The 72,089-nt window shown below is 34.9% G+C and overlaps 2 protein-coding genes across 2 annotated transcripts; both read left to right on the top strand.

Annotated features, from left to right (window-relative positions):
* Positions 1 to 34,721: 34,721 nt before the first annotated feature.
* On the top strand, positions 34,722 to 45,864 carry LOC149801448 (uncharacterized). Its single transcript, XM_089956801.1, has 6 exons — positions 34,722 to 34,727; positions 36,532 to 36,682; positions 37,110 to 37,256; positions 42,616 to 42,688; positions 44,975 to 45,068; positions 45,733 to 45,864. Exons 1-6 carry the CDS (start codon positions 34,722 to 34,724, stop codon positions 45,862 to 45,864), a joined length of 603 nt encoding a protein of 200 aa, XP_089812927.1.
* A 629-nt stretch (positions 45,865 to 46,493) lies between these two features.
* On the top strand, positions 46,494 to 64,748 carry LOC149801447 (metalloprotease mig-17-like). Its single transcript, XM_089954315.1, has 8 exons — positions 46,494 to 46,614; positions 50,830 to 50,873; positions 52,104 to 52,212; positions 52,984 to 53,154; positions 54,301 to 54,436; positions 63,189 to 63,299; positions 64,072 to 64,113; positions 64,577 to 64,748. Exons 1-7 carry the CDS (start codon positions 46,583 to 46,585, stop codon positions 64,111 to 64,113), a joined length of 645 nt encoding a protein of 214 aa, XP_089810441.1. The 5' UTR covers positions 46,494 to 46,582; the 3' UTR covers positions 64,577 to 64,748.
* Positions 64,749 to 72,089: the final 7,341 nt, after the last annotated feature.

The raw sequence follows: 72,089 nt of genomic DNA, 5'->3' as shown, positions 1-72,089 counted from the left end.
AATGCTATTCCTCACGGACTTACCCGTGTATGTCCAATCATCATGGACATTCATCAAGATCACTGATACGAGCGTTTGGAAAGGAAGGATATATGTATAGGGACAAGGCTGTCTGAAGCGTGTCATCATCTACGGTCAAGAAGTCAGAAGAAGTTTGAGGAAGAGAAGAAGACCTATGCGATGCCCTCTATGTTAACGGAATGATGTTTTCAGGTCCACTCACATGCCTCCAAAAGGTTTGCTTACTTGCCTAAATTTTTGTAGTAGGTTGTATAGTTGTTTGTTTGATAGATAAATGTTCATCTATGTATGTTGTATGTGTTATATATGTCTTTGTCTATATGCCGTCAGTCCCCTCCCCCCCCCGCCAAGCTCCGTTTTCTTGGTATATTTTATGAACTTACCGGCCACCCGCTACCCGCGGACTAGCTGAACTTACCCGCCACCCGCTGAACTAGCTGAACTTATCAGCTACCATCTGTCACTGTTTGCTGTTTGGCCCGATTGACGTCAGTGCCCCTTGCAACATTTTTACCAATCTTCAGTACCGTGATATCACCTCACCTCCCCATGTTAAAATCCCATTGTCCGTATATCGTCCCCGGGTGATCTGAAATGTCTTGTCCGTGTATCGTCCCAAAAGGGTCTTTTAATGTATTTTCCCATTGTCTGTATAGTGTCCCCATACAATACTACTGTATGACGTCATCAGCGGAAATTAATCTTTTCAAAGGAATTTTCAGCATAAGCAACATTTTCGTGGATGTGTTTTTTTTTTAAAATTATTATTTTGAGGGTCTGACTCCATCTCCTAGCGCAATACATGTTACATAAGGCTGTAAATATAAGTGGTGGAGGAAGAACCCGTGATGACCCAGTAAAAACCACTGACCCGTGGGAAGCTACTCGCCACTTTCTCGCATGTACACATTGATAAAGACCGAAACGCGAGCCTCCGAAAAACTGTTTCTTTCTCACTAGTTTTGGTGCTTATTCACAATTTTGTTTTGGTCATTTGTTTCTTGTTCTACAGGAGTTGTACTTTCACGTATTGTCATGGTTGCTTTCTTTCACATTGATACAATATAAAACGGTGCGAACACAAGTCATTCTCGATTTGTCTACGGAATTAATTCGCTAAAGAATTAGTAATTTAGTGAACCTTTGATCTACTTAAATAGGTTGAACCACCTCCTCGGCAGTGTTGAGCGGTTTCTAATTTATCTCAAATAGTCGATAAGGTGGCTGAGCAAGAAAGAATCTGCTGTGAAAAAGGAAAATGAAAAGAAGACAAAGAAGTTTGGGTGCAAAATAAAATAATCAAACGAAAAGTTGTGACACAAATTCAACAGTGGCATTAAAAACAGCAGCAGCAGCAACGACAGCTGAAAGTATTCATCTCCAGGAACGAGGACTGATAAGAGAGGGCAAATGAGTTTAATGTGGAGACTCCTTGTCTGCTTTGAGAGATGTGACACTATCAGATGTTCCAAGATGTGCCTTCACTGCAGAACCAGGCAAATGTGATGCATTTGTCATGAATGGCCACAGCCTCCAAGATCCATAAGATCATCTGCTTGGGCTATTCAGATCAGATCCGCTAGAAACATATATACTACTAAATATTGCTAAATTATGTATGTTTATCTTTTTTTATGTGTGCCTTTGTTTATGGATGTTTATCTTCGAAGAAAGAGCAGCAGGGAAGTTGTACAGACCAGGTGGCTCAGATAAATTTAAGCTTCCCACCGAACATTTCTCCGTGGAACCCTCAGAATTCAAAAATAACGCCTTCTACGAAAAATAATCCGCAAAATTTCGATCTAAGATGCATTTTCGGGCATAAAAAAAATGGCAGCTTTTTTGGGGGGGGGGGGTATTGTAAAATTTGTTTGTGCCATAATGAATTATGGTGGGCTGCGGATGTTAATTTTATTTCACATTAAAACAATATCTTTGAAAATAAGATGAGTCGAAAAGTTAGCACAGTTGGAGAACCTCATTCTGCCAGATTAGCGCGAGAGCAATTAGCGGCATTAAAGAAGTTCATTCCGACAAAACAATTATTTAAGAGAAATGTTCGTGGTTACGAAGATATGCAACATGGAATTTCAGAAACTTCGGCAAAATGGTTGAAGCCAGTGACCGGAACAATTGAGCAGGTTGTATATGGCGACGAAAAAGATCCAGATGCTAGAAAACGTGGAATCTTTCCTATGTTGAAAGGTATTGAGGATCAATCACGAACATTACCCGAGCGATTAGCAATAGCAGCAGCGGCGCAACAACTTGCAATTACTGATGGAGGAAAACCTGGAGATGGAAAACCGGGAGGAAGAAAAATCGCAATGATAAAAGGGAAGTTTAATATCGATAATTTAAGAGAAAATTTCACCGATGAGGGATGGGAAATAATATCGCAGCCCCTCTCGACATTGTATAATATAGATGAGATTGGCCAATTTGCGGAGGAATATTTTAGTGGTCGAACTGAATTTTTGACTGCAGTGGGGAAAAAAAGATATGCAACTCGCGATAGTTGGTATGATATGGTATATAAAATTTACACACAAACAACATCAATAAGTAAGATAGCGGATCCGCGTTACAGAAGATTTTTAGAAACAGCAAGAGATACACAAAGATTTAATAAGCAAGAGGCGGAAGAAAGAAAACAACTGGAGAAAGAAAGAAAACAACAGGAAAAAGAAGAAAGAAAACAACTGGAAAAAGAAAGAAAACAACAGGAGAAGAAGGAAAAAACTAAAAAACGAGGGAGAAAAGAAACATCACAGGAAGATATTCAACCACAGGAGCCAATATTTCAACCAGAGGAATTAGGAGCTAGACCAAAAGAAAAAACTTCACCTCAGAAAAAAGAAAGAAAATCAAGAAAGAAAAAAGATCAGAGTGATGAACCGATAATTGTTCCCGAACATGTATCATCACCGGCTATTAGTGTGTTTAAAATTGATCCTAGTGTAACAGCGGATATTTATTTGAATCCAAAAAGATTTTATTTACTTGGCGACTATGATTCAGTAGTTCAAATAGCTGCGGATGATTCTACGAAAAATAAAAGATTCTTTTTGCGAAAAGAATTTGATGCTGATAAAGTTAACACACTTGATTGGTATGCGATGATGTATTTTGGTAGTTTAGGAAAACCAGTAAGATATTCCGATGAAGGTTTTGCGAAATTTTCATCGGATGTTGGTAATTACAGAATAAAGTTATCAGAGGGAAAAGCAAGATTATCAACTTTAATAACACCTAAACAAGATAGTCCTGAAAAGTTTAGTCCTAAAAAAATTTATAATCCCACAGAGGAACTTATTTCTAAATTAACATACCCCCCGCGTGTAAAATCACTTGAAGAAGTTTCTGTTTTACAACCATATGCTCCTCTTGAAAAGGCTGATATAAGCCCATATCTTACTATAAAGGAAAAATATCCTAAACAAGATAGTCCTATAGGGGATTTGCCACCGAAGTCATCGTCGTCAGGGTTATCGTCGTCAGGGACATCTTCATCGCCGTCAGACGAAATATTTTACTCAACGCCATTGGAATCTCCAGAAACAAAAAAAACAGGAAGCGGATATTCAGTTTGTCCCGACAGTGTTGTCAACGATGTATCTCGCCTTGAAGTATTAATCGGAGGAAAGCGAGCCGGAAATAATTCCCGTGAGATAGTCAACGAAGCATCAGATATTTGTCAGCGATTATTCCGTGGTGGTATCATCGATTCTCACATTTACAAGGAGTTTGTCGATGAACTCATCGATTAAATCAACACAATTGAAATAATATGATTATTCATAAACATCAGCGCAGACCTAATCAGGTCCGCATAGTAAACTCTCGATTGCCAGTATACAAATATATTCACGGCAATGGATTCGGCGATATCGTTGGAAGTCTTGTCACGCGAGTAATACCTAAAATTGGACCCGTGATTAAGCAATTTGGGTTGAAAGCGATAGGAAAGATAGGTGAGACTGCCATTTCTGGTATCGGTAATTTGGCCAGTAAAGGCTTCAACGCTATCAAAAATAAAATATTAAGTTTAGTACGTAAAAAGCAACCTGTTAAATTACCTAGCACCAGAGAAATGCCACCCGAAGTTAGTAAGGTTATAAATGATGCGGCAAATAAAAAAATAAATGATCTAGCACAGGAAGCTGCTATAACAAATCTAGTGCAGGAAGTTGCTAATATAAATCCAGCACAGAATGTTGCTAATACAAATTTAGCAAATACAAGTTTTGTTTCAGGTAGTGGTCTTCGTTTTAAACGATATTATTAGTAATAAATGTTCGCACAAGTGTCAAATGAAGTATTTGATATGGACGAGCCAGTAGGTAGGGACACATCAGTGCGAGATTTTCAGTATTTCTCGTACGATGTAGTTGAGCCAGATTCAAGAAATCGGAAGGAAATTCAAGTCCACGATACAACAAGATATTTTCTTCCATCTGAGGCGTATATCGAATTTGTTGGTAAAATTGTAAAGGCAGCTGATGGTACCAACTACGATGCGGATTTTGGTGTTGGTTTTGTCAATAATGGTATCATGGCATTATTCAAGAATGCCACTTACATGATTGATGGAAGAGAGATTGAATCAATTACGAACAACGTTGATATAGCAACGACTATCATAGGTCTAGCAAGATACTCGGATGATTTTACCAGATCAGCCGGTCCTAGTATGATGTTTGCCAAGGATAATTCCAACTACCCTGAACATTTACCATTTGATATTGGTAGACCGGTAGACCCCGCTGGCCAACCCGCTGATGTTCGTTCAGCGATGATTGCCCCCAATGGCAATTACAATCTTGGATTTGCCATAAGAAAAAATATGTTGAAGGGAGCTGAACGAAAATTCTCCTGTGCAATTCCATTATCTCATATTTTTGGATTTTGCAGACATTTCAGAAAAGTTATTTACGGAGCGAAGCATACGATATCTTTCGTTCGAGATGCCAATGATGACAGAGCCATTTGGAGAGATCCTGGTGATCCTGGTAAAGTTGTCCTTGAAAAAATTACCTTGTGGATGCCAGCAATAGTTCCATCAATGATCATAGAAGAAAAATTACTGTCGTTTATGAATCAAGGAGGAAAATCCATCATGTCTTGGTTGACAACAATGACTGACTCCAACGAAAATGTTAATTTGGACGGAATATTTACTTGGCGAATTGCGTCACAGCAGGGCTCTTCCGCACCTAGACATATCTTTGTTGCCCTGCAAAGCATGATTAGAGACGATCAATTACATAGTAACATGATATTCGATAGATTAGAGGCAACAAACGTATCGTTGAGAATAAATGGCCAACAGGAGCCATCTGAGGAAATAGCCATCGATTTTGAAAATTATTCCACGGCACGCGCGTATCATCGATTACTAAGTTTTATGGGACGCGATCAAAATATTGATACCGGATTGCAAATATCACAACTAGATTTTAATACACTCTATCCCATCTATTACTTTTCCCTGGAACATCTCGATTTGGTAAAGCAGTCTGTCGTTGATATTCATTTCAAAGCCAGAATTAACACAGGAGGACCGGCAAGAGCAATCGCGGTTATTCTCAGCGATAGAACAATGATCCTGGAGGGTATCAGTGGTAGAATGAGAGTTATCGACGCACCCGTAGAGAACATGTGATAAATTCTAAATTTAGATTAAGTGATTATTAATATGCCATACGATCACGTCAGCGTAACTCTGACCCCCGGTCAGGTGAAAAAACTTCATGCAGCAACAACAGCGCGACGAGGTTTAAGTTTAACCTTAAAAAGTAATCAACTTCACGGTGGACCTAACAAACTATCGTTAACTAAAAATCAACACGGACATTTCACCAGAGCCAGATCAGCAAATACTGGTATTCGCTTGAATCTCTCGATAGGTGCAATCAGAGATATGATCAAAGTAGGTGGTATTTTTCCTTTATTCGCCGCTATTCCAGGATTAATAGCTGCAGCGGCCCCCATGATTGCAAAAACAATAGGATTAGGTGCACTTAGTGGGATGGGTACCGTATTAGGAAAAAAGATCGTCGGAGGAAGATATCGCAAAAAAAAGGGAGGGATATTTCCGCTTCTTCCCCTTCTCACAAAATTATTACTGCCGCAACAAGGATCCGGCCTTTACCTAAGACGACCCCCGTACGGATCCGGTCTAAGTCGAGCCTACCAACCTCAAATTTAGATTTAATCAGTGAAGCAAAAAAAAAGAAAATAAAATTTTTCAGAGGCGTATTTATGCGAGATCAACTACCAGATAAACCAAATCTCACCGAGACAGGAATAATAAATCTTGATAAAAATTCCGGCCCTGGAACTCACTGGGTTGCCTACGCGATTAATCCTCGCGAAATCATTTACTTCGACTCATATGGATTAGCACCGCCAAATGAATTTATCAAATACGTGTCAAAACTAAAACTTCCGGTTTGGTATTCAACGCTTCCAACACAAACATTAGCAGATCCACCAATATGCGGTTTAGAATCAATTAACGTCCTTGATGCAATTTCAAAATCATCCAATCCTTATCGCAAAATTTTATTTGAATATACCGTAGATAAATATCATGGTTGACATTTACGGTAGATCTCTCTTCAGAAAAGAAAAAAAAGATGCAGTCGACATCGATACATCAAAGTTTGCAACCAAGAGTGATATTAATAATCTTTTATCGCTGTCAGAAGTTGATCCTGGTGAAGTTGCTGTATTTCAAAATACAGAAGGGCGATTACAAACTAGTAACGTTAAAATAACTGACATAATCAAGCGAGACGAATACCGCGATCACATTAGTCAATTTACTCGCCAATCGGAGATGGTATTAAAATCTGTTGTTGATATCGCCGATATTATAGCAAAGTTACCCCTGAAGGCTGATAAAACATTACACGACGAACTTCAAGATAGAATGACAAAAAGACTTAACAAACTAAATAACGATCTTAAAAAACTTGACGATATTTTAGCTAAATTTAGCAAAAAATTTGACGAGAATATAAAAACATCCAGTGATACTTCCTCCGTATCAGATCAAGCATCACATGACGATCTTAGCGAGAAAATAAAAAAAATCAACGAGGAAATTACTGGTATTCTTGCCGAAATTAACGAAGTAAATATCTCGATGAGTCAGAAAATCGATAAAACATCAATCGACGATCTCAACAAAAAAATAAAAAAAATCAACGAGGAAATTACTAATATTCTTGCCAAAATTAACGAAGTAAATATCTCGATGGGTCAGAAACCATCGATCGACGATCTCAGCAAAAAAATCAACGAGGAAATTATTAAACTCGGCGATGTTGTTGTTCCTGAATTTACCAAGGGGATTAACGTGATGCAAGGACAAATAAAATCCATCAACGATGAAATTAACGCGGTACGTGAATTGGCGCGTCAAAAGTTAGATACATCAACGTACGATGAAAAAATTCGAGATTTAAACACGAAACTTCTTGCTGCAACAGCAAAAATTGATCAATCCGCCGATAAAACTGATCACGCCACTGACGTAAAGCAATTAGGTAAAGAAATTGACGATATCAACACAAAAATATCGTCAATGAACCTTGAAGGATTATCGCGAATTTCGATACCAAAAAAAGTAAAAATAAAAAATGTTACCTGTAGTGTGCCATTTGTGGTAAATACACATAAAGGTATATGGACACCTGGGGTTGACCCATTTCCCCTTCAAGCGCCAATTACGGGTATGTATCGAATATATATTATCTCCAGGATAAAATTCAATGCAAAAACCACTAATGCATTTTTCACTGAATATTATCCCGGTTTTATTATTGTACCCTTAGATGAAGGGCAAGTATTTTTTATCGAACTGAAACCACCAGATAGAACTATAACAACCCCAATTCCTTTTTTTGTAGTTTTCGAATATTTATCCGAAATACCCCCAGAATTGTATAGAGAATTATTTATATATGAACGCATCGGATTACAGATATAATCAGGCGCGATCATGGCAGGATTCGTTGCGAAAACAACTTGACGATTATCAAACAAAAATAAATAAATACCAGCGCAAATTAGTTATCATTGATGTTGCAGTGTACGCGGTATCTGCTGTGGTCGCTGGTGCAGGAATAATTCTATCCGCGGTAACAATGATAGCGCCAATTGTAGCAACAATAATAATCTCGTCAACAACAGCAATCGCGGGTGTTCTAAATATCATCGCGAAAAAGATATCCTCGTGCACAAGTGAGAAATTATCATCATATAAAAATAAACTTGCTAAGATCAATGATGCGTACTCGAAGTTATCATTGTTACTTTCTGAAAGTCTCAACGACGGTATTATATCCGATCTAGAATTTTCTGCAATGATCAGTATTTACTCGGAGATTGAACAAATGAATATTAATAATGTCCGAGTTAGCCCAGATCGTGACAAATACGACGCCGCCGACAACAACGTTAATATCGTTAAGTTCAACGAAACCCGAGTTTAGTATTAATTTCTCAACACCAATTAGCGTTAACGAAATTGCATTAACACAATTGCGCGTCTACAATAGCTGGCCTAATGTTAGATCGAAATCATTCGGTAATTTGATGCCAAATAATTCACTTGTTTTTGCAAATAAAAATAAACCCGATGGAACACCCGATTGGATCGTCGTTGGTATACCAACCGGTAGTTACGAAATTGATCAGCTGAATAATGAGTTTACCACTAGAATATCAAATTTAACCGGCGATGCTACTCCGGGAATAAAGATATCTTCACATGATCCAACACTATCGTCAATGATAGAAGTGAAATCACCGTACGTGGTAGATATTTACCAATCATCGATCAGGAATATATTAGGTTGGCCCGAGGTTGCACCTCTGATAAAACCAAAGAAATCGGATGTTATTATTCCAGGTTGGTATGATGAAACCCTTCCAGAACTACCGGAACCAAAAAAGGAAGATTTTACAACCAACGAAGGATGGTATGGAGATATCAAACACAAACCTTTGATCCACAGCGCCATCAATCTCATGAATAACCACAAAATTAACCTAGTAATATTCGCTTTCACTTTTATTAACGAAAGAATTCTCTCGTGGTTACCTCTTCCTAAAATCCCCCCAGATGTGAAAATCTTCGACGCTACCCACATTAACAGGATAATAGCCCCCATAGACGGTATCTTGGTAAGAAGAACTCTAGACGAGTTTATTCAAGAACACGAATTACAATTAAATTTATTGCGAGGATCATTTCATGAATGCATCCTAAATAAATCTGGTTCATGTAGCGAAATTATAAAACACGTGAAAATTTTAAATCAACTTGCGAATGATATTGAATATTATCATGATATGTTTATTCAGGCGATAGTCGACGATATATCAATTGCCGACTATGTTCTTCCTATTAGCAAATTCGAGTTGATCAAGAACTCGGGTGAAAAACAAAAATTCATGAGAGTATTTGAATTAACCGAGGAAACACTGCCAAATTTCAAATTTCCCAATTCTGATTTTGATGCGATGAGAAAATCCGTCACTGATACCATCGATGATTTATTTCCGAAATTACATTCCGCATGGACCAAAAAAGTACATTCAGAATTGATTCTTAAACACAATAACGATCCTGACAAAGGTGGACGACATATATCGCCGGGTATCGTTAATATAACGGAAGTTATCGCGATTTATCTTCACGCGGATGTTGTCGAGGGTAGTTACAATGTTGATGCGTCAGAATCAAATCAAGCTCATCAGGGTTTTATATTGTATTCATTTTCACCTAGCGCATCTCCCGGTTATTTGATAATAAAAGAACCAATGAATCCGTTTTACCTGCGATGTCATAATCGATTATTGACAAGAATAAATTTCAAACTAACGGATCAGAAAGGAAATTTACTTGATATACGCGGGGAAACTGTGAGTATCAATCTTTTGGTGAAATCGTGAGAATCTCTGATTTTTAAATCGCAAGTGAGATTTTCCAAATCTGTATCCCAGAAATATTTCTGGGGGAAAAATGGGCGAAAAAAATAAATAAAAACCAGGGGAATTTTTAAAATTAATCTTTTTTTTTTATTTTGCGGAGATATTCAATTATTCTTCGTCACTCTCCGAATCAAATATTATTCGAGTATAGGAAAACTCGATCCACTCGCCAAATCGATAAGAAAATACTGCGCTAGTTATTTTTTCTGCCGCACGATACACCGATGCTGAATTAATACTGAAATGTTTTGCTGCTGCAGTCATCGATTCGAATGCAAGTTCCTCACCTGTTTCTAAATTTATCGATTTGACGGCCTTAGCTGGTAGCCATATACCACCAGTATTGCCAACCCTTGAATTTTCACTCGGAGTTACTGCTCGAAGATTAGAAAGTTTGTTGTTAAGTTTATCTCCGTCGATATGATCAATGACAAGTCCTTTCCTGATATGTCCTTTGTGACATTCGAACACAAATCTGTGATTGTAATAATTTGTTTTGTAGGCGGTAAATTTGAAATATCCTGTATTACAAATATGACCAACACGTTTCTTTGTTCTGATATGTCTAACGGTACCATCGGTAGATGCCTCGTATCCCTCGATGGTTGGATGCGATCTATACTCGTGTGAGATTTTCATTGCAGGAATCGTTGATTTCATTTCCATATATGATATTCTCTTTGTTTAAATCATAATTTGCTTTGAAACGATTAATATAATCTTCTTCACATTTTATCACTGACGAGGATCTTTTTTCATAATATCTTCGTAACTCACGATATTTTTTCCCTCCACAGGAGAAACACAATCGTGTCTTTCCTCGAATACCAACTTGGCAAACTAAACATCGTTGTGGTCCTTTGTTGCCTCGTCGAATTTCGTATATGTGAGCGCCACAATATTCACCTCTGCAGGATTTGTCACATGATTTTGTTGATCCGACTGTTATCCATTTGCATTGCATATTATAATTTAAACATTTGTCTAAAATATAATAATGGATTTATTTGATCTTGATGAGGCAGAATATATCATTCCTGAAGTTGATAGTGCGAAGAAGGAATTTTTTGATGATGGAGCGATTCATACCTGGTCAACTTGGAAAACTAACTTTGTTGATGCTACGATGAATCTGGAGCGAGCGAAGAAGATAATCGAACATATAAAAAACTCACACAAAGAAGAGAGATTTATTTTCGGAATAAAATTTATTGCACAAATGCCCGATGACATTTGGATTATTCGTGATAAACGAGATCCAGTACGTGGCGGTAAGAAAAATGTTGTTCTTGATAAAAATTCGAAACCAGGATTGCTGCTGGGGATTGATGGTCCTTATTATGCTAGGGCGTATCCTTCTAGTGCTGTTGTTTATGGAATTTATCGGCTGAATAATAATCCTGATGTGAAAAATCTACCTACGATGAGGGAATCTCCGATGATAAATTGTGTAGCTGAGCGAGTTATCGAGCACATGAAAAATGCCCGTCGCGGATCTGGTCTGACTCAATTGAGATTGGATAAAATTAATTTATGGGCAAAGACAGTTACTGATGGCGCATCAATCGATGATGTTGCTGCGTTAAGTAAGAAACTTAAATTTCCTATTACGGTTAAAACACTATCGGGTGAAATATTATATTCATCGCCGTATAATTCTCGAGGAACACCAATCGAAATTGTTGATCATAATTCACATGCGTGGAGTCAGTCGGTAATGATATTTCCGCGAGATCGTGTTGTTAAGTTTTATCCCGTGGAATCCAAAGATAGTTCCGATGCAATGTTTAGATATATCAAACTATTAGCCAAGTCCGATCCAATATCGATTTGGTTATTTTCTAGCGAAGAAAGATACGATCAATTTATCTTACCACGCGGAGATATTTACCGAGATGAAATATTACATGAATCGATGAGAAATATCGCGGAGAAGTATTCATCAAATCCAGATCGATTACTGACAAATTGCTTTACTGTTCCGTCTGTTGCTGCTCATGCTGCCAGAGAAAGAAATTCGTGGAAACCTACAAGAAATGAATTTCTCAATGATATTCAACTTAGTTGTATCGAATACGGCCATGGAGGATTATGGAATACCAAATACTATTTCGAAGATATGATTTCCGTTGATATGAGCGCATGCTATCCTGGAAGTTTCCTTGGGTATGGTGATTGTGCAAATTACTTTGCTAAATTTGGCCATCCTACCAACGAGATGACGAGAGTGGCAATTAACGGACCGTTACCCGATTTTGTAATGACAGGATTCGCTCATGTTACTTCATTCGAACTTGCTGAAAATTTGCATAAAATTTGTTATATTTGGTTTGGTCGGCATTTATCTCAGCGAAGATGGGTCCCTACGGTATTGTTGAGATATATGCTGGATTCGTCGATGTTAATATCACTGACGGTAAGTGAAGCAATTATATCGTATAGAAAGCAGACCGAGGTGTGGTTGCCGACAGATTGTGAGAACGCGAAAGATATTGGAAGAAAAATAATTGGTAAATTTACTCAAGGAGGATCAGTTGATCATAAACACAGACACGCTAGGTTATTTATCAATGATGCTGAGATGGATTTTATTATTGCTGATACAGTGTCTCGTGGAATATTTTGCAACAGAGAAAATATTATTATTGATGGAACGAAGTTAGGTACAGTGATAACTTATCTCGATGGAGAATCGGCGCAGTATACTCATTTAAGATCATCGATGCTCGCTTATGTGAGTATTAATTTACTGTCGATGATAAATAAATTTTCTGATATCGCGGTAAGGGTTGCAACGGATTCATTTTATATTGATAAAAAATATCAGTGTAGGTTGGAGAATTTAATCACCGATGGTTCCTGGGGAACTTGGAGAATAAAAAACGAGGATATTCTAGATTATTGTGAGGACGCGGATGTAGAAGATTGCGATAAATTTCATAAAGATAAATGCGATGAAGTATCAACAGCAGTATCAGTGTTTGATCCAATTTCACGAAACAAATTCGTTTACCTAAATGGTCCTGGCGGTAGTGGTAAAACAACACGAGCAATAAACTTATTTTCAAACTCTGATATGATCGTGTTGACTCCAACTCACAGACTAGCGAGAGAAATAAAACAGCGTGGCGTTAATTCTTGTACGTATCATAGTTATTTCAAGTATAGCGGTGGATTGTGGGATTCAGCTCGAATGGGAAATAAATATATCAACAAGATTATAATATTTGATGAAATTTGCACGGTAAATTTAGTTGTGTTAAAATTATTCCTAAGTTGGTTGGAAGAGAAAAATACCGCAGTAATAATGTGCGGCGATCACGGCCAACCTGATCCTATTGATGGCGAATCTCCTCATAGATGGCTTAGAAATTTTGTGGATTATTATGAAGAGATTGATGCTGATTATAGATCCAATGATAATTTACTAACCGAATTTAAAAAAATGATTCGATTGCAACCTAATAAATTTCAATGTGATGTGATGAGAAAAATAATCGACGAAACTTCGATGGATAATTTTCTAAATTTGTGGCGTCCAGATCATTTGATCGTTGCTAGCAGAAAAATTGTTCGCGATGTTATTCAGGAAATACTATTCAAGCTTCACTGTGAGAAATTTCCAACATTGCAGGTGCCGTTGTGCTACAGACCCGCTGATACTAGGAAACAAAATATCAATGTTATTTTGCCATGTGGAGAAGAAAAAATATTAGTTTTGAATGATATTATTTTCGTTGATATTAATCTTGTCAATGATGCAATAAACGCAGAAAGATCGCCATGGAAACTCGGATACGCAGCAACGATACATTCATCACAAGGATTAACAGTAGATGGTCAAGTCTGGATTGTCGATGATAGAATTTCCTGGTCAAATTTAGTTTATCTGGCCGTGTCTCGAGTAAGAAAATTATCTCAGTTAGGTAGAATTAAATTTCACATTAACGACGATGGTGGTAATTGAGTATCCTTTGGTATTATTTGTAATTCTTCTTTGGTAAATCCGCGTTGTGGCGCTAGTGAATCTAGAAAATAAATCGCTGGCCTTCCTGATGATCTTGTTACAGCTGATATTTTATGTGTCGTAACACTCCAGTTTGGATCAGTTGCTCTTTTTCTGCCACCCTCGGCTTCTCCTTCCTTATATAAATATCTGACCGTGACGCTACCTAACACAGGTGGAATAGTAGAATCTCGCTTTAGTGGTATATTTGGTTTTGTAATTGCAATTGCGGGTTTCATTGATATTGTTCGTGTTACTTCGTTATTTAGTGCGTTAATCACGTGAGGTAATCTTGTTACCCAATCGTGAGATCGTTTATCTTGGATAAATTCTCTCGCGTACTGATATCCGAATAATCGTTCTGCAAGAGTTTTATTGAATCTTTCAACGATAGCTTGATTGTGATGAACACCTACAATACCGCGACGGATTTTAACATTATTCTTTTTCATCAGTGAAGTAACCGCGCCAAGAAATTCTCGACCTGGATCAACCTGGAGAAGCTTCGGCCATGTTAATGGAGATCGTGAATAAATTTCGCTAAACGCCTTAGCAATATCTGTTGCTGTTTTATTCGATAACGGTTCCGCTTCCTTGTACCTACTTGCAATATCAACAACCGTCAGAACATATTTGTATATAACTCCGTCAACGGTATCGTAAGGAAGAAACATAAGATCAGCCTGATGGACTTCATTAGGGACGCTGACAGAGAAACTCGCATATGATATTTTCTTAGGCGGAGGAAGATAAATTTGCCAGACTGCTTGCCTCGATAGCCACGATTCAGCGACAGATTGCTTTACTTTTGCTGCCTTAGCAAGTTTGGCTATTGCTGATTTTCCTCGCCAAAATCCTCGCGGAGAATAATATATTTGCTCCATTATAAATTACCAGCACCTAGTACTAATTTACCTTTCATTGCTCCTTTTATCAACCAAGTTGCCAATTTCTCTTTGAAATTTTTATCAGGAATAGCATCTATTGCGTGAATTAATTTAATATCAGCGAGATGTCTTTGTTGTAAATCCCCGCTACGATACGCAAGATCGTGATAGTAGCATGCGTTATCGATGGCGTTTACTGGATCCTCGCCAGGATTTGGTTGATTATTATCGTTAAGTCTTATATCTAGCCTTGTACCAGGTCCGCAGTAATTATATCCTGGTAAATGTTTCTCTCCGGGATATTTCGCCCAGGGAGCTCCAGGCAGATTTGTTAAGGAGGTTGCGATGTCTCCTCCGGTTCTACTTTTTTTTTTACAAATCTAAACTTAATTGTCTTACAAACCGCACATTCTCCCTTGATTGCATTCCTGTTGTTGCGCGTAACGACTTCGATTGGATTTATCGTAGCAGTTCGAGTACGACACTTAACACAATATGAATCCATAATATTCTAATAACATGAATGTAATTGATTTTTCAGCCACAAAGAAACGCGAGCAAGTGAAACACGTCGACGCATTACCAAATTCGATTAGAATGATAATCATTGGACCATCCGGTTCTGGAAAAACGCAGTTGTTGCTAAATTTGATAATGAGATGGCTAAAATGGGATAAATTATACTTGGTTGCGCCGTCCGTTGATGATCAGCGATGTTATCAGGTATTAAAAGAATTTAGCGATAAAACTGAGGATGGCACAATAGAATTTATAACGGATATCAATGAAACTCCATCAGTGGAAAATTTAGACGGTGATACTAATAATCTTGTTGTTTTCGATGATGTGATGCTGGATAAGCAAACTAACCCAGCTAGGATATTCTCGCGTGGCCGACACAAGAACACCGATGTGATTTACGTGACGCAGCGATATACGCAAATTCCGAAGGTAATTAGAGATAATTGTAATATTTTATCAGTTTTCAATGGCGTTGATACTCACACGCTGAGGAATATTCATCAAACTTGGTGCAACGGCGACATGGATATAAATAAGTTTAAAAATTTCTTCAGTCACGCTCAAGCAACACCACACGGATTTGTCACGATTAATCTTCATGATCCGCGTAGTAGATATCGAGTCGGTCTTGATCAAATTTACTCATAAAATTGCAACCCACCATAATTCAATTATGGCAAACAAATTTTACAATACCCCCCCCAAAAAATGCTGGTTTTTTTTTATGTCTGAAAATGCACTTTGGGTTGAAATTTTGCGGATTAATTTGCGCAGGAGGGTTTATTTTTGAATTCTGAGGGTTCTACGAAGAAATGTTCGGTGGGAGGCTTAAATTTATCTGAGCCAGGGGGTCTGTACAACTTCCCTGCTGCTAAGAAAGTGTATACCCACGCCCTTGTTATATTTTGTTGTTGTGAAATTGTATAGGTGTGTGCGATAATATATATGCATTTAATACAAAATATGAACACTTGTACCTTTCTATATCACCCTACTTTGTGTAAGTAGGGTTGTATATATGTGTAAGGTTGTATGCAGAATTAGAGGGTTGCACGAATTTTTCACTGTTTGTATTTGTGTAAGCTTACATGATTGCATACGTTTTCTATTGAACAATTTCTTTTGTATTTATCACCTTTGATTTAAATGTAAATATATTTTGCCAGCATGATTTCTTGGTAAAATACTTGTGGTGCATGTTTTGTTTAAACATTTGTATTATTTTTTAATTTGGTGCTATTTTAGATTATTTTTTTCGGTTAAAATATTTTACTTCGAGCATGCATACATTAGTTTTGTTTCGCATTAGTAAAAGAAATTTTTTCTTTGTGCACGCACATAAAAATCGTTACTCCACTGCATATATAAAGTAGAACATCGTGCTTTAAATTTACTATGCTTCTAATATATTTATTACTATCTATTATGCTATATGTATTATACTGTTATGTTGCTTTGTGGGATTAGATATATGTGGATATGGATGTGGACGCGTGTATGTAGATGAAGCAACAAAATGCTTGTGTTAATTTAACGTTTGGACCGTTGATTGACCAAATACTGAACCAAAACAGTTCTTATTTCCTGTTTCGTTAAGGAAGCATTTATTTCAGAAAGATCATATTTTCTGGCAAGTTGAATCAGATCATCGCTTTTGAAAAGATTTATTTGTTCCTGGGTAGGATTAGAAAGAAAGATTTCCATTTTTGATGACATTTTAGAAAAAGCTTGCCGACTTCACTAAGATTTTAAAAACTTGGGAATACAAATTTCAAAAAGAAAAGTTTTGTGAAATATTCTATCCAAAATTCAAAATTGTTCTTAGGACGAGCTCCCAATTTTCCTATGTCACGTGTTTAGGCTCGAATAAACAGTAACAAGAAAGAGTGAAAACAACAAGCTTGGAAAAATACAATAATTTATTTCCTTGGAAAAATGCTGTAAAAATAAAAATTTGAACTTACGATTTTAACAATCAAATCCAAAAATAATGCAAGAATAATCCAAGAATAATTTTTTTTGAAGTCCTAATAACAAAATGTTCTATTGATTTCAAGTTCGAATCCCGACGAAGAATCCAAGATGAAAGACGATGACGTATGGTATAATCTGTACTTGTTAGAAGTCACGTACACCCAGTGTGACCCTGACGACAACCAATCATTTTAAAATAAAGATGGAAATTGTTTCCGTGGTTGCCACAAATTTTGAAACAAGGTTAGGATTTAGATCAACACCATGTGTTTATAAAAACAAATAGTCAAGGTCAAACTATTTTTTGAAAAAAGTATCATCTCTAGTGAATAAATTTACATTACAATATCACGTAATGAAAAATAATTTTTTTAAAAAACTGACAAACAATTAAATTAAAATAAATATATATTAAATCAGATATAAATTAAATCAAATATATACTATATATATATATATATTATATATATATATATATATATATATATATATATATATATATATATATATATATATATATATATATATATATATATATATATATATATATATATATATATATATATATAAAATAGATAAACTGTTTTATTTTATTTTCAGTATATAAAATCGATATAACTGTACACTGGATACAACTTTTGAATTTATCAGTTAAATATGTTTGTATTTAATATTAAAATTTAAACCATTAGGATGGACATTATTCAAACGTCGATATAGTTCCCTAAATAGATTATTCATTTAGAAATAACAAGATTAATTGACGTATTTGAAACAACTTGTAAATTATGAATGTTGTTTCTCAACATTATAACAAAAAGAGATGAAGAGGATGGGTACATTAAGCTTTGTTTTAAATCCATGATTGTTTATGCATTTAGATACGTGCTGTATAGTTTTGTACAAAGTTTAAGCCAGAAATGACTTAAATGCCTCTTTGATTGGATCTATAAATAAATCTTTGGCTAGGTTTGGACACTACTTGCCTCTTAATCAAAACAATGAATGACGCAATCTGAAACTGGTATTGCGTCATACATGACATGCATTGCATCATGTTATTCTTAGAAGTCATGGATGATGCAATCATAACTAATTTTACATCACTATGCTGAACAAATTGCCCTACATCAGCTCTAGAAATCAGTGTCGTGCTCTCTTAGTTGTCAGTGTTTGATTTTGCAAAGATACACATTTCCCTTTAGCCAAAGCTAGCAGAGATGACTCGTAATTGTGTGAACAATGCAGATAATTTATGCTATATTTTTGTTGTGAAGCATAGCATAATCACTATGGTTAAGAAAGCCTATCACCTTTGTTTTGACAGCTCTAGAAATCAGTGTCGCGCTCTCTTAGTTGTCAGTGTTTGATTTTGCAAAGATACACATTTCCCTTTAGCCAACGCTAGCAGAGATGCCTCGTAATTGTGTGAACAATGCAGATAATTTATGCTATGTTTGAGGTGAAGCATAGCATAATCACTATGGTTAAGAAAGCCTATCACCTTTATTGAGACAGCAAAATTGGAGATCAGGACAAGAGGTGGGCCCCGTATCTATGCTGAAACACTTGTACAACACATCTTCGCCCGTGGCTGAACGAGAAAAGAACATCTATGCCCTTTGCAGTGCCAATGATGTGGAGAGAGCCAACGAATCATACCAGCAATTGTTACGTCTGCATGGTGCCTCCAGTTGGGAATGGTGGGTCAAAGAAGAAAAAGTCGACTGTGCATTATCCAAACATTCCATCAGCTATACGCCCAGTACCCCACATAGGATTGCCGGTTCCTGATGCACCAGAATAATTCTCATTTGAGTCAGTAGAGGAAGAGGATGAAACGTCTAGTCCTAAACAATCAATGTCACGTGGTCTACATTTTCTCCCATCCTCCTCCTTTGAACCACACACACCAAATATCACAAGGTGAACTGAATGACCTTGTCATGGATTCGGAACTATCCAAGAGTAAGACAGAGCTGTTTTGCTCCAGATTACGACTGTGGAATCTCCTGGCATGTTCCGTGACTGTCATAAAAATCTTGTCCCATTCTTCTTCATGGAAGGTGGTCTTGCAGTCTGCAACAACATCGATGGTTTGATGGCAGCCCTCAACATCTTTCATGATGCAGATGAGTAGAGACTGTTCATTAATTCATCGAAGAGGAGTTTAAATCTGTTTTGCTGCATAATAGGAATGTTTTGCTATCAACTCCAGTTGGTCATGCAGTCCATATAAAAGACACATATGAAAACATGAAACAACGTTTGAGGTGCATAAACTATGATCAATATCAGTGGCATCTTTGTGGCGATTTGAACTTTCTAGCTCTCTTGTCTGGTGTGCAGACTGGATACGCAAAGTACCGCTGTTTTCTCAGCCAATAGGATAATCGTGCAAAAGATTCCCACTACATAAAGAAAGATTGCCATTCAGACAGTCATTGGAGCTTGCCAGGAAAAGTGTTCAGAATCCACCACTTGTTGAATCACGAAATATTTCGATACCACTCTTGCACATCAAGCTGGGTCTCATAAAGTACTTTGTCAAGGCCAGGGACAAAACACAAGCAATTTTCATATTTCTCCGTGCAAAATGTCCAATATTAAGCTAAGATAAAGGAAGGTGTTTTTCTTTGTCCTCAGATTCGTGCACTTCTTCGACCCCGTGCACTGCGTGGCCAGGAAAGGATGGCGTGGAAAGCCTACCAGTTAGTGGCAACAACCATTTTCGGAAACAACAAGGCAGAACACTACAGGGAGTTTGTGGAAAACCTACTCAAGGCATTAAAAATCCTTGGTTACAACATGTCACTAAAGATAACTTTTTAGCACTTTCATCTAGAGTTTTTTTTTCTCCACCGAACTGCTAAGGAGTTAGCGACGAGCACTGCGAGCATTTCACCAGGACATTGCAACAGCGGAGAAACGCTATCGGGGCAAATGGAGCCCATCAATAATTGCAGACTATTGCAGGACAGTGACAAGAGATACTTCATTAAATGAATACAAAAGACAAGCCAAGAAGCGCTATTATATATATATATATATATATATATATATATATATATATATATATATATATATATATATATATATATATATATATATATATATATATATATATATATATATATATAATAGTTTTCTGCCTTTTGTTTTACAATAAGTTTTATTTATTTAACCCTTTTGCTGTTTTTTAAAGTGTTGCAGAAACAAGACAGGTGAAATAGTATCATCTAAAGCAACCATAGACACATGAATAGACCGAGGTCTACAATTCATGATTGAAGTTCTACTGCACAATATACATAGATGTAAAATATAAAAACGAAAATATGTTTGACACTGTAGCCATTCAGTTGTTTTAATTGTCATATATGAATTCAGCACATTAAAATCCTTAATAAATATCACATTTTATTTCTGAAGCAGACGACTTCTAAAAATTGTAGACCAGTAAATTATTGATTATTTCATTATTCATCGTTAAATTTTGTTTAGAATTTGGGTGATCTCAGGGTAAAATAAAAATTGACTAAATTACTGTTGAACCATACTATGTGCGAGGTTTAAGGAAAAGTTTATTTTTGGAATAATAAATTATGATTCTTCATAAAATGTTGAGTTTGTGTCCTAGCGTTTTCTTATTTTGGTGGTTAGTGGTCAGCTTTTTCAAATAATGTACTATGGTTAGTGATCTAGTGTTTTGGTAAAAACAATTGGATGATGTGAGAGTGGGTGGCCTTGTTTCTTTGGTGGATAATTTGTTTACATAGCCCATTGAAAAGAATATTGTTGCTTTTAAAAACAAGGGGAAAAAAAAGAGAGACAGTGATTTGTGGTTGGTGGTCTAGAAGTTTTGAAAACGTATTTTGGAAAATTGAATGGTTAGTGGCTTATGGTTTTACCAAACACATAATGAAAACTGAATTATTGGGTATGTGGCTTAGGGTCTAACTTTAGTTTGCTAATACCATCTATCATACAGCATTATAATGCTATAACTAAAAACATTGTTTTGAATGCTGTTTATAGACACATTTGTATCTTCTCTCAAACGAGTTTATATTCAAGGACATGCATGTCCTTCAACAAACATATGTTGTCGAATGCTTTGTTTGTTTGCGTGTATATATGTTTATATAGTCTTTGTGCGATTATATACCCATGTATGAATATGTGAGAGTATATACGCATGTATGAATTTGCATGCGGACTCCAATATATATGTGGACTCGGGTATGTATACGAAACTATAAATCTCGTGTATTAATTTAATGTTTGTAAATTTTACAGCTTTGTTATTGTGTGTATCAGACGTGTCTCGATAAATTTATGTAACAACTTACATAACATATTTATATATTTACTGCTGGACAATCTGCTGAACGAAAACAAGTCCAGATGTTGTACATAACTATTGAAATTGGAACGTGTCACTTCGTTCTCCCTTTCGTTTACGACCTAGTTCTGATACACACAGATAGTGCTGATTATTTAGAGGTAGGATTAGTTTCTAAGTAAAGCTTATCAATGTGACACTGTTAAGTATTATGATTACGAAACACACAAGTAATGCTTAACACATGTCGGCCGATTACGTCACACTTTACCTACGAGCACTGCCTAAGGGTTTACCAAATCGATCAAGGCATTGACCGCAGTCGTGGAGTATTAGCAAAATAAACATTTTGCAAAGAAAGTACATTGTATTTTTGAAAGCACATGATGAAGGTTCAATGTTACGTGTTAATAATGTTTTCTCAGCCTTGTTTGTAAACCAAACAAGCAAACAAATAAAACAAGGATTAAATATACTACCCGCTCAAAACTTGTAAAGAGTGATGGGATGGTGGTAATTGCCAATTATGAAATTGAAGAACATCGATTTGAACTATTTTTGAATAAACTAACATAATCTGTTCAGGGGAATATAAAAAACTTTTAGTTTTCTTAATCATACTTAATGATGTTACCATCCTACGACTAATAATACTACATGATATGGCCATATTCAGAGTAATCATACTACATGATATGACCATTATCAGACTAATACTACATGATATGACAATCATCAGATTAATCATACTACATGATATTACCATCATCAGATTAACCATACTACATGATATTACCATCATCAGATTAACCATACTACATGATATTACCATCATCAGATTAACCATACTACATGATAAAACCATCAACAGACTAATTATACTGCATGATATGACCATCATCAGGCTAATCATACTACATACTATGAAATCATCAGACTAATCATTCCACATGACTTGTCAGTCATCAGACTAGTTATTCCACATGATATAACTATCATCAGATTAATCATTCCACATGATATAACCATCATCAGACTAATCATTCCACATGATACGACCATCATAATACTAATCACTCCACATGATATGACCATCATAAGACTAATCATTCCACAAGACATGACCATCATCAGACTAATAATACTATATGACATAACCCACAATAGACTAATCGTACCACATGACATGACCTTCAACGGACTAAGCGTACCACGTGGCATGACCTTCATCTGACTAAGAGTTCCAAGTGACATGGCTATCAACAGACCAATCGTACCACATGACATGGCCATCAACAGACTAATCATACCACATGACATGGCCATCAACAGGCTAATCGTACCACATGGCATAACCATCAACAGACTAATGGTACCACATGACATGACCATTTACAGGCTAATTGTACCACATGTCATAACTATCAACAGATTAATCGTACCACATGATATTACCATCAACAGACTAATCGCATCACATGGCATGACCATCAACAGACTAATCGTACCACATGACATGACCATCAACAGACTCATCGTACCACAAAACATGACCATCAACAGACTTATCGTACCACGTGAGATTACTATCAACAGACTAATCGTACCACATGACATGACCATCAACAGGCTAATGGTACCACATGACATGACCATCAACAGGCTAATGGTACCACATTACATGACCATCAACAGGCTAATCGTACCACATGACATGATCATCAACAGGCTAATGGTACCACATTACATGACCATCAACAGACTAATCGTACCACATGGCATGACCATCAACAGACTAATCGTACCACATGATATGACGATCTTCAGACCGATTAATCACGATTGTCTACCTCTATTCACGTGGACGATATTATGGAAAATGACCTTTTCTCATCACCTTTCCCTATGTACCCTATTCACTAAGTGTTTCAAGTTCGTCATTAATAAAGTAACCTAGTAGTGGTATAATTTGTATAGCTTTATTTGCTATATTATATTTTAGTAGCAACCATTTTGGTCCCCATCATGAATGTCATAACTATTGATTGGCATTGTGTTTGATAGTGCTTCCATATATCTACCCTAGAACACTACTCCTAAATACTGCGTTTGGCGTTACTCCATAGTTTTTGATAAAGGTCATATAAAAAAAATATTTATATTCAAGGAATGTTCTCACAAGCCGCGTTACCGAAATCATCAATTGCAGCGAGTTTCATGTTTCGGCCATTAAAGCTATTTGTTTTATATTTGTTTATAAACCAACAAAGCTATTTTTACAATCTTGGGACTCGAGTATTCAACAGTCTGCGTAACGTTAGGAGTATGACATCGACATACATTCGTGTAATATAGTCACTACATGCATTGGAACAAGGTTATTTGAGATATATTTGGTTGATATCTGAATACTTGATTTGTTGTGTTATCACCTTATTTACACTGGGGAGGTGACGAGGTATATGTATGGGATATTGGTTCTTGATAGTGGGCATGTACTATTGTTTAACATTCGTGCACAAAGGCGGTAGTACAGGACTTCAAGATCGGTAGTATGAAACGAAATTCTGGTTTTTGTTTTCTTTTGGTACTGTTTATACCACTGGGGGATTTTTATGAAAACTCGTAGAGCTTTGGCTGTCTCGGCTTATCTGGGAAATGTTAAAGTTTGACAAAGAGCGTAACCGAGTAACAAATACACTTCGAAACGACACACACGAATTGTTTTAATAAAATAAGTACTAAGATCAGTTTAAAGCAAATGTGGATTGCCGATCTTGAATTCGGGAACAAATGTTTGGGGTTTCAGAAAATCAAAATGCCACATACTACAGAATATCCAAACTGATATGAGATTATCTTGCAATTTTACTCAATGTCAGCGCTGTTTAGAATACCGCTAAATTTCCTCAAAAGGAGTGATCAGACACTCCAAAGACGGATAACAACCGAGGAAAAACTGCACAAAGATCAATCGCCTGATGTCTATGAACAATCTTTACACAATCTAGGAAATTATCAAAGGTAGCCCTTTCAAAATTACACACACAAATAAAGCGGGACATTAAACAGGTACGGGTGTATTAAACACAGGGAGGAAAACATATCACATGGATGAGGCCCGATTTTATATGTGCATAAAATGAAAGCAAGCATGATGCAGTGGCCCCGAAACGGTTGTTTAGTTTGACACTAACACAAAATCACATCCTTGTAATTTTAGAAATGCCGATGTAGCGCCCATATTGTATTATGCATGATTGGATTCAGAATCAAACAGCTACAGGCGTTGGCAAAATATGTCTCATGGAAATAGAACGTTCATCTTTTAACGAAACTGATATTTATAACCAATAACAATATTTATTCACATTACAGTCTCTTCAAATGAAATATTCGAAACTTTTTTTTTATTAATCCGAATCACACGTGTTTCGGCAAACAAATTTTTAAAAAGGTCTTTGTATTCTAAATTAAATTTTATTGATAACCTTGCACACCTAACACCAATATTTGTCCACACTCGAATGTTTACAAACATTGCTACAGTTGTGCAACGCGAGCCTGAGGACTCTGAAATCTTTTCGACGTACTGCTATTGTCTGTATCGACCAACATTTTCAAAGAGAAAGTCGAAACGTGGCCGGAATGCATTGGTCCTGACGTTCACAATTGACCCCCAATGAATCGTATATATTTAGCTAGATGTTAGTGGCTAAGCTGATCAGTATTTCCATAGACGCCAGCCAGTCTTGACAATGGAAAACTTAGTATTTATTTTTGTCGTTGGCCTTGCAGTATATATTCGATCAGGTAAGTATGCTAGTCTCTGTGTATTAGCTATGTCATTGATGGTTTTTCTTTCTTCATTTCAGAGCTAGCATATTTTTTTTAATGATTTTGAAACACTTTTGGAAAATGCAACAATTCAGCGCCACACTATGCAATCCAATCATGCCAACATTTCTGACTATGATATGATTTTATATGTCAGTGTAGATGCGCTTTATTGTTACTGTCAAGGATAAACTGCTGCGTCCTGTACATTCCGTTCTTTTTTCTAGTTTGCTTCTTGGCTGGGAATATCTATTTATACTAAATATAGTACTATTCCTGCAACCAGAAAATGTATATAAAATGTTTGTTTATTGGATAAAACCATGGTCGGAATCTGTCACGCACGGCATCGATAAACCTGTAGTCCAGACAGGAATAAAGCATCACAATGTGACTGTGATTATGTTTTCAAAATATTATTTATATGATGATTTTACTGTAATACAGCATATTAATTGTCAAATCGAAACCGATATGTCTTTTCCTGTTCGCCAACTTCATTAAATTTAAAACAGATTAAAAATGGTGAAAGACAGTAACCAAAATAAAAACGTACAGCTCCCAAAGGTAGGAAAATACGAAATCGATGTAGCCACATTTTTCATTGATTGTCATCAGTGGGATTTTTAGTTGTTGCTCTCTGCAGCATATAATATTATCTTAAGTTTTGTATTCACTACATAATATCTACATCCATATCATATAATTTCAAATGACCTTGTTTGAGGACATAAATGACACAAGTGGTCTCTACTCTTCTTTGTTTTGTACATACTGTTTAAATGCTATGTTGTGTCTGGTGACAAGAAATTCTACCTGAATCATTGTGAGTGGCTCTTGGAAGTCTTAATCTAGTTATCTACGTTAATGCTTGAACAAACTAACTCTTGAAAGACGAGTTTAATATCTTATTTGCTACATCTGCTATTCTTACAACAATTATCTGTTCATTGTCTGATGATCAATTGCTCTCCTTTTCTTTGAATTAGAATTGTATATCATGAAAGATTTAGATCTTACGTCATAAGAAACCAGACTGATCATTTAAAGTCCATATCTTGTATATTATGATGCCATCTGTACGGGCATCCAAAGTATACAGAATATTTTGAATGAAATTATCGGAGTGTTGATCGCATCTAATACACTTATACTAATAATGTATCCTACCTTTAATATTTCAGCATGTTTTTTTTTATGTTTTCTAATTTCATGGTGTTTGTTTTTTGTAGTCATATCATTATATATGTTTTTTATGTTATAGGTTTCGTCTAATGTTGGAAAGCGCTAAGAGCTTCTAAAGATTAGGCGCTATACAACGTCTTCATTATTATTATTATTATTATTATTATTATTATAATAATACTTGCTGATGATAAGGAGAAAAAGAAACACAAAACAAGAAGCAGGTCCCCGCAGAATCAGATTTAAACATTATGGTGTGTAAAGTTGACCAATATGTTTTTTACTTTAGTGCTTTTTTGCCAGCGTGTATATTATCAACTACTATTACGACTGTACATTTTATCATTTAATGTTATTTTACAAGTGGCCATGGACTACAAGTTTTTCTGACAGCATGAAAATGTAAACGAATGTAAAATAGTAATTACAGCTGGCAGGGTTCATTTCTTACAAAATCGTGATCAGTGGGATACCTAGGCATGGCATATAAAAAATAAATGATAAACACACTCCGGATTTTATTTGACCCGCTTAAGATAACATTATGTATTGCAGAAAATTAAATAAAAAACAACAAACAAACAAGCATGACAAAGGAATCCAACAATAGTCAAGAAAGTAAGGTATTTCCCGGTCATTGGATTTGAATATGTTGTGACTGGACGTTATACCGTCTTTATGATAAAATGGCAACAGTAAATTTTATCGTACAAGTAGTTCCAGAAACCACAAGCATTAGTCATTTTTGTGCTTTAAATAACTTAATTCTATTATGCTTTAGTTGAATACTGAAGACGCACAAAGAGCAATAAAATTTACAAAATATACATTTTAAGCAAGTGTGGCATTTTTTGGTGCATAGGCTATATGGACCAGTGTATACCGATGCCGTCAGCCATATATTTCGACCATATTAACACCAAAAACATTTTTGATAGCCGAAATAGTAATATATATATATATATATATATATATATATATATATATATATATATATATATATATATATATATATATATATATACAGCAGCACAATGATATGCGTCTATTGCTAAATAAAATAAAGCACAATATAATGTTAGTTTCTCTTCATCGGAAAAATGACGACATGTTTATGAGGCCATTGCTTTTAGATGTTATGGCTGTGTTAACAAACTAAATTTAAATACACTACAGTAACTTGACTATTGAAATGCATTATTATTATTATTATTATATCATATCGTTTATAAATTGTATTGGCTTATTAAAAAGACGATCTATGGATGTACTTGGTTGCGCAAAATCATTTTAAAATCATTTAAAATGTGTTGAATTATTATTTTATTCTTATATCGACTAATAGGAATTAATTGGCGACTGAACACCAAATTTATCGAATTCACTTCCTCGTGCTTTCGTATGTTAACATTCAATTATCACCCATTTGTCTAATCTCTCTTTCGCCAGCAGACACAAGTTTGGAAACGGTCTGGCTGAAAGATGTGACGAAAAGATTCCAGACTGACGAACGATCACTCAGTGACCGTGGGCTCCCGAATGAGTTGACCTTTCATATCAAGCGCGGGTCAGATGCCCTGATGTTAAATCTGAAGAGGAACTATGCCATTAATCCAAACGCTGACGTCTATTTTGTAGAAAAATTGCAAGACGGTACATCTCACCTGGTGAAATCAGAAAATGTGGAAAAAGCGGTAAGCTTTCAAATACTTACAAACAGCATTGTTTTGAAATTCCTGCCTCATTAAAGGTACATGGAGTGATTTTATATATATATATATATATATATATATATATATATATATATATATATATATATATATATATATATATATATATATATATATATATATATAGAAGAGATAGAGAGAGAGAGAGATAGATAGATTCTAGAGCACCTGTAATTGTTTTTAATAACTAAACGATCACATGGTAATGTCTTAAAAAATTGTTTATGATAAATACGGTGTTGGAAGTTCCGAAACTCTAGTACAGTTTAATGTCACGGACTTGTTTATGATTTCTGAAACACTTGAAATAGTAAGTCTAGTTCAATATCTCTGCGTTAATGATTTTGATCGATGAGTCAAAATGGTCAATAGAATAGAACGTGATATTATTTGGATAATTACTTTATAACTGCTTACAATTTATAGATATAAAGTTAAACATAGCTAATGACACAAATTACGAAAGTGAAGTAATTAAAATAAAATAAGCATCTGTGACAATTTTGTTTTAACAATTGCAAATACGGTTTTATACATTTAAAGACATCTTCTTACCAATGCAAGTATTTCGATGAATACTACTTTCACATATAACGGAAACAAGAACGCTGTTGAATGAAATTAGCTCAAATTAATCAGATAGCATGTCATTTTAATAAAATTTCTCCAATGCTAAGTAACTATTGAACAAATACGTAAATGATGCCTGATTAATTACCTGTACCGATTCATAAGGAATAAAATGCAAGTTCCTTTTATTGGTCTATGATCAATAAATGTAAATTGACTTATAACAAAAAGGCTTAAAAGAACATTGGATACAAAATGAACGCACATTATACAGTTGTAGAAATAAAGCGTTACATGAATTTATTCATAACACTGAGCCAGACTTGAAGAAAACCAACGAGTTTGGTTCTTGGAAGGTACAGTTACACTTAATTATCTGACTTATGAAACGGTCTTCTCAAGAAGTAAAATATTTCAGAAAGAGCTTTGCACTGTAAAACAAACTCTAAGAACGACGTAAAAAGACGCGAGATCATCGATGTCATGGATGCTTATTGAAATTATATAGACTAAATTTGAACTGAGAGACATACATGTCTGAAAGAACTGAATATTGAACACTGCAGATATATTCATCTCAACCACTCCATGGAAACACACCGGGAAACAAACCCCACCTCCCACCCCTCCCATATATGTGTGTGTATATATATATATATATATATATATATATATATATATATATATATATATATATATATATATATATATATATATATATATATATATATATATAGTACAATGATGGTACTTTTATAGATGATGCTTGAGTTGATAGGATAGAGTCTAACTTATTCACTGAATAAACATACATTAATCATGTCTATGGTTGATCAATGTACCAACATTTATACGTACGAGTTCAAAACGGCGACTGAGAAAGAAACGCGATGACTTACACATTTTGTTTTCCGAAGACCAGGCAAAATAAATACTGGTTACATGTATGGTGTGAGTTTTGAGATACAAACATATATCTACAAGAACTGTAAAAACTAGCAAACATATCTATTCAAATGCGACAATTGAAAACACTACCAAGGAAAAAGGAAACTATGTTAGTGACGCAATTTATTCATTTCCTGTGCAAAATAATTTGTCGTGGCCAAAAAAAGATGGTTACAATTTTATTTGGTTTAGGTTGCGTTTGTTTGTTAAGTCTAGACTCTTCATTTAACTCAAATTTTGGCATTAGGGGCTACGAGAAAATGCATATAGAGAAGAAAGCATCCACATTGTTTAAGTACTAATTATCATTGTTCTCTCAATCTTCCATTGATGTTTTCAAGTGCACATCATTCATTTTTAATTGAATTCTGAGAACTTTATCTGGCAATCTTAGACTTTATAGAATGTTTCTATTGTTTTTAGTAGCATCATTAAGCTCCTATATCTTGAAAAAATTATTTATGTAAGTGCTAGACCATTCAATATTGCTCCAGAGTAACTTCTATTCTAGCCATTTGTTTTAATACACATTTTAATACGCTGCTTACAGTTTTTATTGTACTCTATATACGATGTCTCCCGCGAAGTGTTTTTTTCTTTCAAACCATGTCTAAAAGCAATAATATCTTAAGTATAAATTAAATATACTGCTTTTGCGCTGTACATTTCATCCTTATTTACTGTGTGATGAGAATGAAAGCCATTGTTACGAGTAATCCACAGCTAGAAAATATATAACTCTTTAATCTTGGACTCCATGAACAAGTAACCCAAAATTATAATTGACCATTACCACGTAAGAAATGAAAGGGACAACTAATATATGTATTCAAAAGATTCTTAGCTGCGATAGATGAAGATAAATAAGGAGCCGTCAAGAGGCTGTAGAACATTTAAAGTCAAAAGAGAGTGTATACATCCTGAAGCTGAAACGTATGAAAGAAAGACAGATGAGTTCAAAATGACATCAAAAATAAAAACCCATAACGAAACCAGGCTTGTTCTCGATCTTGGAATTTTACTGAGTGCCTAGTTACAGTATAGCCAGGGCAAAGATTGTGGACTTGCAGTGACACTTCAGACGCGCTTGAACTTCGTCTTCTATGTTCAAAAACAAGAATTAGCTAGGTTCGAGCGGGGGCTAAAGGAATCGATCTACATACGTTCACACTAATCGACGTGGAACTTGGACGGGAGCCGCATAACCCGCCCATATCAGGGACATTCTGTTAACATCGCTCACTTGGCGCTGAGCATTAAGAGGTTAGTGTTAGGACTGGTCGGCGTGGTGTCAGGATAATGTGGTACATGTCTGAGTCATGATGTCCCAGTGCTAAACTTCACTATAAACTGCCACACTGGAGACATCGTAGCGATATGACTGAAACATTGTTAGAGCTACGTTAAAAATCTAAATCACACACACACACACACACACACATCGCTCACCATTTCTAGTCAGTTAACAGTCAGCAAAGATTAAATCAGTCTGCTGATGAAGTTATTAGCGTGAGGACGAAAGCTTTAGGTTAGCTGTCTCTTTATTGTTTGTGCATGTGGCTGTAAAGTTAAAATTGTTGTCAAATATGAAAGGAATGAAAATGTTTTTGAAGACAAAAGATAAAAATATACTTAAATACACACGCTATAAAATGTGTACAGGTATTTAATTCATCAAACTGATCTATAACTTATTTAAAAATAATTTATGCCGCTTATTTTTTTACTTTTTTTCTTCGAATATTTTTGGATTACTTTAAATAGCTCATGTTTAACATTTGGTACAGAAAAACGCACAATACTTACTTTGAATTAAATTTGAAAAAAGGTTAAAATTCCTCATGACTAAATCAACAATTAGGTATTTTTCATTACTATCTATGTATTTACAGTACCATAGACCAACTTTCACTCCTTTACACTATTTTATTTTTTTGTGGTCCTTTCTGAGCTTTTATTGCACCCAATATTATGTTTAAGTATTATCTCTCTTCTTTTCACAGTGAAATCATGCTGCTTATCTGTAATGAATTATTTGTCTTTTCCTTTCTTCTTCAAGTTTTGTGAACAAAGCACTTCCATTGGTGTGTACTATTCAATTTCTTTGTTTCCTCATGCGCCTTGTTTGCTGCATTCGTTACCTTATACAAAATGACAATATTTGAAACGCGCAAAGCCTGCATGATCCTTAACACTGATATTTACATATTGTTCTTCCTTCAACATCTTCAGTATATAACAGTGTTTGACATATTTATTTTAATATTTTTATTTATTTTAATTTTTTTATTTATTTTAATATATTTTGCTTACTCTCAGCTGCTAGGTGATTCATCATGTCCTTTCCATTTGACAAGTACAAACCCTTTTCCATTTTATTCATTAGATTTAATGTATATTTTCAATTTTGTATATGTCATCTTTTTGTAATATACAATACCTTTTCTTCTAGAAATATTTACCCAATAACCCTCCAGTTGAAACAAAAACAAATGTCTCACTTGATAGTTTATGTATATGTTTGTGTATTCTCTAGATTATGTAAGGAATTTAGCCTTTTCCAAACCTCTCCTATTTCGAAATCCTCATTCTGCACCAATTTTAAATCCAGTTCTACATGTAAGCGTATTCAATAATCAAATAAGTTGATCTATATTTTAAATGTTTTCTTTTGTAATACTTTCAATCGGCGTTGCCTCTGCAGACGTGGAATCAATGCGATAGTATCTATATTTAACTTTATGAAAACGTCAAGCCATGTTTTGTTTCTATTAAAGTGAAATGCTTTCACATTCTAGTCTTCACGGTTATTTAAAAACTTTTCACAACATAGGCTTTTGTTCCGGGGAAAATTTAAAAAAATGCTCAATGTTGCCTTTTTGGACCAAACGTAAACTTCTTTAATGTTTTCTCATTTTAAAACATTGACCGTCAACGCTTCATGTATGCCATCTCTTTTATGACTGTACCTCGAAGACATATAACTTTCAAAATGTATCTTCACCGTCGTTTATGTAAATGGTGGCTTGCGAACAATATATGCCTTCCAATCTTATGACTTGATCAGTTTGTATGGAACCATATTTTATCACTCAAGTGTAAAGTGAAGGTAAATAGTACTGTGAACCACTCTTTCAATTTGAGCATATTATTTGTTCTAGTTTTCTGTGTCATTCCTTTTATAGTCTCATTTATAAATGTGGAAGGAACCCGCATCCTAATTCGTAGAACAGGTGTCTTCAAACTCTGTTCTCTTATGGTCATTTTGCATGATATAGAAACTTTCACTGAATATGTCACGCTTGCAATTTGATTTTGGTGTTATCAGAAATCTAATCTTCAGGTCCACGGACAACTGGAACATTGTTTCCAACAAATAATGTTTTTATATTTAATGTATAGAAATACTGTCGTTGTGACATTGTGCCGTGTCTATAGTTCAATCAAAATCAGATATTCTATATAATGTTCCACCATGTCTGGTTTAATCTATCATTGTATTATATCTATGTTTTTGTTGAATCGACAAAGTTAACCTTGTAAAGCATACTTGGTCTTCAAAGTTTTCTTTAACATTCAGCTGAATATAAACTTTTACATTTATTTTTTTATCGAATACATATTTTATTCAATCTTGGCCCCGTACTGTTTTCATAAACTTAGTGTTTTTAATGATAATTGTATGTTAATGATAATTGTATGTAATCGTTAAATGTGAATTATAAATTGTTATCTTAAATGGCTGTCAGAATAAAAAAGGAATTGCTTGCTTATCGTTTTTAAATGAATTTTAATAGTACCAATACTAGATGGTGAATACCAAACCCATGTCGTAACATTACCCTATTTCCAAGCACAGAAGTTTTGTGATCTCCAAAAGCTGATGTAGTAACAAGTTTACGTAAGCATTACATGACGTCTTTTTAATACTTGCAATAGTAAAATCAATTTTGCTATACGCTTGTATGTTGTTTATAGGACAGTGAGCTTTGATGACGTTTTCATTCCAACAAGACTTGTAAATAACAGATCTGTTATCTCTTGACTCTAAGATTATAATTTCATGTGACACTCAAGAAGAACACAACTCACCTGTCTAAAACTGTTAAATCTATATCAGTACAGCCGTTTGCCATTAGCTCCGTTAATAAAATACTCAAAATATTTTGCTTTGAGTTAACAAAAAACTTTTAAATTTATTATGGTCCTAGACACAAAGTTTGCCCGTGTGCTAGTATATCACACCCGTTTGTCCAAGAGATTTAACAAGTATTTAGGACATTTATATTCCTTAACTCTGCTATATTTGTTAGTCCACAAATGGCACTAAATGAAAGTCTTATTCATACGATTACATGCTTTATTTTTATTGATACACATGGTCAGTTAAACCCATAATGGAGACATTTCATAATTATCTACACAGTTACTTACATACGAAGGTAACGACACAAAGAGCAACTTAACTAGCAAAGTAACTTCAATCAACTTATTAACTACAAAACTACCTACTATATACATACAGCTTGAACTAATTGTTTACATGCCTTCCATCCAAGCTAACGTTTAACGTATCTATTTGAATAGGATGTGGCTTACTACCAGGACATGGATAACGGGGCATACATGACTGTCAGATGCGTCAAGAGATCTAATGAAGAGTGTGACAGAGTCATAGCAAGTATATTATGAGAGTAAACTGTACAGGTTATGTGCATCACGTGGGAATCAGCTTCAGGTTATAGTTCAAATCCAGGTATCACAGCCTTACATATGAAACATCAAAGACAGAAGCTATGACTGATACGCATACACCTACTCATTAGACATGTTGTTAGACATTTTATCTGGCGCCAGGTATTGTTCTTGAGTTCTCTTTCCTACGGAATAAATGGACAGAAAAAAATACAACTTGAAACATACTGCACTAACTCAATGCTTATTGTATTATTTAGTTTTGTGAGGTCTAATTTGCAAACAGTAGTCATGCGCAATCACTCATTCTCTGTTTAATATTCACTGGTCAAGAATAAGACAACACGCATTTTGTTTCTCGCTGTTGTGTAATCGCCATAGACAATGTGACTAATCTATGATGGTTTCGGAAACATTGTATGTCATAAATATGATTGTCATTTTGGAAAAAAGTTTTGAATGAATGAACGATATTTTATTTGTGCTATGTGAAAAACAGTACATTAAAGCAAACTGTTTTCATCCATTTATGATTAAGCTTCATGTCGTAAGATGTTTATTTTAACTACTATAATGACAAATATTTAAATCAATGTATCATATATACATCATAATTATGTTGAGATAGCATTTACCAAAGTAGTATCGTATATATTTCTCACAATTGTCCATACCGCTTTAAAACCGTGTTCATAGTCTTTATTTATATAGAGATAAATAAGTATCAATACAGTATTCTGAAAAATACCTTTCCTAAATATATACTATCAATACTGCTGATTATGTTGCTAGGATACACCCTTGAAACCTGGGATAATAAACGTACTCAGAAACATCAACATCGGCTATTCACAAGATAAATGGTTCTCATATAAAACGTTAAAAATGAAAGATATGTCAGGATGATAATGCTCACCAATGTACTGATGTAGGCACATCCTAACAGAGTCAGGATCAATAATATAATGATTAGCCAAGCAAGAGAGTTTAAATTTGCCACAATAATTATCATTATTATTACCACATTTATGACACGTCTTCTTGACTCCGCTCATATTGTGCACCATTACTTCTCTTTCCTGATTTATACCTTTGCTCCTTTCTATGTTCATAATTTGTTAGATGTTATGAGGCAAAATGATTGGTTAAATGATGGATAGTGATACAACGTTAAGTATTGGATCAGCTATAGGTCTGTTATATGTACATTTTTAGGTATTGATTCATTGATTCAGTTATAGGTTAAACATTAATATAACGGATTAGTGAAGCATAATGGTTTAGGCAGTGATTCTTTAGCTACATCAGATGGCTGATCAGATTATATATATATATATATATATATATATATATATATATATATATATATATATATATATATATATATATATATATATATATATATATATATATTAAATGTTCGTGAAAATTTCAATACCTTTTCAGGTGATATTGCTCTTATTTTCTTACGTATTTTTGCCGATAGTCTATACATGTATATACAGCTAATAAATTTTAATATCCTTTGTTACTACTCTATACCCCCATGCCTCGCGAGGAACATATAGGAGTATACAATTAGCAGATATAGTACAGTGTGGTATAAACTTTACTATGGAGTAGATAACAACTTATTTTAGAAACAGCAGTTTAACTGATCCGTAAGTTATTTGTGGTGTCTTTTATACAATTTTCATATTATCACGCTTTCTGTGCAATAGCATGTATTCGTTGCAATTAGATATTATCAATTCAGAAAAAACCGAATTTATAAAAATTATACTTTTTTCCACCCGTAATTAGAACGGAAATATACGAATTGGAGAAAACAATTACGACCTTCAACCAGCGGTAGTCGATGCTACATCAAGAAACTCTTTTGAAGATCACGATGTTCTTGGTAAAAGATATTTACTTCAAGACCAGACATATTCTGGAGACTCAAATTCAGTCGGTATGTAAAGGTTTGCAAATTACTATTATATTTATAGTATAAAAGATACAGACACATTCTTTGTATTATTTTACTGCAAAGCCATGAACGTCCAATTTCATTCCTGAACACAAATGCAGTATTACGATGGACATGGCATGATGGATACATATGACAAATACTTTATTTTAGGCTATAAATTTTATCTGTTCATAATAAGCAACGATTATTAGCTGTTGTATCAATTAGAATTTATTTGCATTTTTCCTCTTTCAATTTTAAAGGAAAAAGAGGTGAGGAGATTTACAAAGACATCAATGTGGTTAAAACCCTTGTCTACCTCTCGATAGCCATTCGTCGACAGATACAGGACAATTACAAAATGTATTAAATATGATTAAACTTACCTCACTGTTCTTTTAGTTGATCAAAAATATCTAATTTTCAGATGTTGCAAACATCAAGGAAACAAAAGAACAAGGACTTCAAGATCTTCAACATTTCAATGGACAACACGAAAATAACCATTTTCTTCACGCAGATGCATTTTTATCATCACAAAATGTAGCTGATGTACATAATAGGGCAGCAACAGGTGAGAAAAGAGTGATTGATTGATTGATTATATTTTTACGGCGCACCAGCACGATTAGGCTATTTAGCGCCATACAAAAGGTTATATGTAGGGTTATTTAAAAGTGGTAGAACGTTTCGTATCAACCAGCGATATAAAACCAAAGAGTTGAATGTAAAACGACAAGATGGAAACCGTAATAAATAAAGCTTCACGATCAACGGGAATTGTAAACGGTGTATCTTAATGATGACAGATGAAAAGATATTGATTCTAAAGGACGGTATATACATTACATAAAACTTCTCAACGTGATGGCATAAATAGTTTAGAATAAATGTTTACTTCTTTTAAAAATTCCAGGATACAACTTAGCTTATTGTATAAAAAAGTTCCTTCCTGTCATGCACATTGTAGTGCTGATCGCGCTTATGTTGCAGTCCGAAACACTCTCTCATAATGTGCTTAACAGTGAAAGGTTCATTGCAAGTAACGCACTCTCGTGGGTCTTCACTTTTTAGTATGTGGGAGTGGGTTATATAAGTATGACCAATGCGGATTCTTGCAATGACTACGTACTTCCTACGCATGGTTCTGTAGGAAGGAGTCCATTTGCCTAGGGTTGGCTTGATGGCGTGAAGTTTATTATTCACTGCATTATTCCATGATGCATGCACTTCTGACGTAAGGACTTTTTTTTACTAGGTTTAAAATCAGTATACGGTATTTTAAAATCAGATGGTTCTTGAGCAAGGGCCATTTTAGCAGCACAATATGCTTTTTCATTACTTTTAGTACAAATATGGCTGGGTAACCAACATTATCTTATATTGTGGGAGACACTCATCTCGGTATTTTTGATGAGTATATTGGTCAGTAATGGGTTCTCCAGTTTTCTATTATGTAGGGACTGAAGTATTGATATGGGGTCCACGAAGATGATGCAGTTTATAATACGTTTGTTTTCGATATATTGCAGAGCCAGGTCTATTGCTCTGATTTCTGCTGAAAAAATTGATGTGACATTTGGTTAGCGAACTTGTGTTCTGTGATTTCCACTAACGAAGGCTGCAGCAGCCTTTTCCTCGTCCTTTGATCCGTCGGCATAAATTCTTGTGTAGTTTTTAAATTGGGTGAGGAGTTCATGATAAGAGTTGTGGAAGATGGAACGGTTCTTCTCAGATTTGTTTTCCGTCGTGTAGCGTAAAAAGTTGTTTTGGTTATTTAAGTTTCCAGGGTGGTGTTTCGAGAATTGACGTCTTCTGAATTTTAGAAAGATTAATTTTTGTACTTTCAAGGCTGAATGATATTCTAATGCCAAAGAAAGGTATGGCGTTTGGTTTATTTTCGTATAACGTTTTGTATTTGGGTTGCAAAACAGCCGAAAAAGCATGGTTCAGAGAGTTTGAATTTAATTTGAGAGCATACTGTGCGGAACGCATTTCTTTATGATGTGATAAAGGTGGTTCGTTCGCTTCAGCGAGGAGGCTTTCACGTCTTAAATGTTCTCAGAGCGAGTCTTATTCCTTGATGACGAATTGGCTCAAGCATTTTCAGATATGACTTTCTGTCTGAACCACAAGCAACGCATCCTTAGTCCAGTTTGGAGCAAATGAACGTTCTGTATAAACTGAGGTTAACTTTTCTATCATCTCCCCAGTCAGAGTGCGCTACTACTTTAAGTATATCTAGAGATTTTAATCATTTAGCTTTCAAGTTCTTTAGGTGTGGAATAAAAGTCAGTTTTCTGTCGAAGATAATACCGAAAAACTTTGTTTCCTCAACAACTGGAATAGGTGTTCCGTCCAGCTTGATGTCTTCGTAACTGACAGAAATGCATACATACCTTGTTTGATTTCGAGAATTTGAAACCGTTAGTACTGGCCCAATTTTGAATCTTGTTTATATTTTGCTGTAGTTGTCTTTCGATTGTGAGCATGTGCTTTGAACGATAACATATTAGAAAATCATCAACGTATAGCGAATAATCCAAACCAGGGGCCAAACACTTGGTAATGCTATTAATTTCGATGTTGAAAAGCGTCACAGATAAAATACTGCCCTGGGACACACCCATCTCTTGCTCGTGCAGATCTGAGAGGGTAGAGCCCACTCGTACTTTGAATTCTCTGTCTGAGAGAAAGTTTGATATGAAAGAGAGCAGACGGTCTTTTAGACCTAGATCGTGCAGGTCATTTAGTATCCCGGACTTCTACGTCGTGTCATAGGCCTTTTCTAAATCAAAGAAAACCGCTACTAATGTTTCTTCTTGATAAATGCATCGCGAATAAATGTTTCCAGTCTAACCGGATGACCATTGGTGCTCCGGCCACATCAAGAGCCACTTTGGAAAGGAGATATTCAATTGTTAGTTTCCAGGTACCATACATGCCGAGAATTGATCATTCGTTCCATTGTTTCGCACACACAGCTTGTGAGTGCAATAGGTCGATAGTTCTTAGGATCTGGGCTATCTTTACCTGGTTTGGGAACTGGTATTACTGTTGCTTCTTTCCAAATGTTTGGTATAGTACCAGTAATCCATAAATCATTGAAGATTTCCAGGAGAACGTTTAATGATGGTTCTGGAAGGTGTTTCAAAAACAGGTAATGTATTTCATTAGGTCCAGTGGATTTATCGTGGGCCTTATTCAGTGATTCCATCAGTTCAAACAGAGTAAACGGTTGATTATAACTTTCTGAGTTGTTCGATGTGAATTTCAATCATGTCTTTTCTTTTTGAGTTTTTAATCTTCTGAAGGCTTCTGAATAATTAGACGATGAGGAATGTTTTGAGAAACTATCATCAAGTATATTAACTATGTCAAGTTTGGAATTGAAATTTGTATTGTTTAGTTTGAGATGCCGAAAGGAATTGTGTATTCCCTTTCCATTTATTTTGCGGATCGTGTCCCAACTTTCTTTTTAAATGAACGAAACTTTAAAGTCGAAACATATTTTTTCCAAGATGTTCTTTTACTTTCTTTAATCCTAAGGCGGGGTTTGACCCTAACAATACGGTGTTTAGTTAAAGTTTCGGACGTTGGATGATTATTAATTTTTTTCTGTGCTTCTCCGCGTTGGCTAATGGCCTCTTTACATTATTTTGTGAACCACGTTTGTTACAGTTTGGTGAGGACATTGGAATGGATTCTTCTGCAATGTCGGTTAAAACAGAAGTAAAATATTGAAAAGGGTTATTGTCGTTTAAAACGGTATCCCTGTTAAGCCTAGCTGTGCAAAGTGTTTCAAATTTGACCCAGTCGGCCTTCTTTAAATTCCATTGTGGAATCGCTTCCTCAATTGTAGCGTCGGTGTTCTTAAGACAGATTGGAAAGTGATCGCTGCTGTGCAGGGCATCAGCGACCTTCCGTCCATAGTCCAGAATCAAATTGTCAAATCGATACACATGTAAATACCCGTTTCTGGGTGTAAATATGTCGGTGATTTGGTGTTATATAGACACAAATCGTGTCTACAAATGAAGTCTTCTACTTTGTGGCCTCGGTCACTTATGTGGTCTGATCCCCATAAAATGTTATGAGCATTACAATCCCCGATTAAAACAAATGGTGGGGACGTTGCTGAACAGGTTTGTCTACAGCGTTTTGGTAATACATTGGTGTTTGGTGGTAAGTAAATAGAACAAAATGTAATCACTCGATGTAGAGTGACACACACAGCAATGGCTTGTGTTTAAAGGGATGACACTATGAGGGGCTCTGTTGTTCAAAACAACAGACGTCCCTCCTGAGGCCCTGACAACATTTTGGGAGTACACGCTAAACATGAAGTAGTTTGTAAGTGTAATGTTATCCGTATCTTTTATGAATGATTCCTGAAGGCAGAGTACTGCAGGATCATGTTTGTTTAAAAGGAGGAGAATATCATTGTAATTTGCTTTAAGTCCTCGACAGCTCCATGGTATGATGGTGTTCTTCATTACAAGTTCAAATTGAAGATTGTGGAGCTAGGTTAGACGTTTCACGGAGGGAATTTGTGTGGTTATTTCTCTGGAGGAAGTACAGGGGTACATTTGTTGTTTGTAAGTCTCTAGCTACTTTGATCGCATTGAGCAGCTTCTTCTGCATCTATGCTCTCAATGCCTCCAAACCTGTTATAGAGTTTGATGGGGTCATCTGACCCTTTTTTTTGCCTATTTCCATGAGATTTTTTAAAATTCTTTGGTGATTTCGGTGGTTGGGTATTATTGAAAGTAGTTTGAATAGATGCCGCGTTTTTCTGTGCTTGGTAATGTGGGGTGGGGGTTAGATCTTGGTGTTGAATCGGGTTTATCTGTTTGTGTTTGAGCGCCCTTTGTTGTTTTTGGATTATTCTGCACTACAGTGGAGAAAGATGGGCCAGGATGGGCTGTTTTGGCCTGTTCGAGTTTTCTGGCTTCATGATAAGGAATGTTAGCTGTGTACTTTACCCTCTGTATTTCCTTCTCCTGTTTCCAGGTATCACAATCCTTGGAATTGACGTGGTGCTCCTTTCCACAGTTGACACAATGCGGAGTTACTCTACAATCAGATTCCTGATGAGAATGTTCTCCGCATTGGCCACATATTTGGCTTTTTGAGCAACGGTCTTCGTGATATGGCCGTATTTCTGACACTTATAGCTCCGAAGGGGGTTTGGAATCTAGATCTCTACCTTCACTTGCAAAAAGCCAACTTTGACCACTTTGGGTACAGTTGGTTTGTTGAAGGTCACGACAGCTAATCACGCCTTTGGACGTATCGAGTATGGTGTGAGCGAATGAGGTCACTGGGATATCGAAAATAGGTTTCATTTTCTTGATATTTTCTGTCTGAACTCTTCGTTCACATTCAAAAAGAAAGCAACCCGATTTCAACTTTTTGACACTTTTTGGTGTGCCAATCTGTCCTTTGACTGTTTTTTCGATGACAAACGGAGAGAGTGTAGTAAGCGGTCTTGATGCATCTTTGGAATGTATGACCATGAAGCGCAGTGAGGCACGTCGGGCCAATTCTACAACCCCGGACCCGCAAGGGGGGTGGGGGTGGGGTGGGTGGGGTGGGGAGGGGACAGAGAAAAAGAAGCAATAGAGACTGTGTGATATTAGCATACGATTCCTAATATAACATATCAAGATGGCGAGTTAATCCAGGATGAAGATAGCATATTTTGTTTTAATTTTTTGTATCCCATTACACTTCTTTGACATTATCTGCCTTCTGAGAATACATCAATTATCGAAGAACATACCATTTTAGATGAGGACTATTGTGAACCCAATCGCACCAAAGTATCTTATATTTAAATGCAAATATGATACAGGTTCAGTTTAATCCGTATTATCAAAATATTTGACCATGTAAAATAAACGTTTTCCCATTACATCATATATCCACAGATAAATCACGCCGTTCAACGGATGAATACTTTGTGAATGTCATGGTAATGATAGATCCAGGAGTATGGGAATTGTAAGTGATTTTTCTGCATAAAAGGATTGATAACTGTTCATTCCTGTACATATCAATTATCAGTATCTCTCTCAATATATATATATACATTATATAATCCAGGGATAGCACTTTCCATTCTATGTCTGTGTGGTGTATATCTCTAATTCTTTCATTTTAACTGTGTCTCTGTCTTTCTGTTTGTATGTCTCAATACACACACACACACACACACACACACACACACACACACACACACACACACACACACACACACACATATATATATATATATATATATATATATATATATATATATATATATATATATATATATATATATATATATATAGAGAGAGAGAGAGAGAGAGAGAGAGAGAGAGAGAGAGAGAGAATAAAGATCAAAATAGTCCTAAAGTATTAGGATTGATTTCCGAATTTGTCCAGTTTGAAATCCAGTATGTGCTGATGTTAGTCTAGTTTAGACTAAGATTGATTTACTAGCAATCATGATCAAAACAGTGATATTATCATATTATCATGTTGGTACTTAATCGAACTCAAATTAATTTCAAAATAGTGATTTAATCTGAAAGATGAGGATATTGTAATTCGAGTGAATAATTTAAATAAAGAAATCCAGTTTAGCTGAATACATGTACAATTGATTCCTCGAAAGTGTTGTTGGATAAGAATAAATTATACTGTTGACCATTATCTTTATATAAAAACCTAAGACACACTATTAGGACCAAGACGATGGCCCAACGTTCTTTGCCAGAAAAATATTATAAGTGGCAAACAAGGTCAGGTCTTTTTTTATTTTATTTTAAAATAAACAAAAATGGCAAACAGCAAGCAGTCTAGCTATTTCCATGAGGGAGACAAATACTCAAAACTCGGATCCAGCTAGACATGTGTCCCTACAATGTATAATTATCTTGAAAGAATCTACACTCAGCATATATATATATATATATATATATATATATATATATATATATATATATATATATATATATATATATATATATATATATATATATATATATATAAAGTTCTCTTCCCCTCAGAAGGAACAAGAAAGAGCTATACAATAAAGCTTTCTTACATATATTAATCAAACATACAGATGATAGTATAAGAATTGAAATTACGTATAAAGATTTTTTCTTGGGAAATTATATTTGTAGCATCTGCATTTCTCTCTCTTTTTCCTGAGTATTTGGCTCCGGATTTCAATCATTACTTTCTGAAACTAAAGCTGTATTGACATTATTTCCAAATGGGATTTTAATTTCATTTTTAAAATTGAATTTAAAGCCTGATTGCGACCCAAGTCATGTTGATCCCAAAAATTATTTTCCACCAATAATGAACCAAATTGTTTTTATTTCTTGCTTTGTAAAACAATGATTCATCAAAAAGGGTTATATTGTCAGGCAAGCTCAAATAATTCGTCCCATTTTCGAGAAGTCTAATGCTTCCTGAGCAGGATTTAAAACCAAGCGCTCAAGATGACATTATGAAAGCTTCTGACTTTCACTAAAGAGTTCTCAAATATGTAAAATCAAAATATCAGTGACTAAGAAAATTCCAGACCAAAGTGAATCTCAGTTTCAAACAGATCTTTAATTTGTAAGAAATATTTCTCAGAAATTGGAATCAAGACAGAGCCCCAACTTTTCTGTTACGAGTCTAGGTTCTTAAATTAACTGAGAAAAGAGAGGAAACCAGGTTTATAAAATTCAACAAATGATTTATTTCTCTACAATACTGAGTGAAATAAGAAAACGAATTATTCAGGTCAGTCATTGTAAATAATGTTCGCTGAAGTGTTTTTCTAATTAAAAGCTTCAATTGCATTAAAGCAAAAGCTCCCTAATTATGTTACAGATGTCCTTGTAGATATCTTGGCCGGAATATGAATTATTTGAGACAAGTAATTTAACGAGGGTCAAATAACATTTTCCAGCGCTACATTTTGTGAATTCCTGATACGATTAGAATATATGATTTTTTAAATCCACTTTCATAATTAATACAGTATATTTTCGGGCATTTGCATTCTCGTGAATCCGAATCCCATATAAGAAGTCATGAAAGTCCACAGAAGACACAAAAAAGGGCATGAAAATCATTTATAATGATTATGGACGTAAATTACCTACTGTTACTTCGTTCTTGAGAAAGAGAGCATTTATGAAATTATCCTGCATACATTTCAGTATTCTTGCTACTACACAATATCATGCGTGTGCACACACAGAGACATAGATAATATATTTATATCATCTCAACTTGCAGATATTCATCGGCGGTACGAACATCAAATCTCCTTAAAAAAAGGGACAAAGTGAAAGCAAAGATAAGGGAAGCTTACTCACACATTGTAAACGGTGTAAGTAATTTATTTTGAGCTAGTGAACACGTTAACAGTCATTTGATTTCAATAATACATTTGTGTTTTAAAATTCAAAGATAATTTCACAATGAACACATGACTGATTCAGAAGGACAAACAAAATGTTCTTTTAATCGCCTAAATAGGGAAGAGTTTCGTGTTATTTGGATGCATCTCACCTGATAGAATATCTCTAAACAATATCAACCTATTGGAACTGTTATTATTATTATTATTATTATTATTATTATTATAACAGATATAATTAGAGTGAAACGTTCCAAAGTAGCTCCTCTGTAAAGATTTTTCGTTTTACACGATGGCCTCCTCTATATACAGATCCTTCTGCAAGGCTTTGAAAATAGCGGCAACAAAAGATTGTTGTCATAAAAAGGCAGTGATGATGCTACTATTTAGAACTTCATACGCTGTATATCTCTATTGAGCAACCAAACTATTGGTCTACGTAGTGTCTGGTTTAGAGAAGTTTCATTTTTCCTTAGCATTATATTTTATTACAAAAGTTGATAATTTTGTTTCTTTCCTGATTCCTTTTCCTCTGCAAAAGCGATAATATGCCTCTTTTCTCTTATTATTATACTTATATTTCCTCTGAGGAGGTAGGAAAAAACATGATATAATGTGTTCGTATTTTTCACAGGTAAACCTGCGCTACAAAGAAATAGACGATCCTAGTATATCAATCACTGTCATCCTTTCTGGATTTATATTTTTTCAGGTAAGAAATTTTGTGAACATGGGCTTCCTGCAAGTCCTCGAGTGTTTTCGATAGAGTGTATGGTTTGTCCGAAGATACATAGTTTGATATAAATCATCTATTACAACAATAGCAACATTATGTTTTACGTTGAGTGAGGTGATAGTGATTTCTAGAAACTTTTCAAAGTTTCAAAGGGTAAAAACTCATTCTTTATTATCAATCCGAATTTTTTATAAACGTTTAAATAAAATGTGAAGTCCTTCTGCTCAGATTAACAACCCAGTAGATATACAACATTTCCTTAGTGCAACGAGAGATAAAGAAACGAAAGCCGGTTTTCTGGAATAGCATTACTAGGTAAGATATAGCTTCCCTCGCGACGAAGTTTTAATTTTTTATTTCACGAATTACTCAACAATTTTAAGATAAAACATGACCTGGAATTTATTCGGAACACTCGATTATCTTGGACTTGGGTATAATGATCAAGTTTTAATTTGGATTTAGTTCATAATATTGTAAGATCCTCTTGAATGTTCCTTTGTTACAAGTGAAATAAATGGGACAAAAACAAACTTTTCTTTCTTGCCTCTAGTTTTCTATTGTTTTTCGACAGTAGGAGATCGATTTTTAACATTTACAAGGTCGTTTGTTATTTAACTTACAGGCGGAATCCTTATTTCCACGCTTGGTTTCTAAAGTGGAGATTTTTAATGGGACAAAATATATTGAGAGAGGAAAATATCTTTTTGATCTGTATTACTGGGATTTCAACGGCACTAACAACATAATGGTCTTCGACCAGGCTCTTCTATTCACGAGGTAAGTGCATGTACTCTCTGTATAGATCTTAGTGCGGATACTAATAATTAGTGGTAGACTGCACGCAAATTACGCATGAAACGCCTTTTGAATACGTGGATCAGTGAATATTAAATATTAAGGGAAGATTACGGAATGCTTTGAAATTATTTGTGACATACAAGCTTTGACATTTGCAATTACGTATACACAATGTGTATAAAGGTGTTCAGACAATTCCCTCAGATTACATATTTCATCTAATTGTGTTCCTGTTAAGATGTAAGTAGCAAACTGTTACAGCCTCATTAGAGTAAATCTGTCCTTTAAATCAAATATTAAATAATTTTTCAGACTTTGAATACTAATTACAATATTGTGACATGTTTCTGCTGTTATATACGTTCCACTGGGTAGAATACAGGTAAATAAGATTTGTTGGTTTTATCGTTTATCAGAGGCACCTTCATTTGTTTCAAATCATAAAATACACCTTTTTGTTTCACAATCTCTTCATTGAAATTGACTAAATAATATCCCAATTTTTTCTATGGTTTTGGTTCGTGTATTAATTTACTAAATCAGTCTAAGCAAGTGTATTGATAAATAAACATCAAACAGACGATTTCAGACTATATAAAGTACATTATGCTTATGGGTGACACGAAAAAAAATAAAGAAGCATCTTTTAATCTTTTATCAAGAAACAACGTGCTATAAATGTTTAATGCTGTTAAGGTCTGTTTCACTATGTTGATTGGATTGCTTAGAATTTGTTTTACCAATCCACTTTTCGCTTGCCAATTATCTAAATAGCAAAGCAAAAGCACTAAACAAAGCACAAAAACCTAGTACACACAAAAAACATTTAGAGTAATATGCTGCTGAGTCCACTGCACGTGCTTCCCTATATATATATATATATATATATATATATATATATATATATATATATATATATATATATATATATATATATATATATATATATATATACGCTGTATCAATGATGTACCACGAGATGTATACATCTTTCATTAAAATGAAACGAGGCTTGCTGAGTTTCCTTTTACTTAAACATTTATACAGCGAGTGGAATATCATGGATACAGCGTACATACTATACATATATTTTATTTATATCAGATGTAAATACACATATTTGCTCTTCAAACAGAGTTAAGATATGCTCTGGGAAACTATGCATTGACAGAACTCCTAACATCCTTGCGAGTGTGTCCGCTACAAAATGTAGTTCTACGCCTTTTGCTGTTGTTCAGTCACACATGCAAATTCATAAATTGATTGTTTTCTTTTTGAGTTTATATTTGTATTTAAATTAATGAAATCAATATGAGGCATATTTATGATGTAAACATGAAAGGAAGTTGGTTTTTTATGAAGAAAGTAGTACACTACAAACACAGTTAGCCTCTTGTACATTGAACTTGAACGATAGGCATTCACGTACTGGCGTATGGAAATTAGCGTGGAATAGATACTAAGCGAAATGACGAACCAACAAGAGGTAATTAAAATATTTGAATATATCTACGGTTGATCTGAGTCATTATTCTGCTAAAATTAACACTTATAAGTACTATAAAATTCTCTCTCTGACTCTCTTTCTCTGTCTGTCTGTCTCTCTTCCTTTGGACGGTTTGACATAATTTAACCATCATTCATAGGTCCAGAGACATTGTCGTATCACACAAGCGAAAATCCCCAACGCTCGTATTTGTTTGGAATTGTTTGTATTTAATAATTAATAATCGATCTTTAGAATATTATAATAGGTTTTAGAAACAACAATAACAGTGCATTAAATACGATACAGTATGTCTGCCTCGTAACCGACAAATTGACACATAGTGTCGATTGGCTATTACAACTGTGTATCATTGTTGTTGTTGTTGTAGGGTTTAACGCCATTTTTCAGCACAAGATAGGCCATACATGGCGGCCAGTATAATTGGTGGAGGAAGAACCCTGGAAAACCACGGGAAGAACCACCGACCCACGAGAAGCTACTGGCAGGCTTTCTCACGTACCCACGTTAGCCGAGCCTGAGACTCGAACTCACGCAGACAGAGGTGAGATGGCAGTGATCCGTAACGGTGAGCGCTTTAGACCACTCGGCCACTCGGGGCCCCACTGTGTATCATTGATATTATGGATACTGTACATATATCCAAAGGAAAGTGTAAACATACCGTTACCACGAACTATATTATAGTAGGTTACTTGGTACAAGTTCAGATTTGCCGTTTTCATCTAGCGCAATTTGTTTTTCTCTTTCACTCCAGATTTTTTCTTATTTTGTGCCTTACGCACGCGAAGAGAGAGGTGAACGAAGAAATGGTTTTGATGAAACTGTGTACAATTTTAATTTCATTTAGAAAAGAGGGACTATTAATACTTTTTTTCGTTATTTTTCATATGTCATTTATGATTATTGAAAGGAAACTCATCAGTGATATAGGCCTGCAGTTGAAAGAATGTTTATTTAATCGTATTATTGCGCCTTGGGAAGATCACAATTTTATATACCAATAGTATTTGTATATCGATTTGCTTTATACTAAAACTTATATATGAAAGTACTCCATACTAATGTAAAAAAACCAGTCTCCGCTCCCAGCCACTTCTATGAACTCCCAACGTTGACAAATATTTATAAATATGATCAAGAAGGTTGTTCTTTTGCACAATATGAAGTGATCTACTCGAGAAAACATAACTTATGAGCAACATTTCTTAACATTGTTACCAAATCATAGTTACGCTACACGTGCTCATTAAACATTTTATCCGATGTATTATCTAAATTTGCTTTTCCATACTGAAATTTCAATTGTGCCGAAATCTGAATGAATGATGTGTTAATAAAACGTTTCTTCCAAAACTAACTTAAAGTAAAGTTCTTCCTAAATGTTATCGACATTGTTGGAAGGGGCTTAACCTTACCTTGGGAAAGAGTCGATCACGTGGACAGCACCAGTGCCTGATTACTCACTGTGCATTGTATCCAAATTGCACACTGTCAATCACTCTGTAATTTTCATGCTCTAAAGAATAATCCATAACCTTGAAATGGTTAACAAAAATTCTCACATCCAAAGACGTATTATAGCCACGAAAGCTAGAGAGGACAACACTATTATGAAAATAGATAGGGACTATATTTTCGTAAGTACTAAACTCCGCAAAAATGATTGTTATCTGGTTCCATATTAAGCAGCATTAAGTAGGTCCAGTCCAAGGATGGATTGGGCTTTTCTGTTACGAATTTGTTGCAGATACAGTTTCAAATCTAAATACACTGAAACAGGTTGAGAGAGAGAGAGAGAGAGAGAGAGAGAGAGAGAGAGCAAAGTTTTAGCTGCATTATATTTTTTGAAAATCATGTTCTTAGTAGACAACGTATACAAGAAAGAAATTAGCCAAAGCGTAGATCGCATTAGATATACTGTACCAGTGCTTTTGAAAAAGAAATATTTTTTTGCAACACTTTGAGAAGCAAAGAACAATCACAAGCATAAAAACTTAAATATGTATTTACCTATTACACGCCTTTTGTTGGCTTGGTTTCATCATAACAAAACGGCAGTTGTAGGTTGGTGTCGTCTGCCATTGAAAAGGGATCAGTAGATCTCGAAACTTCTTAGCTAGTTCTTCTGTCATGCTGCACTGTGACTGTCATATCTTTCTTTTCTGCGTACACACACATACACATACACACATTTTATATGGGTCATGCACGACCTACATATGCATATTACAAGCTAAACAAACAAGTGAATTGTCGATATATGTTATTAAGCATCATTTTGATAACTTTCTGTCAAATAATATGGTGAAATAGTAAATTGTGATTTACGTTTTATATGCAGTAAAATGTAACTGACATACTTTGGATCAAAGGTAAGAAGCTGTCAGTTTCGTTTCTTGTCGGATAGTTTTATTCCACATGTTTCTGTGATATGGCAAACTGTAGTAAATGTGTAATAATGAGCTAAATGTCTCCACCTTTTAATATTCTTATAACTTCTCTCCTTCGATGTTGTAAATCCATTCGAATCGTTTCTTAGATTGCATGACAATTTCATCTTTTTTTTGATGAAAGTCGTTAAATTTTTCATCCATTTTCTTGAATGTGTTTTTTCCTCTGTGTTGTCAGTTTGTCAAAAAAAAACTATTGTACAGGAACACGAAATGACTGTTCTTTATTTTTAGATACGACTTGTATGAAAACGTCACTAGTAATAATATAATGAATGGTAAGTACACTCGCCCAGTCTGTTACACTGTTTGTCTATGTATCTTCTTCCTCTCGGTGTGTCTCTGTCTGTCTGTCTAATTTTCTGTCTACCTTACGAAAAAACTTGTCATATAAAGTCTTCATAAGTTTAAACCATGCAATTGATAAATTGCTTATTTTAGATTCAGAATTTCTTACATCGGATGGCATATTCAAGTCACCCCTAACCGATTTCTTCGAAAACCTTTGAAGGCGTAGAAATTTAAAGTTGAAAGCGTTAGTTTAGAACAGGTAACACATTCATTGTGTGGAATCATATTTCAATTATTCTGAGATCAATGCTTATTTGTATTACTGTATACAATGGGCTTAATATAACTTGTGAAATCTTGTCAGCGATCAAGCTGGCTGATATAAACTAGCTACATTTATTTAGCGTTATTTTATGTATCCAACTTGGCGTCCATAACGATATGAAGGAACACAATAGCGCTAATATCTATACGTCATAAATCTTTTACAAACCTAGATAAACACGTTTAAAACACTGTAATTATGGCCACGGATAACATTAGCAGAACCTGTTTTAAGGCTCTCAACTAATGATGTTGCCGCTAATCAAACCACCTGTCGATGGATCGTCGTACCATGTTATCTGTATGGCTTGTCATATATTGGTTTTTCATGAAGTTTTGACTTATATCACTTTTGTATGGGATAATTTGTAATTTCCTTTTCACATTCACAAGCGATGCATCTGTGAATATTGTAGATTTCCTTGGTTTGAAGCATTACGTTCCTTGTGTTTATGCTGCAAAGTGACAGTTGATTGAAATTGACCCAAAACAGTGCTATAGATGTTAGAAGCTTGAGAGTTAAATTGGGCATATAGTGTAAAATGCACACTTTGGCAGTATCTAGAAATATCCTGATAACCCTTTTAGTTTACATAACTAATCTTGTATAGCTATTATATAAATTCATCTAGTTCCTTAGTTGCAATGCGTGTAATCGCTACACGTATATTATTATATTTATTTATGTGGAATTAATCATTGTCATACTGGGCTTTGCTTTTCGATTTGTTTGTACGAGATGACTAAGCTAAATTATTGTAGATTAAGCATGGGTTCTTGAGGGTATGTAATTAATACATTTGCTGAGCCTGTCTCACAACATCTGATAAGTTTTAAGAGTTAACCTTTTTAAAATGTTAGTATGATATATAACCTTTCTTTCCTTCTTTTAGGTATTAGCTATGTTGGTGGGACATGTATTTTGGGTCGCCGATTTTCGATTATCGAAGCAGGTGATTATTCTTTGACGATGAGGACAGCAGCACATGAACTTGGACACGGGTAAGTCAACTACTGGTTAGCACGTCTGTTACCTCGTGATGGAGTCTTGATTTCACACGCACCATTGTTAGTAAACTCCCACAAAAGGCAAGTTCCTTCCTCGGGTTCTTTGGTTTCCTATATGTCAAACACCACATCAAGGTGTCCCTCCAGCTTCGAGAATGTAACATAACATCGTTGTAAGATAAGTACAGTTAGATAATCAAGAAATCTCAGATATGAGAAAAATTACCAGACCACTTTTACTCTCCTAGCAGGTTTATAAAAACAAGTGCTATTGGGCGAACATTCCCACCTTGCAGGATAATATGATTTGAATGGTGAGACTGACATTAAATCCATTCTTGTTTTCTACAGCATATTTATATTTATTTGTACAACGTCCGCTATTGATAATTAAACTTAAGCTAATCGAAAATGTAAATATATGTCACAGTGTAATGCAAACGTTCAACTTTAGGCATTTGCAGAATAAAATAGGAGACTTTTAATTATTACCTGCTTGAAATCGTATAACAGAGGCATAATGCAAATATTAAAGAAGACAATTATTCATTGACAGTAATTGATACTCGAATATTTTCGAAGATTGTTCATGTTTGTCTTGCTATACTAATAATATCGAAAAAGAAGATCATTTAGTTTGCTGAATATCTGTCTTTTGCTAACAGGTTGTGTGTTTATGTATGTGTTGGTGTGGGTCTGAAAGTGATAGCAGTACTGTATTAGGTTTATAATTTTCCTCTTACTCTGCCTTGTTTTGTTTTATAGCCTTGGAGCAGTTCATGATGGTCAGGGAGTCGCCTCAGCTTGTAAACCGTCGGATTTCTTTCTCATGGCTCCATGGATGTACATTCCCAACATTCAAAGGCCATACACAAGAAACCCATGGCTTTTCTCCAATTGCTCCGTGAACTCGTTCAAGAAGACACTGATAGCCAAGTATGTGCAATGTATATAGAGACATATTACATTATAAACTTGAACTTGTTTCAGACTTTCATTGTTACCGGTGACTGATTGTACCGGTACTTTAGTAAGAGCACAATTGTACGCGCCCACTTTGAAAGTACCGGTCGATTTGGATCCTCAACAATAAGGAAGCGAGTCGAAATAATGAAAATAGTCACTGGCGCGATTCCTGCTAGAAGTCATAACTTTACCCCAAATTTCCAAAGACTTCTATACAATTTCAGTTGTAAATTAGAAAGCCCAACGTGTCCATTTTATACATAAATTTTACTCTAATCAACGCAAGAACACAGATAAAACAAACTGTCAAATATATATTAACCGCACATCTGCATGGTTTCCTTTCATCAGGTTTCCGTACCGCCAGCCGTTCATGCCGTAGAAACTATACGAGTATCCCCTAACACTGGGAACTATTTTAACTGCACCACCTTGGACCATTCAATGTATGCTTCCCAGGCACATTTCGCCAATATAACTGCACCACATTTGCTACCATGGCGACATAAACGGTGTCTGCCGAATCCCTTCTTATTTATTCCTTGGTATAATTTAGCGCTTTCCTACCGTAAATACTGCCACTGCAGTCACACCACCAATGTACACCACTAGATTTTAATATGGACTATCTTACGTCAGGGACATTCATTCGGTTTTGGCCTGAACTCACTACTAGTGAAGCATGGCATCATGGAAACTCACAAACACTTCACTCCGCGACGTTTGCTCCCAGTAATTGGCTAATTATTTCGAGCTAAGGATATTTTCATTGCGCCGAATTCCAATAATCACACAAGTAATCACTCAAATCTAAGAATTCTTTAAAATGGGGCGCTATAACCAAATGCGCATACTCCATCTTTATTACTATATATATATATATATATATATATATATATATATATATATATATATATATATATATATATATATATATATATATATATATACATGTGTGTGTCTGTGTATGTGCGTTTGTCCAAGCGTATATATGTATGTGAGTAGCTACGCATATATGTACGTATGTAAGTAGTGAAGAAAGAGAATGATAGGTATATACTTTTGTTCGCTTTATATTAATCTATCTTGAACATCATGCGGGCCTTTGTCTTTTAGAGATTGCGTAAAGGTGAAGGGTACGGTCTACGACGAGCATGAATGGAAGAACTATACAATGAAAGAGCCAGGAGAGGTGTACTCTCTTGATGAGCAGTGTCATCTTGCTAACGGGGCCAATTCACGCTATTGTGGGGTACGTACAATGTGTGTGTGCGTGTGTGTATGTGTGAGTGTGTGCACTTGTGCATATTTACTTGGGCGTTTTCCTAACTCCAAGAAAACATGTCAAGTATCACAAGCGATGTCATCTTATCAATCTAATGACTTAGCACTCTCTAAGTCTTTGAAATTCAATTTCACTTAAGTATCCTCTTTGAGGTATATAAATGCTGACACAGCACAGACCAATTTTGAATGAAAATTATGTACATAACTACGGAGTTCAACGGTCATTTACACAAAAGAGGCTATATAATGCAGTGAAAAATGTTAGGTAGTCCAAACGGAAAAGTAAAATCTAATTCCTAAATGATTAAGAAGATAAACCCATCATATTATAAGTGCATTTAGTTCCAGTAGCATCAAAGTGAAACTTCCATGATAGACACACATTTGATTGCTACAATGGAATAGTGAATATGTTTCTAACGAGCCTGGTAAGGCACCTATCGAACAAACTACGAATAACATATTCCAAAACTTAAATAACACTGTGAACTCCTAAACATTGACTATTCATGGGGAAAAATATAAAGATAAAGAATAGAGAGTTTCGCAGCAGAAACCATTCGGCAGCAAAGAATGTCAATGCTGTCATAAACCTGTCATCGGTAAAGTTGTCTGACTCTGTCATAAGTCTCTATTCCAAGTTGCTCAAGGTATGCCCATGGCCCAAACCGTTTGATACACTGAAACTGAAAGAAGACGTCAGAAGATTTACAGAGATAATGAGACTCAAGTAATAGTTTAGCTACAATGCTGGAAAATCCAATGTCAGTAGCGTTATTGAATTCGTTGACTATCACATTCAGCCTATTTAGGGGGATCACTGCCTTCGTATATCCATGATACAATGTCTATCTCAAAACGAACTCCCCATACACCACTCAGGTCGTTACACACCAACATCAGACAGGAGGAACGGTCAACCTACATACAAGTTGATGTTAAGTTGAACAGTGTTATATTCAACAACACATATTACTTACAAGTTAGTGGAAATACAAGGGGCATTACAATGACATCTTAGGATGTCAATGTATTAATTAATCTGCAATGGGCATTAAAATGGCACCTACGTATATCAATTTATTCATGGCAAGACTATGTAAAATGCTCCTCCGTGAGGCACCTTATAGATCTCTAATGAGATTTATGAGTCATCCAACAGGTCCAATATATATATTTATAGATGCTCAATCTATCCTCCTGGGAGAAGCAAAGAAAACAATCTCTTTTTTTAGACAAAATAACTCTCACTATTATCTTCTCCCAATCAGCTGAAACAAATTGAAAAGCTCTCCATTCTGCATGTGTGCTCATGTCATATATATATATATATATATATATATATATATATATATATATATATATATATATATATATATATATATATATATACACACATGTGTGTGTGTCCGTGTGCTTAAATATGACTACCTTTGACAACAGATTTGGAGAGATCAAAGGGAGCGCTTTATGGAGAGCATGCATAAACATCTACATTGAATCGGTGTTAATTTACTTGACTCCACGGTAGAGGAGGCTTCATGGACTATAAATCGAGCCAAACACATGCTAACATTTCCCCTTCGCAGTCACTTGGCATCCAAATAGTCCAAACCTTCAACAGATCATCGATGACATCGACGCCAGATTGAATCCGCAACCTCCCAAGAAGTTTCTGTGGTTATCTACCATCGACCTAAGACTCTGAAGGACCATCTGGTGTGTGCCAAGGTCCTACAAACAATACCTTAGATTTCTGCAAGTACTGTTGGAAAGGCAAGCGTTATGTAATTTGCAAACATTTTTTAGACCAGATCATTTCAACGTTCGACGACTGGAGTTAGCTTCACTATCACTCACCTTGGGTAGACGTATATAAACTGTTATGTATATTTCATTTGCAGTTTGTCCATGAACTTTGTCGGTAATTGAGGGTATAGGGTTGGAATACTGACTATTTCCATCGTTTGTGTCATGTCTGTAAGTTAAATTAGCTTGTTAATTGATATTTAAGTTTAAGCTCTAGCCTCATTTACAAACTTAAAATATGCTATAGGCGAACCTCTGACCCATATGCTGGTCATTATATTGTTTCTTAACTTTTCTACATAAGGTTGTGGTCAACACATTATTCATTCCTTTTTTAAGTCCTGACTGTGGAAATGTTTACTGTTGGGGTCGGATATAATTTAAGTGGTTTTATTTTTTTAAATTATTTACTGGAATTACAAAGTGCACATAGACATTGTATGCAAAACAATAATTTGGGATTAGTATGCCTTTATTCAAAGACATCATGGGTTGTATTGGCACATCAAGCTATTCAAGACGATACATCAGCACGTTTTGCACTGGAATTCATTCGATATACCTTATTGGGCTCGTGATAGAACTTTTAAGATTATTTTGGACTTAATTCACAATACTTCAAGTTCCTCTTAAATTTGCTCTTTGTAAGTTAGATAAATAGTTTATATATATATATATATATATATATATATATATATATATATATATATATATATATATATATTATTAAACATGTTGGTTTCTTTGTTTTCTGTTACCTAGTTTAAAACTATATAGTCCTAACATAATGCAAACGTAATGAACGATACTGCATGACGTTGACACGAAGACGTTGTTCCCAACATATAATTAGTTCACATCATTTGGATTTACGACTGATATTTATGATAATCTCCTTTGTGATTGTGTGATACAACGTTTTTAGGCTGATGGCAGAACAACATTTTAATGGAATTCAAAAGTTTTACGGTCGTTTATCATATATTTATTCTCATTATCTTGGATATGTTAATCTTTATATATGTCCTTCATTAAAACATATAGGAATCAAGAATTTCTCATAGCATTTGTGCTTAGTGTTTTGTGGTTGAAATTGCTCATTCCCTTGACGAAGAGATAGTTTAGCTAGAAACGTTGTGAATCTGTTTTGTGCTTTGCTATTAATTTGTGTGTTGAACCGATATGTTGCTGTCCGTTTCTCGAGCTGCTTCTCAACGCTCTGAAATTAGTATTGTATTTTAAAGAAGAGCGGATGTTAGCATGCTGGGATATATATTTGTCTGTAGCTACCTATAACTGAAACAACCCAGAAATTAGTCTGGTTCCCTGTCCCCTGCGTTGCACTCCGCTGTACGAAGTCAGGCGAATGAAAGGTTATTTCACTGACTTTTGGCTTAAGGTAATCTCTGTGACCCTGAAATCCACACCCTTTCAACCACAGGGTCATATAAATAACCACGCTAACTGGGCCGATGAGTTGTTACTGCATCATATTGTGGCGCTAGAAAATCTGTGTGTGTGTGTATGATTTGGATTTTTAACGTAGCTTTAACAATTTTCAGTCATATCGCTTCGATGTCTGCAGTGTGGCAGTTTATAGTGATGCTAAGCATTGGGGCATCATGTCGCAGACATGTAGCATGATGTCACACCCAGTCACATTATCCTGACACCAGGCTGACCATTCCTAACACTAACCTCTTAATGCTGAGCGCCAAGCGAGGCAGCTGTTAGTACCATTTTTGTAAGTTTTTGGTGTTATGACTCGGCCACGACCTCCCGCATCCGAGGCGGACGCTCTAGCCACTAGGCCACCGGAGCCGTTCCCTAGAAAATGATCAGCAAGCTACCGCGCGGGATGAAAAAGCGAACAAATTATTCGATAGGCTTATGCAGGGTCCCTTAAACTAAGTACTCCATTTAGTAAATTGAATGTCAATCATATTTGTAGAAAGTACAACATAAGCTGTGCTTAGTTTTTTCGTATGTTGTTTACCGGTTTATGTCTGACCTTGGTACAATTGTCTAGGTGCGTATGAAACTATGATTTGGATTTAAAATATGTAGAAAAAGCATTAGGTAAGAAACTAATTTATTAATGCCTATAACATTTCTACAGTTGAAAGATAATACTAAAAAAATATATCTCGCATCCAGAGTATGATCCTGTAAAGCAGAATTACTTTTACAAATGGATCAGAACTTTGACTGCACTTCATTTATTACCAAGTCGTTTATTGTAATTGTGTTTCTCACCCATGCGACAGAGACATCTAGCTGTTTTGCTAAACATACTATTCCTATCTCAGTCTAGTCATCGCAGATCAGTCCTCTCATTCCAGGTGTCCACGCGCTCTTAACTACTTTTAAAAAAAATCCTTGTTGTCTTCTGCTGTGCCTGAGGTAGTTGTTCTAAAATCAAACAACACAAACGACAAATATATTTTTTAAAAAAGATAGTAACTTAAGGTAAATCTATCTTTGAGAACACATCATAACAAATATTTCGAGAGAACCAAAGACACACACGCATACGATGTCGAGCTTGTTGGTATTATGCTAGTTCGTTCCCACAGCATGGTCACTTTTATCCTATATGCAGGCCAAAAATCAATACATTTTCAGGTCAGCGCCATTAGATGTAACTAAAGCGACTTAACTAGTTTTATGTACTTCGTATGAAAGAAATTATATACTGTTAGCTACATTTGATGACGCTAACCTGCAAACTTACTGTGCTACAGATAGAATAAAATTTTCAATGCTGTGTGAAATGAACTATGAAAGAAAACACTGATCCGTGCAAATATACTATAAACCTATACACTTCATTACCTCCCAACTCTCGTAACAGCTACGGAAAACTTAGTAACAGCTAGAAATGTGTTATGTCAAACATGCTTTATTATAATTTTGTTAAGTATCTCCATTGTGCCCCAGTTTAACCAAAAACATACCTACAATATCTAACAACAAATAATTCACTTACCAGCGAGAAGGAATAATTTATCCGTCAACACATTAATCCATAAGCAAATTTCACTGAAGCTCCTGCCATATTTCCAAGAATTAAAAATAAAGTTTCAATGAGTCCGTGAACTTGAAAGTCTGGCATATGGTTATCCGCTAGGGTCCGTAATTGGCGGGTCTTTTATACAAGGGGTAATTTTACAATCAATATTAAGGACAACACAAGTATGTCACAAACAGTTTCACCTCCTCCAAAGAAAAGGAGAGCTATCTACAATCGTGACATAGACCACTAATTACCCAATGAATAATCTAATGCAACATGTTACTCATCGTTACAGCTTGTACTAAGGGGGCAGGGGCCAGTTTTTATGTACAAATTTAATGCTGCAATCAGCGACCTAGTATAAAAAAATCATATAAAGTCAAATACACAAGTGAGGTCAAAACGGTCCATATTTTTAGATACCTATATTAAAACAAAGCATAAGAATAGTATTCACTTGACCAGAGAAGTCAATGGCAGTTCATAGCAGAAGAAGTTTATGCAACCCAACCCCTATTTTATACATGCATTTTTCACATCTAAAGGCCATTTTTGACAGCATGTGGTGCTCAAATTGCAAACGCAAGCCATTTCCCTGGATGAAAATTTTGAAACACATTGTCTACTAAATAGTTTGATGCAATTCAGAATAGTTGTTATCCAAGCCGTTTTTTGAGATACTCTACTTGCCTTGAACCCATGTATCTACTGCTATGGGAGGCTAGCTCTTCTTCCTAGCCGACTAATGGTATTTCACTGTCAACATACTGCAGAGCAACTATGGAAGGTGTACATGCCTGACATCAATTTCAAGAACAACACAAGCCCGAAACACCTAGTTCACAAATATGCCCATATCTGTAAATAGTAAACAACAATAGCTGAAAAAGTCACACCATAGCTCTAAGTTAAGAAATTTTCCAGGGGCCAATTTACGAAACTGGACCCTGCCACCAATGTATAACTACAGTAGAGTCGAATACCCAGTCGCGGGGCTACATCGTGGGGAGACAAATAATGTCCAAACCCCAACATAGAGTCTATATATCTCGACCTGTATTATATGTGGTCGATCGGGATTGAGGCGGTAAGTAAGGCTGAAGTTTGTAGTCACGCCAGGAAATATAAAGATTCTGTTCTTTAAGATCTTATCATATACTTGGAAATCTGTCAAAACACAGAGCATTGACTTTGCACATTTGTTAATGATGATGATGATGATAACAATAAAAATAATAATAATAATAATAAAGCAACTCGCATGTCACATACACGTTTAGTGCTTGAATAATAGTTATTAAGGGAACAATTATGATTTAGACGAGGAACGGTGCCGTTTGTAAAGGAACTGAAGCAAACTTATCTCGTGTCACTATTCACCACTGCCCCTCTCACCTCAGCTAGATGTGATCTTACCAGTCCTTATCTAGATGGCAAGATTTTTGTTTTTCTTTATGAGCCAAAACTATTGGTTCCGGTGTTTTACTATTATAAAGACCGCTGCTAGCTTAAAATAAAGATGGGTTTATATATGAATGCATATAGAAGCTAATGTGGATCGGATTTCATTTAAAATTTAGAAAGAATGTATAGTCGCTTTCAATGAAAGCTCTTATTATTGAATTTGTCGCAAAAGGGACTGGTTTACCGTCACTGGCATAGATCATATTCAATGCGGGTTCTTCAATCGATCAGCTCTAATCTTTCGTTACTGGGCATATGTACCAGGATATATCATATATCCGATTTTGTCATGCTCTTTTTCAATAAACTTGTGTTTGTAAGGAAGAATAACATAGAATGAGAAAAGGCAAAATAAGTCCTAATTTTAAAATTTTAAAACGCTACTTTATGAAGGTGTGAATATTGCACAATCTCAACATAAAGCTCTATTCTGCTTCATGTGACAGTGTCATGTTTGGGTCTGGGTTTCTTATAGAAAGCATGCCAAACAAGGCACGGCATAATTAACTGTCAAAAAATACATTTTGACCTGACTACAGTTTAGGATTGTCTAATTACTAATAATTCATTACTTAGTAGATTTTTTCGGTCGAATTATTGTAGCGTACTAATTTAACCTAAGATCGAATTTCTGAAGCAATGGATATCTTGTCAGTAATTCTATCAAAATTTATACTGCAGTTTGTATTTAATTTAGTGAAATAATTAATCCTATTTCGAATGTTTGTCAGAATAGCTATTATTTTTTTATATTATTTGAACAAACATCACAGCCGTGGATTAGGCAAGCTTCAGGCATGATCGCGACAAGTTATTTCCCTGACTACGTTTGTTGAAAATGGTTTTGAGAGGAATCTCAAACCTGGAATTGTTTTCCTTGATCTACAAGCGGCATATGACACGGTTTGGCATGCAGGGCTCTTGTTGAAAATTTGCAGAGTATTGCTTCGCTGGATAGGTGAGACGATTTAACTGTTCCTTCGTGGCAGGCGCCTCAGATTGCACATCCGAGAGATATGCAGCTCGTGGAGACGTCAGAGTAATGGACTCCCACAGGGATCTGTTCATTGACCAAGTCTGTTCAATGTTTATATCAATGACTTGCTTAAAACACAGTCGCGCAAGTTTATGTACGCAGATGACATTGCTTTGGGGACCCAAAGTCGTTTATTTACTGAAGTTGAGGAGGCACTGAACAAGGATCTAGAGGAAATGACGGATCTCTTTAAGAAATGGCGCCGTCAATAGAGCACAACAAAGAAAGTCTATAGCGTCTTTCATCTTAATAATGCAAATGCAAACAGTGAACTTTGCACTCTGCTAAATGGGCAATACATACAGCTCGAAAGAAGTTACTCCACAAACTGGCTGGCTCAACCTGGGGCACTAGTGTCGAAACACTCAAGACATAACCACTCGTCCTCTGTTATTGGACAACCGAGTCTTGTGCTCCTGTCTGGGATCGATCGTTACATGCCAAATTATTTAACGTCCAGCTCAACACAGCAATGCGCATAATCTCTGGAACACTACGTCCTACTCTTTAACCATGGCTGTCGGTACTCAGAAGCATTCCTCTTCCACATCTCTGTCGCCAGGAAGCATTTATAAAATTGCTGGATAAGGTCTATGCCAGAGGTAAACTTCCATTGTACGTGGGCATCACTTCACATCCAGCAGTCCACTTCGCTTCGAGACATCCTGTATGGTTAGGTCCGTTGCAGGAGGACATAACAGCTATTTTGGCATGAGTGATGAGTGCTCTTCAAATGATCTTGTAAACCACTTCGTTGTAGCTGAGTCATTTGTCTGCCCTCCTGGTTCCAACCTTCCACGACATCTGTGGACCACTCTCAAGCGTTTCCGGACAGGACAGGGGCATTGTGTAGTCAACCTTGTCCGATGGGGCCAGGCCACTGGCTCTTCCTTTTACTGTAGCTGTGGATCTCTGCAGACTATGTCAGACATTAGGAACAACTGCCCACTGTCAAAGGTCTCCGGTTGACTGCAGTCTCTGCACCTTGCTGATGATGGTGATGTTAAATGGATAGGCATGCACTGCACACGATAAATAAAAAATAATATATTTTCAAACAAAGCCCTATGCAACTAATATATATGGAAGGGTCAGATGCAATTAAAGGTAATTCACGTGATTCGAATTCAACATAACATATGCTGAAATTTTAAGGTTAGTCCAGGTTAGAGCTTAATATAAGTATGCCAATTTCGATATTATTTAATTTGCTGGATTTCACTGAAAATGTAAAGAAAGCAAGGACATGCATAACTACTCGAATTAGTGTAGTGATCACTTGAGATTTGCAAGAAGCACATTCACAAGTTGCGAATGGAGTTTGCATATTTTCAGAGTCATTTACAGTTAAGGGTTGTCGAGGGCTACATATGTGATTACTTGTTTTTACAGACTAACCTCTGGTACGTTTGCCAGTTTATGAAATGTACGGATCCCAAAACTGGCACATGTTTGCAGAGAAATTTCGGTGCGGCTAGAGGAACAACGTGTCATGACAATAGGGTACTCTCTTTCTCTATCTCTCTCTCTTTCTCGCCATCGAGATCTAGAAATACGACTGTCCTAAAAGGTTATAACAAGCTTATTGTCAGATAATGCTCTCAGAAATATAATATGATATCTGAAATTCAATTTCTAACGTTTGCACTGGATTCTGGTTGCATAGAATAAATAGTTAAGTACCCGCATGTTTTTACTTGCATGTCAAGCAGATACGAAAGAGGTGGGTGGCTATGAGTAAAAAATATGCATGTATGCCTTTCTGTTACAATATGTAAACACACATACACACACACACACATACATATATATATATATATACGCCAGACAGAAAGGAAAGTGTTATCCCAGGATTCCTAGAGAAGAATGCTTTATAATAGTGGTCAGAATTAATATTTTGATACAAATAATGATGATACTGTGTAAATACACAAGAATTAATTACTAGGTCGGCATGCGAGTATGTCTGCTACAAACTAGTGCATATAACACCGACTGAGTAACATCTTTTAGTGATGTGTGCTTAGTCGTGACCGAATATGGGCTCTTGTTTGCAGGCAAGGCAATGGGGACCGTTTACCCGAGGACCTGGGTTCGAAGGTCGGTAGAGTACAAATTAAAAATTCACTAACCTGTTCGATTGTTATATTTGTATATATATATATATATATATATATATATATATATATATATATATATATATATATATATATATATATATATATATATATATATATATATATATATATATATAATGCTTGTGTCTTGTTTTTAGTGGTGCATACGAGGAAGGTGCGTAGGGAAGGATGAGACATAGGTGAGTGCATCCGAATGTGTTGGGGTTACTACGGCACTGTTACTCGTCCGCCAGACTCCCGATCATGATACAGTTTACAGCTCTGACCGACTGGATCGTTTGCTATGGGACATCATTTAGCAAGTGATATCGCTCCAATTGCTTTAGCACGATATAAGCTTTCCTGTTCGATGTTACGTCAAAAACAAACAGATTTATCCAAAATGTATAAAATGCAATCATCCCGAGAAATAATTTAATAAAATCATTGATAATACATTAATTGTGATTCTGTTTCAAATGAGTGAATATTAACAATGTGCAGACAGTTTGAATATAATTATACTTCTAACTAAGACAATGATCATGATGATGGCAAGTATACGTTTTCTACATGCTTAATTTTTAAGAAATTATTAAACGAAAACTGGTTCGATTTAAGTGCGAAATCACGGTATATTAAAGCCCTCTTCGTATTTTTCAGACCAACGCCGCATTGGGCTGCATACAGTCAAGCGTTAATTTGAAAATGTTGCAGGAGTTCTAAGCTATTCCAGAATGAGGAAACGTGCATTTTAAGTTCGTCCCTGACAGCTCATATCAAAATATATTTCTGAATTGAATATATATTCCTATTTACAGATTTACCTTTTTCATACGTAGTCAATATATATATATATATATATATATATATATATATATATATATATATATATATATATATATATATATATATAGGGGGTCTTGGGTGGGGGTGCGTATGTATTTGTGGATGTGTTTTAATTTTGGTTTAATTTCCTTTAATTATGCTGAAATCCTGTATACTTTGGTTTAACTTTATTATGTGCGATACCAACTTGTAATAATTCTTTTTTGCTCCGTACTATATAGTATTTTTTCGGAATTCAACTTCATTTGATTCAAAACGCCGTTCTTCCATTGTTGATACATTCCTATCGATCGCGAAAGCTCGGCTCTTTTTTCCTTGAAGTTAAGTACTGTAATAAAATATTATCCTTGATATGTGTTTTTTTTATTTTAACAATCTGTGCAAAACTAATTTCAGGCTCTGTTACAATCAATGCCTGGACTGATGTGTTTTGAGATCGGAAATGATTGTACTGAGAGAGAGAGAGAGAGAGAGAGAGAGAGAGCATAAAAGTTTTAATTAATAATATTATTGACAATGAAGGAACAAGTTGTGTAGATCTATGAAAATTATATATAATGTTTATTTATATCTTCTCCTGAATCACCTAAAACTCCTATTGAAAATAGCTTTATTAAATAACCGAATGTACTTTATTCTCTCCAATTCCTTGAGAGTTCAGATTTAGAAAGGTTCAGTCTTGATCCATCTGTACTATGGTTTGCCATCAAGCATACATAAATGAATTATGTTTCTTCTAAAATTAAGCACATCTCATTTTATTCCCACATTCTAATCCTAAGGAAAACAGGGTCAAAACTATTAGACTTATATATTAAATAATAATACCTAATGGAACAGTAAACAAAAATGTGTATTTTTGCAGTTTGCCTTTCTTCCAATCAGGCAGAGAGAAATAAGCCGTTATATTGTCTTTCACTTTAGCTAGCTTATTTGTTTTTATAAGGATGGGACCACTAATCACTTTCCTGTGGGAATCGATGTAACTCGTTATTTTAAGAATGGGACTACTAATTACACTTCTGTGCGAATCGATTTTACCTTTTGAAAAAAATATAACTATATTAGACACTAGATAAAGTAGCAAGCAGCACATGAATTGCAAATTTAAGAGGAACATAATATGATCAATCAAAAGTACATTCTTCAGTTCATTTTCTTATGATTAACGCCATAAAGTAGGATACCGAAATAAGTTTATTCATTAGTTTCGTACGGTGTAGGCACCCTATAATCTTAATCGATCAACAGGAAAGGAAACCCATATATATCCAGTGACAAAATCTGAGTTAAGGTTGGAAGTATTGATAAAGTTCCTTGAGCAATTTAAAAGGAAAACTTTAAGGATGAACCCATTTCCAAATACAATTATATAATACACTGCCTAATTAAAGAATAATTGGCTAGGAGTATCTGCACAGAATCAACTGTTTTTTGCAGTTACGCCTTGTTAATTAAGACGAAATATTTCATAGAACACAAATTTTTAGTTTCTTCGCGATAGGAATGAGAAACAAAGTGACCCTGAAAATATTGTTTGAAAACAATTGTGTGTAATCCTACCTTTTGAGATGCTATTTTTATCTTTTCTGACAAGTTTTGACTTTCTGGTTCTTTTGAACATTTGGCTAAAACGCTTAGCAAAACGACACTACCTGTGTCCCGTGTCAAGCGACATATTTTGTGACCTATTATCCCTCGTGACCTGGACTTATTCAATCATTGAAAACCGACGTATAAAGTTGTATCCCTGATTTTTATTAGTTAATACATTTAGTCATTGTGAAATTATTTAAATAAAATTTCTATGGCATGTATTTTTTAAAGAAAAAAACAGTAGCAAGCCTTAATATTGCCTAGAACATGCTTTACTATATTGGCTGACACGGGAATAGTATACCTGCCTACCGAGTTAAGTATATAATATAAATATAATATTTAATGTACAGAAAGTGTATATTTGCTATACAAGCCATAAATCATTTTTGCAAATTTGATTCAAAATTTGATGCTGATGATTCTTGAAACTGACACAGAAGATAGTGTAATGACAATGTTTCAAAATCAATTAAATTCTTTCGAATATATTGGGTGGAGTAATTAATAGCAATGTATATCTTGTACATGGCTTAGAATCATCAATATATAATTATTATGTACTTTCAGTTCAGTAAGACTATATCCTAATGCCCAAACCAGAACTTATTGAGCATGTGTTTGTCCAACGAACAACTGTATCAATCTGAAACAATTTGATACAATCTGTAAAAAATTTAATATTGTCTGATACTTGTGATTGAAGACAAACAGAAAAGGGAAGAATGAAACCTATACTAATTGGTCCCAGACCGCATTACAAATTAAAGAGTGAAATGGCTGATGCCAAGATAATTAAACAATAAACACATAAAACGGACAAAGTTTGGATCCGTCAAAATCCTAAGTAATATAACTATCTCAAGATACCAGCCAAAACCTGATGATGGGTTAATTACTCTCAGTATGTTAGCAGCTAACTAACAGCACAATTAATAGTTCGTATAATTCAGACTAACAGATCGAATGCAAAATCAATTTTAGGTTCTCTTGTACAAATTTAACACATATTATACTGTTTTCAATGCACAATACACAATTAAACTTTGTTCGAAACATCAACGATAGGTGGATAAGATTTTGTCTCTGATGAAAGCATCCTAATTTGATTTTATAAATATATTTCTAATCCAACTGTTAGATTTACCGATGTAATTGATGTCGATGGTACATTTTGTGCATGCAGATGATGAAAATAAGTAGTACAAAGACAATATTCACAAACGACTAAATTTTTCAAAGAATTTATCCTACCAAAATACTGAAATGGTAAAATTGGAACTTAAGAATTTGATGCAAAATCAAAAACAAAACATCAAATGCCAAATAGCCAAACGGTTAAAAGCAGATGAAAAATTTGCTAACCCGAAAATTGTGTTATACAAACAATCTATGATGAAGAAAAAGGACGATCAGAAAGATGAAGTTAGAAACTATAAAAATGGTGACAAGAATGATCAAAATATTAAACAATGTACGTGCAATAAAAAAGATCATGAGAAATGTAAACAATTGTTATCACCATTTCTTTTGGTGAATCAGCTGGTATATTGTATTGTTCTGGATTGTTCTAGCTTTGCTGGCGCTGTTTAGCTTAATATCATTGGAGAAAGAAAAAACAATTAGTACACGAATTATCAAATTTGTGTTATCTACTCTTAAAAGAATAGCTGGTGAAAATCTCCAACTATTACACTACCAACGAAACCAGATAGTGTGACCACTAATTTCTTCGGGTATTTTGTCAACAGCTGCAAAATGTGTAGATGTTGTTAGCCAATTGTACTACTTAGTATATTAAATTTCACCTAATGAAAACTGTTTTGACATTTATTTTATCAATATTAAAATTTAACTGTTGTTTTTTGAATCTGTTAATGCATAACTATTTCCGTCTTTTTGTTTAGAGAATTGTATATAGCTCCTTCACGTTTCATTTTGTGCATTCATTTTATGTGTGTTTTCATTCTGATGCCATCTCTTTGCTATACATCTGTTTATTCAAGATTCAAATGATATGTGCTTGACGTATTATCTTCAGTTGTTCAATATAACTCCATAATTGTTGTTCTTTTGTGCTGTAAATATTCACTCCATTCTTTCAAAGTATTTATAATATAAACGCTTCTGCTCTTTAAATCTGCATTTCGACTGATTCATTGTGTAAATTACTCGCAATTCTCCATATGTTGTTGTTTGCCTGTCTGCGGGAGGTTCTGATACTTTAGATTTTTATTTAGTTGGATTCCATCCTTTTCGTTCTTTTGTCGGACCATTTTTTCACTACCTAAAACGGATTATTAATAATCTGAGAAAAGAACCGAGATTTGGACAATTTGGATAAAATAATAACATTTGTACAATAAACGAAAACCGTAAAGCCTATGTAAGTAGCAACATTAAACACTAAGGGCAATGAACCAATTAGCATATTAAACGGAACATATAAGAAAATCACTGGTAAGTATTTGTCTTAGGAGCAATTGGATAAGATGGATCAACTGGGTTCGAAATAAGTCGAGACATTCTCATAAACGCTAGATCAGCTAAAGTCTCTGAGAGATGCAGTAATATCAGAACTAGTTTCTTTTGGGAATACATTTAGTTAACGTGATAATGAATTACAGACTGATTTGAAAGTGATACAACTCTAGATCTTATTATATGTAAAGGAAAGTAGTTAAACAAATAATTTAAGTAAAATCAGCAAGTCTTTCTCTATCATGCAAAATGCAAATTCAACCGAGACTATGTTATGAATTTAAACCCAACTAATCCGAAATGTTTTCTCACACGTTCACAAGTACGTAATGTTACGAATGTATTACAGTAGTCTTAAATATCCCGAGGTACCGCAATGATACAATACAGAATGTTTCTGAATAAGTCTCAAATAATTCCAAAATAATGTTAATCCATAGTCAGTGAAACGTTTGTAATTCCAATGAACATTTTAAATAAATAATGCCTCTCGATTTATATCTGCATATACCCGTAGAGTTTGATAAACGACTTCAAGAGACTAACTTTAAAAAGGAATTATTCTTTGATTACTGAGTCCTTATTTATAAACATTTTACTTGACCTAGATATGAGCCTTTCCAATGAAAGATTCCATTCCATTTGAAAACAGTTTTTGTTTCTGTAATATTGTACACTTATAAATGTATGCCAACATATTACAACTTACAATCATGGACAAAAGTTAGCCATGTAAACATGATGTTTATAAATGACTGATTTTAAAGGTGAATATACAATCAAGAGCACAAATTGATCACGCAACATAGATATACATAACAAAAAAAATAACACCTAACAATTATCGGAATCAAATACTTTAATCAGGTTTATCTTTTATGCTGGGATTATCTATATCAGCAATAATATTAATAACATTAATACAATAAGAAAGAAAGAGATCTGATCCTGAGCGAGGCGACCGGAACGTCAGGACTGCGTTTAGCTGTGACTGCTTTGCACCAGACGTTATTTGCTTTCAAAAGCCAATTATTTTCAAATAACTTGACGGATATATTGACAGCTTTAAAACAACTTGATAGATAAATAGCCTTACTAAGCATAAAATAGCTTAAAATTGTTACGAGTTAAAATAAGTAACAGAAAAGAGTGGAAGACCACAAGCTTTGTAACATTTAACCAATAATTTATTTCCCGTGAAGACAAAGTGAAAATGAGAACACAGACCGTACTGGAGTGCGAATTAAATTCAAAATAATCAAAGAGTTACAGACACAAGTCCTAATAATATAGCGTCATGAATACAATTCAGTAAAAGTCTAGAAAATATCTCAATACGAAATCGATGACGTTTATTGGTAGATATGGAAGTATCTTCTGTCAGCAGTCTTTTTTTGAATCACAAATATAATTCCAAGTTAGAATTCAATATAAATTCCAGTGAATTCTTTATCCAAGAATTTTATAAGAGCACTTTTGTATTTCCAGAGAAAATAATCAATTGAATTTAATAATTTGAAGAAAATACAATTAAGTCTAAACTAGTCATAACATAATAATTACTTGAAAATGCTAGATGTTAAAGCACGAATGGTAAGTTTCGCACATTTACGATATATATATATATATATATATATATATATATATATATATATATATATATATATATATATATATATATATATATATATATATATATATATATATATATATGTCTTTACGATATAATATTTTTATATTCATTTTACATAAATGGATTCCCTTAGAACATATATGCATTCTAAGTAAAAACATGATCTAATGGAAAATAACCTCTTAGAATAATTTAATGAGCCGTGCTGACCTACAACACAATAACAGGTAAAATTATCTAAGAAAATTCCAACACCCTGACCCAAAGCAAAATGTTTACTTCTTCTATGAGCCTTCTTGTACTACAACACAATAACCAGTAAAATTCACTTAGGACATTCCAACACCCTGACCCAAAGCAACATGTTTACTTCTTCTATGAGCCTTCTTGTACTACAACACAATAACCAGTAAAATTCACTTAGGACATTCCAACACCCTGACCCAAAGCAACATGTTTACTTCTTCTATGAGCCTTCTTGTACTACAACACAATAACCAGTAAAATTCACTTAGGACATTCCAACACCCTGACCCAAAGCAACATGTTTACTTCTATGAGCCTTCTTGTACTACAACACAATAACCAGTAAAATTCACTTAGGACATTCCAACACCCTGACCCAAAGCAACATGTTTACTTCTTCTATGAGCCTTGTTGTACTACAACACAATAACCAGTAAAATTCACTTAGGACGTTCCAACACCCTGACCCAAAGCAACATGTTTACTTCTTCTATGAGCCTTCTTGTACTACAACACAATAACCAGTAAAATTCACTTAGGACATTCCAACATCCTGACTCAAAGCAACATGTTTACTTCTTCTATGAGCCTTGTTGTACTACAACAAAATAACCAGTAAAATTCACTTAGGACATTCCAAAACCCTGACCCAAAGCAACATGTTTACTTCTTCTATGAGCCTTATTGTACTACAACACAATATCCAGTAAAATTCACTTAGGACATTCCAAAACCCTGACCCAAAGCAACATGTTTACTTCTATGAGCCTTGTTGTACTACAACACAATAACCAGTAAAATTCACTTAGGACATTCCAAAACCCTGACCCAAAGCAACATGTTTACTTTTTATATTATTAAAGATCCTTAAATGAAGCCCATCAACATAAAAAGTACTTTAACTATGTAATAGTTGTTAACATTAAAGGAATTTAATTGTTTTTTTACAAATCCATCAGACCGTGCAGAAATGAAGTAAATTTTGGACAAGGCTAAGTCCAATATACAATGTTACATCAAAATAACATTAATGAAATTTAAAAACCTAACAAACAAGCAATTAAATTAAATATAGATAAACGTAGTAGCTTCGTGTTGAATCGGTAAAACTTTAATTTTATCGAAAAATAAACGGAGGGTGGGTGGGTGAAACTTACAACAAATATATTAATGCCAGGACCAAATATTTCTATATTCATGTTAGATATATGGAATCCCTAAGAGCGGTGAATCACCGTACACACCGTCTAAGCAGTGTTTGCTTAACTGCCGATGAATGTAGATAGCTTTATAAAATGACCTGTATATGAAACAAAATTTCTCCATTGTTGAATGTTGCAGTAAAGAGTTCCTTGCAAAATAACCTGTTGG

This window comes from Sinohyriopsis cumingii, chromosome 4 (genome assembly GCF_028554795.1).
Source record: "Sinohyriopsis cumingii isolate HCF-2022 chromosome 4, ASM2855479v2, whole genome shotgun sequence".
Classification (NCBI taxonomy): Eukaryota; Metazoa; Mollusca; class Bivalvia; order Unionida; family Unionidae; genus Sinohyriopsis; species Sinohyriopsis cumingii.
Note: the sequence above shows the minus strand (reverse complement) of the source record. Positions and strands in the feature narration are given on the sequence as shown.

Coding starts and splice junctions, on each gene's coding strand:
- LOC149801448 (XM_089956801.1), top strand. Junction 36,683..37,109: donor TGGAGACTCAAATTCAGTCG/GTATGTAAAGGT, acceptor TCTAATTTTCAG/ATGTTGCAAACATCAAGGAA. Junction 42,689..44,974: donor GATCCAGGAGTATGGGAATT/GTAAGTGATTTT, acceptor CTCAACTTGCAG/ATATTCATCGGCGGTACGAA.
- LOC149801447 (XM_089954315.1), top strand. CDS start 46,583: ATGGTCTTCGACCAGGCTCTTCTATTCACGAG. Junction 50,874..52,103: donor TAGTAATAATATAATGAATG/GTAAGTACACTC, acceptor TCCTTCTTTTAG/GTATTAGCTATGTTGGTGGG. Junction 54,437..63,188: donor CCAATTCACGCTATTGTGGG/GTACGTACAATG, acceptor TTGTTTTTACAG/ACTAACCTCTGGTACGTTTG.